The sequence below is a fragment of the Uloborus diversus genome, chromosome 1 (genome assembly GCF_026930045.1).
Source record: "Uloborus diversus isolate 005 chromosome 1, Udiv.v.3.1, whole genome shotgun sequence".
NCBI lineage: Eukaryota > Metazoa > Arthropoda > Arachnida > Araneae > Uloboridae > Uloborus > Uloborus diversus.
Genome location: NC_072731.1, coordinates 35845357 through 35917445, shown reverse-complemented (window position 1 = coordinate 35917445; position 72089 = coordinate 35845357). Strand labels below are relative to the sequence as shown.

Here is a 72089-nt window from a genome sequence, read left to right as displayed (position 1 = left end):
TTGTTGTCGCCAGCGTTTCTCGATCAGTGAATCCGCTATTATGAGGATTATACTTGTATTCTACAGAATTAGCGTCAGTAGTTTCTTGCTACATTATATGGTAAATCGCTGTCACTTTTTACCAAACCACTCATACAAGCATTAATCATACCATTAACGGAAACGATTCGCGCAGTTGGCAATTCATGCAGCCCCTTTCACCAGTTGCATACTCATGAGGCTACAGATCAATCTCGGGAAGTTTTGCGTGTGCCTGACTCTGTGTAATCAATTGTTTTTCTGTCTAGCGTTTTTCGCTTCCGACTACTATTCAAACGGCGTCGCTTTTTTAATCTTATATTATTGTTTTCCACAAAGGGGGAGAAGTATCCCGCTTTGTTGACGGGTCTCGTAACCATGGCAACTCGGCTGCTGTGAATCGAGACCAGTCGCCCGGCCCCAGGAGACAGTTTTTCTGAAACAGCCACTCACGCCAAGCAAGTTTGATTCAGCTCGGATTTTGAAAAGTGTTTCAATTTGCGGAGCCGACAATCAAACGATTTCTTTTTTTTTTTTTCTCGCCACGAGAAAAAGGGAAGAATCGTCTGTTTATAGGAGTGATTGTTGAGTTTCGAATGTGGGAACGAGGATTTCCTGCTATTGGATGTAAGTCGAACACTTTTATTTTTATTTTGATGGTTTAAATGTTCCTTGTTTTATTTCTTTGATGGAACAATAGCATTCCTTGGAATCTTAATCGGCTTGGGATTTAAAGAAAGTAAATGTACCTTTTCGATGACGAATTGTGAATTCCATTTAAATATCTTTATTTAAGCTAAATTTTTGTAATTGAGCAAAAATTTCTTTTCTACATAAGGACCCTTGTTTCCTTAGAATTCAAAAAAGGATTTTTTGAGGAGTTTAGTTTCACGTTGAATTTACGTTTAGTTACGAAATGGATTACGCTTTTCATCAGAGAGTGAGCAAAATACTCACATGAAGAAGGTATTCTACGCCATAGGGGAAGGGCTGCTCCTCCTAATTTCTCCTTTTTACCATCTCTTGCTGGCAGAGGTGTTTCGCAATGATTATCTTTTTTTTCTGACTGATGCAGGGGAGGGGGAGGGGCTTGCTAATATCGGAGCAGATGAAATGTGAGTATTTTTCTCATAGCGAAAGTGCTCGCCTGATTTACTGACTTATTTTGTTTCATCAAATGTTTAACTTTGCACTAAATGGGCTAAAATCAATGAATCCATCACTTACTTATTACAGTTGTTGAATTTGAGGAAGGTTTGTTGCGGGAGAGAAAATTTCACCCGCGATTGATCAGGTTGCTATTTTGACTCAGAGTTCTGGGGAGTTATCCAAAGCTTTGACAGAAGAAACCATATTTTTCGCATGTTTTGGTAGATTTCGTTGGGATGAAATTATCTTCCGACCCTCGCTATCTCATTAAAACTAGGTTTAATTTTTCATGTTGTTATTTTATGAACCTTTAGGTCTTCCAATACAGTTCACCTCGACTAAATACAAATCAATTTTTTTTTCGGCTCGATGTTTTAAAGGAGATTCACTAAAAGTCATCACAAAAGGGAAATCACGATTTTTGCTTGGAAGTAGCAAAGACCATGGGCGGACATATGAAAAATTTTATGGGGTCTCAGATATTTTCCAAACGGTTTAGCAGGATATTTTCCCCATGGAAATCGATTTCAGAACAGATTAGGGATATCAAAATTTGATATTTTAAATAACTTATTCATTAATGGCTAGAACAGAAATGTTTTTACACTTTTCAAAGAAAAAAGTACTAACAGCAAGGAAGTTCTCATCTCTGGGGGGGGGGAGGCTTGAGCCCCCACTTGCCCTCCTATATGGGCGCCCATGGCGTAGACAGTTTTTCTGTCAACTTCTGAGGAAGAGCTCATTCTTACATTATTAGAATGAAGTGAAACAATGTGACAAGACACAAGTTACGATGAAAGTCGGATCACGTGTTATGGAGCTACTAACATTGAATAACAATTTCATTGCTATTTTATTAGTGCTTGCTACATTTTATTTCGTAACTTCTCTTGTTTGATCTTGTGTTGCTTTTACACCTCTTTTTTTCTAAAGCATCTGCTTTAAAATTTACTGTAATTATTCAGAAATATATTTTCAACTACTTGTGAGCACATTTATCCTTGTATTTGTTTTGGATAAACTCGTACGCCCCAACGGTGAAGATTCGAAATTCTTTAGTTCAAGGTCATTCTTTTGAATGTTTCGCGATTTTTAAAGAGTAAAATTATTTTCCATAATTTCTGAAAATAAACCTTGAAAAATTTGAAAAGATGATGCAACTCAGAAAAACTATTCGCAAGATCTGTTTGAAAAAAAAAAAAAAAAAAACGTTTATTACAATCCAGAGGTAGCTAAATATCAGTAATAAAAGTTTGAGTGTGTTATCATGTGATCCTAAATTGAAAAGAAAAAAGTGTAGCAAAATACTTTATTACTGTAGAGTCACAAAAACCCGAATTACATAATTTCGAGGTTTAGTGTAAAGTACTTAATCAAATATGAGATCATGTACCTAAATCAAGTTTAAATTAAATTTCAGTGCAGGATCATAATTGATGTACTTTAGAAGTTGAAGTTATTAGATTTTTCAGGACATATTGCAAACCCAACGAATAACATTGTCCCTAAACTGTATTAACTCAACACATTTTTAAGGGCTCTTTAATCTAAATTTCTAAGCAAAAACTGGGCAAATAAAAAAAAAACAAAAATCCACGATTATTATTGGGAGACAAATAAAACCATTTATGCTAAAGAAAGGCTAATCAATGTTAGAATTTTTTTCTAACATTTTCTCTGTAGTGTTTGTTTTCTAGTCATATTACGGTTGCTGCAATGAAAAATACGTTTCCTCGCTGTAAATATTGCTTGCTTAACTTTCTTTGCAAGCAGTTGCAAAATAAAAGGACGAAGAAAGGTGCATTTTTTATGCTTTGTGTCCTGTTATACTGTTTATTATTTTATTTGCTACTTATTATCTAAAACATTAAATTGCAGAACGCAGAACTTATCTATCCAAAGTTTCTAGAAATTACTGTAAAGAACACAGAGCAGAAGCTGTTTCAATGGGGTTGTTTCTTTCAGGCAAAAGTACTACTTTTAGTCACTAAAATTGATAGAATAAACAAAAAAAGAAAAAATAATAATAAAATAATATTGACACAGAAAAAACTTTTATTTTCTCTATAGTTATTTTTTATTTAATTATTTTGTCCAATTTTGGAAATAAGGCGTAATCTTTAAGACGTGGCAAGTGATGTACTTTGGTGCGCAACTCCATTGCCGTGCTAAAAATTTAACGCTTTGCTGTCAACCGCGTTGCCAGGTTATGATAGTTTGCGCTGTGCATGAATGGCATCAGTTAATGGCATTTCATCACTGGTGATATCATGTGCAGAAGCGTAAAAATTGAACTTTAATCTGCGCGAAATAATTGTTAAAAAATATTAAACTTTATCAAATTATTTAAAAAATGCTTAAATCCTATGTTTTTAAGCATGCTCTTTCAGAAAAAAATACTTTTAAAAAATTTCAAAAACAACCTCATTGTTTTCTTGAGTTGATGAAAATACTCATACAGAAATAATTGGGTTAAAACTATCCTCAGATCCCCGATATCCTATTAAACTTATTAAAATTTCTTAATTTTTCGTATTTTGTACAGAAAATTACAATTTTCACTTGTAGAGTAATTTATTGTCCCTGTTTAGAAATACCTCTTTATTAAGCATTAATTCTAAACATAATGTTTTAAACAAGCTATTCTGGGATATGTAATATTGTAATTAATATTACTGAAAACAATTTAAAATAACATAAAATGGGTTAGATAAGCTAGATTTTTTTTGAATGTGACAATTATAACAATCTTGTTTTACTGATCACAGAAGATCAAACATGTTATTAGGACTGGCGAATGTGCATTATAATACGTAACACATGCATTGATATTAAGTTCGTGTTGCTCATATTTCAAAATTAAGGATTTTTTTTATTAAGATTATATTTAAGTTTTTAAATCAGGCTTTCCCATGGCTAGACGACATTCTTCAAACAAGGTTTTTGTTTATTTCCTCATTTTGTTCATAGTTCATTTTCGTGTATGTTTGTGCTTTGATAAAATATAAAAACTGCATTTTAAATATAAAGACTTTTTCTATAAGCTGGGTTGGCGCTATAAAGTACGAAATGAAATAAGTATATTATTTCTTGATTACAACACAATCTTTATATCGTTTTATGTAGGTTAATTCAAAAGCAGTCAATGAAATTCAAATTGAAAATCAAGAAAAGAAGATGAATAGAAGGTACGGTAAAAGATATTCGTACAGGGCTGTATACCGCCGATTTATTCTCTCAAATTTTTAACCTCAAAAAAATTTTTTTTGTTTAGAATTTACCTAAATGATAATGAGAGCAACTGCAATTGCTAAGTGTTGTATTCAAAATATATTACTGATTTTTTTCATACTTTTTAGTGCGAATCGAGTTTATAAAAATAGTTTTTAGACTTTAGAAGTATTTTTACATTTTATTTTACACTTTTGTTGTATTGGAAATTAATTTGAGATAAAACACTTTTAAATTTCAAACATTTTTAAACCCGTCACCTAGTATACTTGTAAATAAAAAAAAAAAACCCCGGTATTTGCTAACGTTGTAATATAAATGCATAGCGCATAAAGAGAATATATTACATTTATTGTTATAAAAACAATGTTGAACTGATGCAGTGAAAAAAATTAAAAACGCTTTGAAACCAATGACTTGATTTGAATCAACGAAAACTTTTACTATCATTTTTCATTTCTCTGTAACAATTAACAAGCAGAATCGGCAGGGAATACGACATTACGACAGAGGAAGTAACTTAAGTAATTAGTCTTTCAAAAAGAATCAAATTCATAAATGTGATTTTTTTTTAACTTCAGATTATTTTTTCTAGTAGATGCAATGAGGAATTTTATGCTCAGTGATTATTTTGAAATATTAGAGTAAAAGTTTTCGACATAAGTTTAATATTTTTTTGGGTCCCTAACAGTAGTTTGTTGCTGCATATTAAGTTTGTGAGCTAATGCCAATAAGTTAAATCAACCAACGTTCTATAAAATCTATATCAAAAGATTACTTAAAAGTTTCTCATTTTATGTACTTCCAAATCATACATCTAGTTACAAAGGCCTCTATGACAATTCTATGATTAAAAGTCCGGAATTTAAAAATCTGTGACAAAACGTATCATATAGTTAAATAGAAAAGAAAAAAAGCTTTTAAGTTATTAACCTGACACAGTTACATTTCATTTCTTGGAGTGAAGTTAAAGCAATTTTCGACAGAAAATGAAGAACACAAAAAATCTCTAGACAGGATTCGCCAAGAAAAGTAGGTTAAAACTTCCCCCAGTTCTTATCACGTTATACTAAGATTCATGAGGTATAGAAAAGCGTTTAAGAAAAAAAAAAGAAAAGAAAAGAGGGAAACTTTCTTATTACTTAATTGAATTCCTGAGATAAGTCCCAGAAAGTGAAGCCTTCGGATCTTTATTTTGATTTTTGCAATAGTTAAGCTATTTTTTGACAGCTTTTAAATGATACTTTGCATCTTTTTCTTTTGCTGTATCGATATCATATTTCTGGCTTTTAGTTCATTTCTAAAAATTCCCCCTTTTCCAAACGTTGGTGTTTAAACCATTATCATATATGGATTGCTGGAAAATTGGCAAAATTTAAAATGACAGAATATCAGCAATTCTTAAAACATTTTCATTACTTGCAGATTGTAACCAAAGTTCTGCAGACTTTAAATTCTTTCATTCCAATTAGGACTTAGATTGCGAGAGCGCTATCGAGAACTCAGCTTTTTAACTTTTTTTTCAATACGTTTCAACATAAAAGACTAATTTCAGTTTATTTAATTATAAACATAAGTTCTAAAGAATATAGAGCAAGAACATTTTTTTTTTGTTTGAACTCCATTTACACGAATTTTAAAACGAAAGGTTCATCTCTGTTCAGTGAAAAAGTTTCTTCGATTCCTTTAAAATTGTGCCCGCTCCTCAGTATTATTAGCACTTAATGATACGCTTTGGTAAACTGCATTTTAGTTTAATATCAATGTATAATGTATACTGAGTTCTATTCACTTGATATGAAATGAGCAAAATGAAATTTCACTTGAATTTTCCAGAGAAATTTCTATGTAATTCACAACGTAAAAATGTTTCCTTCTGCTCTTTTTAGATATTTAAAAAAAAAAAAAAATCTGATAAAAACATTTTCCTGTAAGTATTGAATCTAAAACAATTTTCTTCAAAAATTTCAAAAACAAATTTCTGCAGGCAGTATACACGGCAGTATAGATAGCTATTAGTTCTGATCAAAATACAGAACTGCCGTTAGTAAATTTTAAATCAATTGCGCTATCAGCTGTCTCAGTATGCACAAAACTTCCAGATATACCGCCGTCACCACTGCTACCAGTAATGTACATTTTCATTGCCAAAAGTTTTACACCGCGTATTGTTTAGTTCTAAATAATTAATATTTTTGTCCAATCACTCTTTTTTATTGAACAAACACAATTTTGTGCTTTTTGAAACCTTGTCCTAAACTTTTGTCTGCTGTTTCGTATGCGCCTTTCTGATGCTACTCTTTAATTTCTTAAAGTTTGTTCCTCTATTAATGAAACACTCTGAACAAATGTATTATTATTCGTACTCATATCTAAGCCTGTTCATATCTATTTTGGGAGCGTATTATTCATCTTTGTATTGGTTTTTTTTACCGAGCCTAAAGTATGTAAGTTTTTTATTTTTGGAATAAGCTGATAGGTCTGATATTCGATTTTAGAAAAACCAAATTTAACCTAATAAAGGATTTTCCAATGCTTAGTTACTTAGTAAAAGAATTAAATTAAATTATTAAGTGCAAGTGAAGTTGTTTCAAATGAAAGAAAAATTAAGACATTTAATTTTTAAACGGAAGTTTTTGATGTGAAGTATTTCTTTGTAGCCAAAGTTATTGTATTTGATTTATTACCTAACGGAAGGAACCCGAAAATTTCGAGTACTACCTCACGGAAAACAATAGTATGAATTTCCTTAATCGATTAAAAGAAAAAAAGCAAAAATGTAATGTAAATTTTACTGGAAACCAAAAAGAGCAAATGCAAGCGATCCAATTTGAAAAAAAAAAAAAGGGTAAGAGATGGGTTCAAAGAGAAATTAATTAAATTTAAAGGAAGAAAAAAGTATTTGCTACCACTTAAATCTTTTTAGTGATATTGACATTCTAAAGAAAGAAATATATATATATATATTTCATTTTTTACCATGAAATCAATATTTAAGCAGTTTTTCTTCTGTTTTTTTTTAATTTAATTTAATTACTCGCAGATAAAAATACGCTTAGTGTAAAAAAACTTCAATCTTATTTAAAAATAAGAGCTTTTATTTTATTAATCTTGATTGAAAAAAAATATTTTAAAACCGACTGGAGTGTAACTCATACGACATAAACGCAAGCAAAGTATGCTGCAAGTTGCTTTTTAAGATTGGGTTATAAAGATCTGCATAACTTAATACACACACACAAAAAAAAAAAAAGAACAATTTGCATTAAATTAAAATAATCCATGATTTTTTCAACATTATTTTAACAATCTAGCCTAACAATATTACAGAATTCGTATCGCATGTTGTCCATTATAGAGCAAATAAAAGCGAATTTTTCGAATAAAATTTCTTTGTGAAACTACCATTATTTGCTCTTTTGAACTTCAACATTGAAGGTTTCAATCTCCTGTACGGGTTTTTCTTTGTTAGAAGGCAGTAATAAATCTCAAATAAAAAGGAGAAATTTAATGTAGATAAAACTCTGTATTTCTACCTTATAGAAATAGCACTTTCAAAATCAAACGCACGAAAACACAAAATAGTAGCATTCTTTTTAATGACGGCAAATTTTTTAATAAAAGTTTTTGAACAATTAGATAGTATAAAATTAGATTACAGAGTAAAAATTAAACATTTAAAAAAATCACTTGAATTATGACGTTTTTAATTCAAATTATTTTTTCGCAATCCCGAATTGCAATATGACCCTGCTCATTGGGTTTCTTGTTTCTAAAAAGGAAATGAAACGGAAATGACCAATAAATTTGCGCACGTCATATTGTGACTGGTGATTTTGTAGAATAGTAATAAGAGGTGCATCCATAAAAAAAGAAAAAGTGATTAGGATGCGGTATTAAAGATCTTATGACCGACATTCTCAAAACATGCGTGCACTTATCATAAAGATTATTTGCAGCGTATAACGTTAGGTATTTTTATTTCTTATAAATCTTAAGTGATAGGCATAATCAATCTGGAAATTTTGTATTTAGATGAAGTTTTGCTGTTTTAGTTTACCTATATAGGTGTAAAAAACGTAATTTTTGACAAAAACCCCTTGTCTTAATATAAAGTCAGCTTGAGTTAAGCCCTGAAAAAAATATAAATAAAATCAAACCACAGACGATTGGTAACTATGACAACAAAAATCCCCCCCCCCTAAATAAACAATAAAAGCAACCGGTGTTAAGGCGAACTGAAAAGTCAGAGCAGCATCTACTTTGGTCAAGTGAGGATATTAAGCAATTTGTGATTGCTCATTAATCGCTATTAACTGTGTTTTCCCATGTGGTAGCATTCTTCATTAAATTTACAGCAATGCTTTGAGTAAAAGGAAGGTGGCCAGTATAAGGAAAAAGTTTTATGGTCACGGACTTCATTGCATTGCATGATATTAGCAATTTACGGACGTTTGCGTGATACATCAAAAAGATTGTTGCATGTTCTAAAATATATGTTTAAATAGGTTAAGCAATTCAAATGCAATTTAGATCATTGTAAGAACGTTTGATTTTAAACGTGAAAAGAAATACTTTTTGTTTTAACCGTGTGGAGTATGAAGAATCCTTATATATTATTTCTGTAGCCTGTTTTTGGTTTCTACGCCAGATTTTCCTCAATTCTTGATCGATTTCATTGATTTACACCTTATTTTAAAGCTGATGGTGCTGGCTACTGACGAATAATAGACCCACGGTCAAAAAATTGTTTTTTTTTTCAGCCGAAAAACCTGTTTTAAAGAACCAGAATGAGGTTTTCGATTAAACTTATGATTTTAATTTGCAGTATGACCGACAGAGCTGAATAGCTTGCTCGGCAGAGCTTTCTCCTCGTAACCAGGAGAGTTCGGGCCCACGTCTGGACAATCTGCAACAAAAAATTAGAGAAATATCTCGTATTACATGAACACTTAATTAAGTGAATAATAAATATGAGGGAATAGAATAAATGAGAAGGAAACTCTCCTTGCTGTTATGAAAACTTGATGTGACTTTGTGCTAAATTACATCTGAATTGTACGGTTTTTTTTTTTTTTTTTTTTTTAAAGCTTTGGCTCTGGTAAGAAAATTAAAGCATAATGTAAGCGAAAATATAAGTAACAGGTTTAAGATTTCAGGCTACAATAGAATTGTTTTTTGTTCAGAAAAAAATAATAAATCGTATATTGAAATATATATTCTTCTAATGAGTTTTTGACTCTTTGTACAAATAAAAAAATTACTACCTCAATTTGAAGGGTAAAATATATATTTTTTCTTCTTTTTGCCAAAAAACAAATAGCTTATCACATTTGTACTACATTCGAAAAGCTACGCTTAAAAAAATTTTGAAAAAAAAAATAGAACCGACTTCAAAATTGCTCTAAAAAGTGAAAAATAATTTTATTCTTTAAACACCATCGATAATACTTTTAAACATAATTTTTGAAGTTGGCGCAAAAACGATCGATAAAATCATTCACAGCCATAACTCAACTACAAGTATAAATTTAACCACGTCCAGTTTCTTCACTACCACATGCATTACGCATTGATGACAGCATATTTGAGTAACGATATAAATGTTCCGTTCCTAAGTTTGGATGATTTTTGATAAAAATATGAACGAAGCATGGTTACAATGGATTTTACTTTTTGTTTTTGCACCAACTTCAAAAATTATGTTTAAAAGTATTATCGATGGTGTTTAAAGAATAAAATTATTTTTCACTTTTTAGAGCAATTTTGAAGTCGGTTCTATTTTTTTTTTCAAAATTTTTTTATTTCATTCTTTTTAGTGTAAATGTAGATATTTCAGTAAAAGTTAGAAGTTACCTAGTAAGAAGTGCGGCTCTATATCACTATATTGCTTTAGAAAAGCCTTTATTCAAAATTATCATTACAATTACTATTAATGTTACAGTTATATGGCACCAAACTTTTATAACAATGAGTTTCATATTGTCGCGTAGATGAAGATAGCGAAGACAATGTGAAAGCCAAATGAAGCGAATACTCGTTAGTCTCAACTCGAGATCTTAATTCAGAACCACGAATGAACGTTACATCTCCTTATATACAACTTGAAAAAGTGCTGGAACTTTCCAGACTTGAAAAGATACAGAAATTAATAGAACATTCGAGAAAATACGGAAAACAGTAGAAACGAAATTTTAGTAAAATTCACTTTGTCCTAGTCGGGATTTGAACCCAGGTTGCTCGTGTGGGAGACGAGAATTCTACCACTGAGCCACCGTTATCCACGGATGACAAGTGCGAACTTTGCTACAATATCATTTTAATCATTTAATAGGGAAATTTACTGTTTTCTGCCCATAACTTTTTTTCTAAAGAACAAATATGGTCAAAGAAAGTAATGGGACCTAAGTTGAGCCATCCTCTATCCATTAAAAAAAGAATCATCAAAATCGGTTCACTAGGTGAGACGCTATGAGTGGACAAACAAAAAAAAAAAAACATACATACGGTATGAACTGATAACCGCCTCCTTTTTGAAGTCGGTTAAAAAGAGTATAGTTCACTTTATTTTGTATTTTAACCGTGCTGTTAAATGATGAACACGTGCTGCCATCTAAATCATAACGGTTCAAGCAGCCTGCGGTAACAAATTGTAAAAATTTTCAAAAATAAAAACATTTTTCTTCAATATCTTATTTTATATATTGTTCCCCTCTCATTTTAAAACTTATCAAGCTGGCTAATGACGAAAAATAGACTTACGGTCGAAAAATCAAGTTTTCGAAAACGCCCCTTGCTGTTTCAAAACCTTGATACAGCCTGTAGTTCTTATGCATTTTTTAAAGCAAAGTTCTAATGCAGTTTTCCATTTTTTTACGTCGCTTTCGGCAAAAAAAAAAAAAAAAAAAAAGGCCTGTGTGTGTGTGTGTGTGTGTTCATATTTTAAAAAAGCTTAAAAGCACTGGACTTAGTTGTTCAGTTAAATTGATAAGTTTTTTTCGGTAGAGCGTTCGGCTATAAACTATCTGAACTTCGGGCAAGTTTGGACTGTCCGACATAATATCAAATTTATATTAGAATTACGCATTACATGTACTCATAACATACAAACGTAATAAAATAAATGCAGTGGGAATGCTACTTGGTGTTTCGACTCCTTTATGCAGGCTACAGTTATCATTCGGATAAGTTGATTGTTAATCGAAGGGTGTTCTTCCTTTTTTTAAGCTTTGACTACATCCAGACCATTCAGCATAATGTAAGCATAAAAAAGTATTAGATTTACCTAAAGGAAATCCTTTTTGTGCAGAAAAACATTTTCATTGTATGCTGAAATGTAGATGTTTCTAATAGCAGTGTTCGACCTTTTGTACAAATGAAAAAGTACTACGCCAAATTAAAACTACGAGTTTCACCCAGTAAACCTTTAATTTTTTATTCGCGCGAATACGATATAAAGCATTAAAATTATTATCAACTTCATAAGCAAGAAATCATTTTTTACTCCTCTGCTTTCTGCTGAAAAAAAATACATTTTGTATACGTTTGAAAAATTACACTTAAAAAACGGACTCAGTTCAACTGGTTTTGGTTTTGCATTTTAAGTGTTCGATTAAAAGAGAAACATGTGCGGGCATTTAAGCCGTAACGGTTAAAGCAACCTTCTATGTGAAATAGTTCAATATTCAAAGATAAAAATTATTACACTTATTTTGAATCTAATTTATTACTTCTCTAGAATGTTTATTTCAATCGCTACGTGAGATCTTCGTCATTCTTTAATCAAATTCCATGCTTTACCAATAATTTTAAATCGTATCATGCTGGTTAATGACAAAATATAGAAGCATGATCGTATCATTATTATTTTTTTTTTGTCAAAAAGCTTTTTTGCTGTTTTTTACTACGCATTCCTTCAATGAATAGCTTTCGAAAAGGAAGGCGCAATTGCTAGGTTTGTTGGGGTGTCGGGCTGCTAATCAGAATGACGCCAATTCGAATCCGTGCCAATAAATATCTCTTTAATATTTCTTTTTTTCTGTCAGATGCTCACATGGGCAGGACTGTATTTGCCACAACCTGTTTTTTCACATGCACAATTATGGCTTTTTCACGTGTCACTACTCAGCCACTTTTAATGATATTTATGTTTGCATTAAAAATATGTACGACCAAAAGGTGAGCGATGATCAAATTATCACAAAGTTGTATTTAACGAGGTTTTGTTACTGATGTCTTTAAATTACATGCCTTCTCTTCTGCGCTTACTTTTTTTCGGTTCTTCTTCATAATGTTCTTCCTTTGAAATTTTTAAAGAGCGAAATGCCTTATGAAACGATTCGAAGTACAGTGCGGAGTTCCGCACGGGTCGACTAGTGTAATATGATTTGTGATGAGGAAAGTTGAATTTCGATTTCATCTGACGCAGAGTTCGAAACATATTATTTAGTATTCAACCTAAGTTATTTATGCCGAATTGTTTTCAGTATTTAATTTAAGGAAAGTAATTGGAACATAAGGGAGCAAGAAAAAAATCTTTCTTTTAATTCTTTCTTTTTTCCTTCTTTTTCTTAACTGCTGGAACGTAAGAAAAAGAACGATCTATTTTTTCTTTTCTTTATTTTTCTGTAATTCTCAATTCTTTTTTATTTGTCTTTAGATTTCTGTCCCTTATTTTTTTATTCTGTTGTTTTTCCAACAATTTTCTTGTGTTTCTCCTTGTATTATATTTATTCTGTCTTGCGCTAAATCAGCTTTTCTTAAATTGTGTTAAGAGGAACCCCAGAGTTTCACAGGGCTCCTCTTAAGGGTTTCGCGAAATTTTTAGATTTTTTTTCCATTTAAATTAGTCACTTAAAAAGCAAAAAACCAAAGTTTCAGTGCCGTTTTCAATAGCGTTTTTCAAATGAACAGCAGAGTAAAAACCCTATTATTGATAATGTATGACCACCGACTATGTTAGTATGAGAGTACGAATTTTTATTGAAACGACATTTGATTCTTCCTTACAACAGAAATTTCAGTTAATGTCGTTAATGCAACTCTGGCGCAGTCACCAGACCCCAGACTTGGCTTTTCACTTAGTGTCAATAAAATATAATTATACTGCAATAGACTTTCTGCACCTAACATTAGAATTTTACTTTCACATTTTAAGCCTAACATGAAGAATACCTGCAAAAATGAAAGCATTGCAATAATAACATCACCTATCTCATTAAACTTAAAACTCTTGTTAGAAATAATTTCGTAAAGAAAGTTCTTGAAATTTCATGTTAATTGTGAAGTTCCCCAGCAATGTTCCCTTCTGAAAAACTCTGGTTTGCGGGCTAATCAAGCCGCCGTATTAGGTCCGATACGGTGTAGGCGAGGCACAATTATAAAATAAATAATATTATTTGAAATACTTTTTTTATTATTATTCTAACTAAATCATTTTCAGACTGTTGCACTCAAACTATACGGGAACATTTCATGAAGAAACCACCATGCGGTGCCGACGTGTTCAAATAAAAATTGGTTAAGAATTCTTATGATAATAATTTAAGTTTTCAAATATAATTGAAAAAATAAATAAAAATAAACACAAATAAAAAATAAAATTGCACAATATTATTTTCAGCAAAAAAAAAAAAGTATAATGAAAAAAATATAAATAAGTATAATTTTTCGGAATAGTTTTTCAACTTTCAGAGGGAGTTTGAACCCTTAAACCCACCCCTTGAATACGGCCCTGTGGTGACATAAAATATCAAAATCAGTTTCAGACCCATTGAACATACAAGTATAGGGAAGAATCGAGAGGAATGGGACAGCAGCATTTATGTGTCGAAATAAGATGTGAAATAATATTTGTAACATTCCCAGTAGATCTAGCAGCTTCAAGCTCTTACTATTGCTATAGAATGCTATACTTACCCATTGAATAAACTAGAAAAAAATTCAATATTTCACATTTTATTTCGACGCATAAATGCTGATTCTTCCCTACCGTACATGAAGGGAATTTTTGAGAACTACTATTTTAAACAAAGGCGGATCCATCTCTATCTTTTCTTCTGCGGAGGGGGGGGGGGATGCAGGGTCATAAGTTTCACTTGTGGGCCCAGATAGGTAGTTTCAATAGTAATTTTCGAAAAAATGTCTCCGAAACGCAGTTTTTTGTCTTTGGTTTGGTCTCTTGAACCTCCCCCCCCCACACACACACCGATTCAGAATCCGTGCCTGATCGCAGAACAACTTTATTACGTAATAACGTAATGAAATGTGTTACAAACACGCGTTTCAATATTACATGAAGAACTCTTCTATCAATATTGTGAAGCACGCGACATAAATACTACAATCTGGGTGATTTCTTTACTCAGATGAAATATAGCCTGAAAATCATACTTTGGGTATTTAGGGATTCCATTTTCCCAAAACATATGTGTGCACAGTTAGATCAACAAAAGAAGGGGGGGGGGGGTTTATCGACAAAAAAGTATGCCAAACTTTAGGCTCAAAAGGAATAGATATTTTATCATTACTTGAAGCTGGAGAATTCTTCGAAGAGTAAATATGTTTCCAAAAATCAAAGCGCAACGGAGATGAGAGTTTTCTGTTTTATACCACCTGAATCGAATGAAAATATTTGGTTAAAATTCCTAACTGTAACTAAGCACTGTTGAGCAATGTTCGACTTTTATCTGAAACTATTTTGCATAATTTTTAGATCATTTCTTACGAATTTAAATGCTCTTGCTCACTTTGAATCATACATGAATTCCTCCATACCACCCTGAACCGACTAGTATATGCGGTTGTACCGGTTTAATGAGGCTCTGAAGACAGTTCTGTTTTTTGATCCAGACAGGGAGCCGAGAAATCTCCGACTCTGCACCCCCAGAGATTTGGACTTGTTTTGGAGGGCCTTGTGAGCATGACATACTTAACGTGCCCCAGTCACCTTTAGCGAACACGAAGATCTTCAATCCAGCTGACATCGAACCCCGGACCTTCCAACTACGATTCCAACTCTTACCGTTCAAACCTTTACAGCCACAATGATCCACTGAGGCTTGAACGTCTCAAATTACGAAAATAGGGGCAAAGAGAACCGCTTTGCTTTGAGATGACGATTATTGGCGTTGTGCCAATGTAGAAATTTATCCTCTTTGAAACAAAACATGAAAACATCAAATCTCGAGTGTCACATTATACCTTTCTTAAATTAACGTTTTCCTACTTTTTCATTTAGCTCCACTGCACTTACTAAATAATATTTTTTATTTGTAACTTCAAAATGTGGATGAATTTTTGTTCCAGTTTTTTACCTTAACATGTTTTTTTCCAATTTATAGTCTGCAAAAATTGAATTTTCAATTCAATGTAAAACATTGGTTTGTTTCTTCTTCTTTTTTTCTCGTTATAACGGAACTATTTTAAGAAGTGTAAAAATTTATTTTAAAGCTACTACGTATTTTAGTTTAAGTCAATTTCTTTTCTTTTTTTTTAAAGTTGAATAGTTAAACATAAAAATAGATTTCGTCTAGCCTTGTAGTTTTTTAATGCAACTAAACAACACATTAAACCGAAGAAATAATACCGTTGTCAGATTTTATTTTAACAAAAGGAATGTACAAATATATCCCCATACTACAAGCATTTCATGTTCTTCGAACATTCGAAATCAATTTTCACCATCAAAGGATGAATAATAAACTTTCTACAAGAAAAATCAAGTTAAAAAAAAGTCAAAAGTTTTTCACATCAAGAATTTTCTCATGTATATCTAATGTTCTTTTCCTTACTTCCGAAATTCGTTCCTATTGTAACGATGTTCCATGTTTTTTTTTTCTTCTTTTTTTTCATGGTTCTTTCATCGCTTGAATTTAAACGGTAATCGATAAGTGAACATCTCAACTTGTGCAGACGATTTTGTTTTCTTTAGTGAATTTCCGATAGAGGATATGTAGTATGCGGCTTTTAATGGAATGCTTCAAGCCTTAACTAACCAAAGAGGATGAAACTAATGGTATTTTAAAGTATTAAATTTATTGTTGTCTCTATAATTAGAAATTAATTACGTTTTCAAAGAACATCTTCATATTTCAAGATCATCTCGTTGTCATCTTTTCAAAGTGTCTTTTTTTGAACCTTGTATAACAAGAAAATCAATAATCCAATGTTTTTTGCTTTATATATTTTCTGAATGAAATATATACCGTTGCTTAGTTGTTTAGCAGTGTTAAAAGCTTTGAGTTGTATAAGTTTAGATTGCAAATGATTATTTTTTTAAGACAAGAACTCGCAGCGCATAAAAAGTAATTCAAACTGAAATATTTGAAAACAAAGCAAAAACTGTTTCGGCACACATATTCGTTGATAAAAAAGGATAATTTAAACTAAAAGTTGAAAACTAAATTTTAAATTAAGTAAAAACAAATTGATCATGTTCCAATTCGCAACTCCAACGAACTATAGGGGGCACTGAAGTCATTGTCTAATGGCGGACTTAAAAACTAAAACAAACGCACATGGTAACGAAGAAAATGCTAAAAGTGTTGTGATTTTTGTTCGTACGTATGATTTTTTCGCTTTATTCTTTTTAAATTAATTTTCAAAGTCTTGTGGATATTCTGGCCCACGTAGAAAGAAATGAGAATTCAAGAAGCATTACTAAACGTCAAAGATTAATGCAAACTACGTAGTTCGTAGTTCTAAGCAGCTATTTCCACGATGTTGAATTCGATATTTATCAATTCTTGATAAAACTAAATAATAATTGTGGCCTGACAAGAATAACAATTAATGCTAGAAAATTCAATATGACATTACAAATTGTTATCGAAAGAAGATGATACTTTTTTGCCTTGCTTGGCTAGCGCTTATTGTTTTCCATTTGTAGCTGAGTTATTTCTCTCGAATTCCCGAATCGGTTAATTTAAAAATTTTCTGTTTCGATTTTTCTAATTTCTGAGTTACGATTTAATTGTGTCATGTTATGCAAATCATCAACAAAATTCTCACGGATATATAGTGGTAGTTTTCTTTTCAGTTGAATGACCATTATTTCTTTTCACTTATCGAATTCTGTAATCTTACTACTATTTTATTCCACTCATGATAAAAATTAAAAATGGTTCAACTAAAAACGCGAAATCTCACCAAGGCTACTTTGCTCGCACTATACTAAAACTATAACCCTAAACAAATTTGGCGAAACCTTTCAGCTGAGAATAAAAGGAATAAAGTAAATTTTTTCTTGGTTATTCATTTTGTTCTACGATAATATATTCAAGAAAATATTTTGCATACTGTCCATTCCAACTAAATGCTGCTGTAAAATATGGTAAGTTTAATTAATTTAAAATTAAAAAAATCCCCATATTCTTACAAATTCATACAAAACAATAAAATTTTTTTATTTTGTATAACGTTATCCAAGTTTGTTAATCCAGAATTTTCGCTTTCACCAATTATTAAGGAAATAATGAAAACTAACATTATTTTGAGAAGCTCGAGAATGCTACTAAGGGACGAATTAATTTCTGTGGCTGAAAGCAAACTAAGACACATCGATTGCGTTAATAAATACTCAGAACAAACTGCCTGTGTTTACGTCAACAGACACACGTGGAACGCAACGTGGCAATGTTTTAGTTTCATTTGCAGTTTTGTAAATCACCGCAAGGTAGCGTATTCGAGCGCTGGAGTTCCGAATCTGGTTTTGACAAAGTGAAATTAATAGTTGTAGTCATCATTCTTAACTATGAAGCGTTGAGTCGTGCTGCACTTTATGTAATAGATAGACGTAAATTAAGGTGTCCAAACAAGATATTAACAGTAAAAAAAAACTAAACATCGAAAGCTTAAATTACACAAGCCCGTTTGTTGACAGCTTGAAAAGAATTGAGTTGAATAACAACTAAAAGATGTCCTCAAAATAATCCGGTATTTTGCAATATATTTTGCATACCTCTGTCTCATGTAGTTAAAATATCTCCCAAAATAACTCTTCTCAGAACGTCAGTGAAATGTTAGTGACTTTAATGCTTTACTAATTTCATCTCAATCTAACGTTTTTTCTTTCTAGTCCGTAAAAAAAGACGGGGGGGGGGGGGATAGTTTGATATTTTTGTTCTTCTCTTTTTATAAAATGTACCAATTTTTTAATCTAACACTGAGGAAATTAATCAAATGAAGTCTGCATTTGAAAGGTTTTTTTTCTCTCCTTGGAAGCCTGCACTTCTTTCGAAAAAGTCCTTTTACTGTTTTGTAATTTCATTATTATCTTTGAAAAAAAAATTTTTTTCCAGTCAAGCTTATCTTAATTGCAATCGATCCCTTTGAAATGTATAAAGCCTGAAATAAAATGCATTTTTCTTAAGCGTATGTAGTAATTAGTTCGTGCTTTTACATACACACGATTATGTGATCTGATGTCATAGTTACAACTAAAAGTTTCATGATTACAAATAAGCAAAATTTGTCGTATCTTGGCCCTTAGGATATTTTAAATAGAAAACAATTCGTATGGCCTAAAGAAATACATTAAGTATCTTTCTTCATTTTATCACATCAAGTTTAACAGTTAGCATGAATAATTAATGCGACTTTTTTTTCTTTTTTTGTTAGTACTGATTCAAATTTTAATCTTGAGGTTTTAAGCACAGATTGAAAAAATGTATATATAAATAAATAAATAAAAACTGTTCTGTACCCTTTGAGTATACTCTTAGTTCTAAGCGTTTTTCTTTTTCCATTTAACATTTACAACTAAAGGTTTGATTGATTACAAGTAAGCAAAATTTCTAGTATCTTGACACTTAAGAGATTTTTAATGGAAAAAAAAAACGTTAAGGTCCAAAGAAATACATTAAGTATCTTCCTTCATTATATCGCATCAAATTTAACAGTTAACATCAATGATTAATACAATTTTTTTAATTAGTACTGAATCAAATCTTAACCTTTGGTTTTAAAGCGCAGATTAAAATGGAAAAATAAATAAAAACTGTTTTCTACTCTTTGAGTATGTTGCGTATTAGGAGGATAGGAGGGATCTTGTTTCTTCATGATTGAAACTTCAAAATTTCTACTTGATGTATGGTTTTCTTCCTGACATGATTTCGTGAAATGAAAGTTCAGTGTTTTGACTTTTATACTTATTTGTCCTCTCCTTTTAGAGGCTATCATCTTCGGAAAGACATGGGCTGTGCAGCCTCAAAAGCAGTCACTCCTCCCCCCGTGGTGGAAACAGGTAAGGAGTGTTTCAATTCTTTTGACTTATATGTGAAGCTCGTAGCTTCAAAAGTTAGGAGCAGTCAACTCCCGATTATCCACGGAATTGGGGTGGCACGGTTGCATATAAACAACCTTTACTCAGCTAGGGACCTAGTAATCATTTTGGAACTCCTGATTGGCCAGTCAACGTAAATGTGGGGGACATGTTTTCCCCCATCCAACGTATCGAACAAATTTTGCTCCTCGGAAGTTTTGGATTGTTCGTCAAGTTTCAATGCTTTTAATTCAACCCCTCCTTTCAAATAAGTCGAGAAGACATTTGCGTTCTTCGACTTAATCTTAATTCGAAATGGCACAATAATTAGACAGTACAAAACAAACTATACAGGAGATCGATGACGTTTTCACATGGTAGCCAATCAGCAGTCTAGAAATTTTTACATGGTCTCTAGCAGAGTAAAGGTTGTTTATATGCGGCACGGTTAAAGCAGATAAGCAAATTCGGGGATTGTCCACAAAGTGAGTAAAAAACGATACTAGTGTATGCGATAGCGTTAGAACGATTGATAAAACTCGCTTGCATTTAAACTATAGCTAAAATGATGGGTAATAGTGTGAAAAAAATGTGCGCAAAGCTAAAAAAAGATCGCTCATTAAACAACCAACCGGTTCCAAACAGATTGCTGACATACTCGAATAAATGCGTCAAGCAGATTAAATGAAACAAATCAAACTAAATAACATTAGAAATGCAGGGGGGGGGGAGTTAAACAAGACTGGTCCGGTTATATATCAAATAAAAACAAAAAACCCGACTGCGTATATCTATATATATCTATATATATATAAAAGTCCAATGATTTAGAATGTTAAGTAATACTAAATAAATACACCATTGAAATAGTTTTATAATCGATACACGCACATAAGACAAATCATAAATTCAAAAGCAGAATAGAAGGATCAACAATCGGGGGCCCTTCAAATTTTACGGGGTTCCTTGATTCGTGGAAAAGGAATGGGCCCCGACTGTTGATTTTTCTATTCCGCTTTTGAATTTGTGATTTGTCCTTTGTGTGTATCGATTGTGTAAAACTATTTCAATGGTGTAGTTATTCAGTTGTACTTAATAACATTCTCAACTACTGGGCTTATATATATTTTCTTTTCTTTTTTTTTTAATAGATTTTTTGTTTTTACGCAGTCAGGTTTTTTGAATTATTTTTTATTTTTAACCGCCGACGCACAAAGGAAGGGGTTATAAGTTTGACGTGTCTGTGTAACTATGTATCTGTGTATCTGTATGTCTGTCTGTGAAACTCTAGCACCTAAACGGATGGACCGATTTTGAAAAAAAAAAAAAAAGTTCAAAAGGAGAGTTGATCGATAGTGTTCTTTGCTAGGTTGCATCTTCGGATGACATTAATTAACGAAGATATAATTAAAAACCTCTAAAAGGTTTTTCGCGATTTTTGCAGTGAAAATATAGTTAAAATTTTAAAATTTAATACCAAAATAAAGAGATTTTTTTTCCGCGTCTGATAGAATGTGTTTAGAACATGCATGTTTCATAGAATTCGAATTATAACGTTTTTTTTAAAACAGATTTTAATATCGGCTTAGCCTTTATTCACGCGATTGATAACCGAATTCATTGTTGGCCGACAAGAAAATTAAAAGCACAACTGATTTAAAATTTTTATCTGTTGCCAGTTTACATTTAATGGCAAATAAAATACTTGACATTGATTTTTAATAATATAAAGCTTTTAAAAGGATTTTCAATTTTCCCTGTTGATTCTACAATTGCGATTCAGTCCATCACCGCACTAGAGCTACGTGACTCTAGTACGGTGATGTTCAGTCGGGGTTTTTTAAAATTTTAAATTTTATCGTTGTTTGCTATTAAATAGCAAATAAAATGCTTGACATTGATTTTTAATAATATAAGGCTTTTAAAAGGATTTTCAACTTTCCCTCTTCATTCTACAGTTGCGACTCAGTCGGGGTTTTTGAAAATTTTTAATTTTATCGTTGCTTGTACTTTTTTTACTTAATTTTCATTGATTTAGTTATTACGATTATAAGACGGTAAACTTCGCAATCTTGTGATTTTATTGAGAGAGTTTATATCGTGATTATTAATTATAATATCGTGATTATTATTTATCGTAAGATTATTAAGTAACTTGCGGTGGTCTAAACTACTGATTATTAGTCCCTCTAGGGATCTAACTCGGCTTAAAGCTACATTTGCTTGGCCTTTAGCAAAAATGCGCAAACGTAACTCAACCACAACTATATAAACAGCCTGTATAGCTCATGACGACGCGATTTTTTTAATCGTCGTCAGTCAAATCTTTCTCGCAAAGCTAAAAAAAGCCCGCCAAAAAAGTACACGTTCCGAAACTCAGTCCTCTGAATCACGACAAAAACAAATGCAACATGTTGTAGATAAAAATCGCATTGGTTAGGCTTTTGGTAAACAATGAATTCAGGCAGTGAAAACGGTAAGTGCATTTGTCACACTCTATGTCTCATGTAGGTAGCGTGTGACACAATCCCGAACTGAGAATATGGCCACTGGTTGTTGATATGGTGAGTTTTGAATGCTGTCAAGTGTTAAGTGATACTCCCAAGGTTAAGACAAATCGATTGACGTAAGAATACAGTAGACCCTCGTTTTAAGCGGGTTTATTCAAAACGCGTTTCTTAAAAGACCTCGAAAACTCACTTCTGTAGATACTGCCGTTTATCTGGCCCAAGGCAGTATAGTGAAGCTCTGGTTAGTTGAGCTTTGACCTTGATTATGTTAACCTGTTTTAAGGGAGTTTAGTAAAAAATGGACGTGTTGGCTCGGATTTTAATTGGAATATTTTGAAAAACTACTAAGTAAGTTTCTCAACTCAAAGCTCCAATTACCCCTTCCTTTTTTCCGAAACAGAGGTAAACATTTTCAGAGTCGGAGCTCAACCTCTCAGAGCCTCACAATATAATAATCACAGCTACGTAATAAACTAGAATGCTGTTAGCCACAAAGTTTGCATTTTCGCCGAAGGATACATTTTTCTAATTGAAATGCTTGTTTGGTGACTGTTGCGCTATGTTTAGTAAAACATCGTGTTTCGTCTATTCCTTAGGAGGGGAGGGGGGCAATGGCACAGAAAGTGAAGTTTGAATTTTCAGGGTTGTTTTAAGGGATATTTTTTCATTTTTGGGAAGGCTCTAATGTTGGGAATTATCCGTAGCATTTGAGAAAGGTGTGCCGACGCCCTTTTTTTGGGAGGCGGTGTGGGGGGGGGGGTGATAGGTAACCCTGTATTCAGTGCAATGTTGCTGCAGCGAATTTAAACAACAACAACATTGTTATGTGTTAAAACATATCTAGTTTTAGGAACTTAGTATGTAATGGAAGCATTAATTACAGTTGGAATTTGTATATTAAGCTGCAATTTCTTTTCCTTTGAAAGCATTTGTGAGAAACAATTGTGAAAACATTGAATTTAACATTGGGGAAAATCGAGTTTTGGATTTAACTCCTTTTTTCAGACACAGATATACAATCAGGGCTGCCCCCCACCCCCTAGAGAAATGGCACACGCCCTAGATACCATGAAGACTCCACCCAAGAGTAAAAGCTCACCCCAAGAAAAGAAAAATATCTTTGAAAACCCTTCGTCTAAAAATTTCGTTGGTGCGTCATGACCCCCCCCCCCCTCTTGTGGTGGACACCACTGTTATTATGCAACTTGATCAAGTGTTCAAACTGTTAGGCATACTGCCATGCTAAGCACAAACGTCATATCTGTACTTTTTATCAGAATTGAGTTACTGCCACGAGGTGGCTCTTTATAATATATTGCTCCCCCTGCAAAGAAAGAGACACCCCCCCCCCCAAAATAATAAGCTTTGGAGAAAAAATAAGGTATTACGCAATTTTAGTTTCATGTGATTTAGCCTCAAATATTACAACAGGCTCAGAAACATTATGATGTGATGTTTACTGGTTAGCTTTTGTTGTCTAAATTCATAATGCATTCTTAAAGTTCAAAAATTTCCCTTCTAAATTATGAAATTTGAATGATTTCTCACTATTGATTATTGTATCGTTTTTACGCCATCACGCACCTGTTATGTAAGCTAACTTAGTGCGAGTTTTGTAGCAAGAAATAGCATTAAACTTAGAATTTAAATCAAGTTAGTACGTTTGTCAGGGTACAATATGTTACCAAAATACAATGTTTCTTGCACAATTGGTGAGTGAAAATGTTCTTTAAAAAAATCCTAAAAAGTGCACGATAAATGATAAAAAATGTAGTTTTTATGTTTTTTTGAATTTGAAATATTTTATGTGCTTTTTTTTTCTTTGTTTTGTGTGATAACATGCCTTTTTCAACGATGAACTTTTAGAAACTTTTCTATTGTTGTTCGCTTCTTTTTTGCGTTCTTTTATTATTCTAATCATGCTTTAAGCTTTGTTTTTTAACAAGAAATTGCTCTCTATTCAACCGAGCTTCTTTGTTTTCGCCTTCTGCGATGATTAATGGTCGTCCCTGGCACTTCGCCATTGTAAGTTTATTTATTTTATACAATTGAGGTATTTAATTATGCACATCGTATTTAACTGCATTTATAAGAGAAATATACATTAACTGCGCGCATATTTAACGTGATTTGTTGCATGAGATTTTCAATTTTTTATTTAAGATCTATGTTATTATTTACAACCTTTGATAATTATATCATCGCTTGGGTTTTGTTTCGGACAGTAAATCTCATTTAGATACAGTAAACTCTCGATTAACCGCGGCCGGCTTCTTCGCGGTCTTTCACACTAAAAAAAAAAAAAAAAATTCAGCGATGATAAAATGAGAATGATAAATGCACAAATGATTTAATAAGTGCAAAATCTATTTTTAGACATTCCCTATTTTTTTCTCCCTCCTCCCTTCCAATGACATCAACACTTCAAAGGTGACCGAAATCTGACACGTTGAAACTTGATTTTTTGATCAGCTCTCTTATTGATTTTTAGATCTACTGCATTTACTAAAATCTGCACTACTTAGTCGCGTAAACGAGTGTCCGAACTGTTCTCGAAAAAGTTCTCCTTGTCTCCCCTGTCTTTTGGTGCAACTACTAGTTTCATCTGTTGCAGTTAATCTGTTTGCACGCTTTGCTGCCATAGGTGTGTAATCCATTTGCAATAATTAGCGATACTGTTTTAGCTCTTCCATGTATTTTTTACAGGCAGTGCTACAGTTTTAATTAAACAGCCGTGGAAAAAATTATAAGGGCACGTTGAAAAATGAGTGTTATGTATGAAAGTAATTATCAACTGCAAACAAAATCAAACATAATTTACTACTCGTAAACAGGAAACATTAGAAACCTGTTAGTATGAAATTAAATTACAATATAATTGTTAAATCACAATTTAACACAAAAGTATTAGGTGAAACATGGGGGAAAAATATAAGGACATTAACAAATATGTCCCGAAAAAAAATAATATTCTACAAAATCACTTTTTTTTTCAATTACCCTCATTAATCGTCTAGTCGTTGGCTCAGAAAATTCAGTTAAAGTTTATTTAGAAACTAGCGGTACACGCACGACTTTGCCTGTAGTAGAAAATTAAAAGATGATTTGTGATTTGGTTTGCCTGTATATTTACAAATAATGGATGACGAATATCTCGCCAATTTGCTATGTTAATTTGCTCGCCCATGTTACAGTTCCATGTTATGATAATTTGCTAATTTACTCTTCCACGTTATGATAATTTGCTCGGTAAAATGTTCTTAAAATTGGAACAGAAAAAGAGCGAAGTCGAATTTTCAAAAAATCGCTTCGAGGTGCACACTTCCATGCTACAAACTAATTCTGTGCAAATTTCATGAAAATCGGTCGAACGGTCTAGGTGCTATGCGTGTCACAGACATCTCGACAGATATCCAAACATTCAGCTTTATTATTAGTAAAGATGTTTTATACGCCAACTCAATGAATGGCTTCTGTTTGTCTTTATTTGCATATTGTGCCTCATCTTTAGACACTTTTCTAGTTAAAACGCCCCACAGATTCTCTACGGGGTTTAAATAAAGGCTTCTTGAGGGTCAGTCCAGAATTTTCACTGAATTAGTCTCGAACCATGAACTGATGCACAAGAACACATGGCAACCAGCTTTGTCTTGTTGCAACAAATAATCAACACCTGTAATAATGGGTGCTTAAAGTAATACATTCTCAGCTCCCCATCAACTGCAAAACCAGCCCAAAACCATCACAAAACCGCCTCCGAATTGTCGTTTGGAAAGAAAAGGTTTCGTTTCGCAAATAATGGCAGTAATGGTGAAAATCATCTAATCCGCTTGTGGGATGCTTGCCTGCACAATTTTTCATGCCATACGCTTTTGGATTCTTCAAAAAAAGTAACAATTACTGTTTTAGATCTGTTCACCTTCCTTGCAATTTCACGTCCACTCATTCTACATTTTTTGGAATCACTAATTTGTCCCTTTTCACATTAAGAGAGTTGTGTGCTGTTCGGTCTGATGAAGAACGAGAAAAAGAGTGAGCAATTTTACTGCCTAACAGTTTTGAGTTATTGTAAATGATCATATGATATGACTAAATATACAAATTTTTGTTCCCGGTCTCAAAATAAATGTGTGTCCTAATAATTTTTTCCAAGTGGCAAACTGGTAAAACCTTAAAAATTCATACGTTTTAATTATTTTTTGAAAATTTTAAGCAAAGTTTGTTTGAAAATATTTTGTTTCATGTATTCTTATCATGAAAATGTTTGCATACTTTTCCCACCAAGTGGCACCTAGAACTGGCAACTTTTTTCTTGTCCTTATCATTTTTTCCATGGCTGTAGTTATCGGCCGTATACATCGGCCGCTTAATTTTTAATACCGCACGTATTTTCACTGCATCACGTTTTATGCACAATACAATAATTTTTTTTTTTTAGCAAAAGGCAATTTTTATCTTCTTTACCCTTCATTTTAAACCTTTTTTCGCGTTATTCGTGGTACCTGCGCCACTCAATTCCGCAGATAATCGAGAGTATAATAAAGTAGCGGGTTTTCGGAAGTTTGGTTTGCAACTTTTGAAGTGTGTAATAAAATACTCATGTCACACAGGGGTGGCAACAAAGGGGGGTCTTGGAGCAGACGACACCATTGAAATGCTTAGGGGGTATTTTGAGGGTTAGTTTGTCTTTTTTTTTGGGGAGGGGGAGTTCGTTAGCTATGTTGTATTTGGGAGGGGGAGCGCCATCGCTCTCGACGGGGGCGGTGTGAACCCCTGCAGTAAATGTAATGAAAGAGCTAATTCACTCACTTACATTAATTCTGTAAATAAATGAAATAAAAGGGATTTAATGTAGCATTTTCTTTTAAATGAACTAAAAAGTAAAATCATTTCTCCAAGCTTCGAGTAAATTTAAAGTCCAATACAAATTTAGATTGTCTGGAAAATCTGTCTGTATGATTTTTAAAAGCTACCAAAATACTTGTAAGCTTTAAAAAGAAAAACATGGGGTGACTACATAAGTGTAAAGAATAGCTTATAAGTGTGAGAAAACTTACGCATCAGTTGACACCATTTGCAGAGCGATAAAATGGTGAGTTCAATTACAAATGCATCATTCTCTCTGTTGCATGCGCCCCAGGTTTTTCCCTTTAAAGCTTACACGTATTTCGGTATAGCTATTAAAAATTCACAATCACAAACTTTCCAGACAATTTATAAGAAGTTCTGAATCCGTATAGGGCTTTAAATCTGCATGAAGTTTAGAAAAATTCCTTTATACGTTTTAGATATTTTAAAAATATGGTACTTTAAAACATTTTTATTTCATTAATTATTTTAATTAAGACATGAAAAGCATCCCCTCTCCGATTGAACTGACTTTAACTATTTAAATAACTACCGTAGTTTAAATAAGAAATTAAAAATTCACACACACACACACATTTCCAAAATGCACATTCTTTATCATTTTCCTTTACACATATTTTAAATAGTTTGTTTAAAATTTCTTTCTTTTTTAATTTTATTTAATTAATTTCCTTTTATTTAATTAATTTCCTTTTATTTAATTCACTTCCTTTATATGAATAAAGAAAACTTTATATGAATAAAGAAAAAAAATATTTCAAGATGCGGTTTATTTTTTTCTTTTAAATGATGAATCGGAGCAATTTTTTTGTTTGGAATAATTCTTCAACTTAGGAATAATTCTGTGAAATAATCATTTTCTTTTTTTCTCAGTCATCGCTAAAATAACGCATTCATTATTCGTTTTTAATCCTTTTTTAAAAATATAAAGCAATGTTCTTTTAAAAACACAATTTTTTAATTACAACTACTTCTTTTTTAGTCTACTGTTTGTTTTCCAGTTGAAGTTCAAAATGAGAAAAAAATACTAAAATGGATTATTAAAAGCATTAAGGAAGACATAATCCCTAGTAAAGATACAGTTGTTAAAAAATAAAAAAAGTCAAAGAAAGAAATTTGTAATAAAGAAATGAAAGAAAAGTAAAATTAACTCAGTGAATATTAAAAAACTAAAATTTGAAGGTCGAGTTTTGTAACGTTGAAAATTTACGTACATATGTCCTCCTGTCTATCAATCTGTCACTCAAAAAGCTTTTGAGTTGATAATCCGCTTGAGACAAAACATTTCACATCTCATACAAGACACTTCACTCCGATTTTTCATTTTTTGGTTTTAATGTTTTGCAAAAAAAAAAAAAAAAAAAAATCGAAATCAGTAGGCGAATTTGAAGCATATGTAAATCATGATCTAAAAGGCAAATTTATTTTTAATAAACCATTGAAAAGCCTTTAAAAAATTACATAAAGTTACTTAAGTTGATGATTTTTTAAATTTAACCAGATTCAAAATAGGAATTATTTTGTTGTAATTCATCTCTATGATTTGTGTGATTCTCCTACTTTTGTACACCCATCTTTTAGAAAAATTATGCGCTTGAACTTTATTAGAGCATTCCGGTAAAAAAAACCCATTAAAAAAAGCTTTATATAAAAGTCTTTATTACTTCATTTACTACTTTCTTTTACATATCCAGATTCGAAATAGGATATTTTTGTTGTAATTCAACACTATGATTTGTGTGAGTCTTCCACTTCTGTACATCCGTATGTTGGGAAATTGTGTGCTTGAACTTAATCAGTTCTAATGAAAAAAATATTAATGGTTAGAAACTACTGAAGCACATTATACCTAACAGCTTGAGAGAATAAAGTTGATACCGTTTTTATGTTAATTAAAAGGATTTTTTTTTTGGTCATCACTCTTTCGAAAACCAAAAGTTTCAACATTTTCTTTCTTTTTAGTCTTGCCAAGCAATGGAGTATGCTTCTTTTCCCCCTCTCTTAAAAAGCAAAAACTTGCTTCATTTTTCTTAACTTCAATCTCGCTTTCAGATAAATAAGTACGTTCGCAACTTTTATGTCTCAACTGAAACAATTATAATTATATTTTATCTCTTTTTATGTTAAACTTCACTTTTCACTTTCTACCTTGCATTGTTTCTCTCTTGTAAATATTTGCAAAGCAATTTTCGTGTTTAATTTTATTCCAATTAAACATACGAATCACGGTAGAGTATTTGACTGAAAATCCTGGCCAAAACTAGTTTGAAATTTTCACTCTTCTGGAGGCAATACCCCTCTGTGGGTTTGTGCGCTGGACAGTGAAGCTATTCCCCTTACAGATAATTAACTTGGTATATAAGTTGTCTGAAAGGTCAGATGTTGCAACTTGAAGCTCGATTTTAAAAATTTGAATTGAAAAAAAAAAGTAATTTCATCCATGTTTTGGACTTTTGTGTGTTCACGACCGTGAAAACGCTCCAAATTAATGTAGAAAAAACATTTCTCCCTTAAACATTCGGACTCTTTGTTAAGTCATTAGGATTTAATCTTTTATCACTTTTGGAGCATTAGTTTTGCTCATTTTCATTACACGATGTGCACTCTACTGCATTCTAAAACTTCCAGTATTGAAAACCTTTAGGTGTAGGATTTTTTAAACTCCAGAGACGAGCGTTATTGCTGATTGTACATGTGCTGAGCGAAAATTTTAATTTTATTGTTTATTTTTTTTAAAAATCTTGGAGGAGTATTTTTTTTCATTAATATTGGAACTCTCCCCGTATCATCACTAATTTTACCTTCTCCTTAACAACATTTTCTTAATTCTTAGGATTTTCTCTGTTCATTAGGACTTTTCACACTCTCGGAACATTTTTTTTAGTCATTGGGATTCAGAATTCAATCATTATATATATTTTTTCTCTGTTAGTGTTTCCCCCTAAAAATTAAGGTTATTTGTCTTATTAGTTACAAATATTTTCATGTTAATTAGAAATGTTCCTTTAGTACTTAGAATTTCGTCCTGAGTCATTAAAATATTTCTTTGAGATTATACGATCACTCAATACAAAATAACTCTCTATTTATCCTTTTACAATTACTATTTTCTCTCTTTGTTTTGGTTAATACTTTTAGTTGCTGAGATAAAAAAAAAAGGATTTCATTTTGATCATCAGATTCCTCTTTTAGTTATTAGTATTTCTTCAGTAGTCATTAGAACTTTGCATTTAGTCATTTTAATTTATTATAATTAATATTATTACATTTTAAAGTTAGTTTTTAAGATGTTTCACTTACTTATCGCTTCACTAAGGTTTTTCGCCATTATTAATTTATTTTGATTAACATTTGTTTTGGTATTTCATGATAATTTGTTTTGGCTGTTATTGTCCTTTGTTTGAGTAATTTATAATTGAAGGTAGCCCTTTTTCCCAAATATGCTCAGATGTTTTCACTGAATATGGTAGATTCTTTCTTTTCTTTATGTTTTCAATTAAAAAAATATTTTTTAATCCTTATTTGAGGCACTTTGGTCATAAGTGTCCTCAAAGTTCAAGATTAATTTTATGCTTATCGAATGTAGTGGTCCCCCCCCCCCCCGCAAGAGCAATGACGCGATGGCGTAAGTCGGGACCCTCCCCTAAATGAATAAGACAAGTCAAAAATGAAAATGTCCTTTTTTTTCACTTATATTTTTTCTATTCTTATGCATAAGAAAACTCGAATTTGAGTGCATGCAAATTTCATTGAACTCTCCCTCCGGAGTAAAATTCTGAGTATGTATTGATTTCTGCAATATCGCTTCCCAAATACCAAAAAAGCCTTCAATAGCGACAAGCCCGCCCAAAAAAAAAAAAAAAAAAAAACAAAAAAAAACCATAAACAATCCCCAAACATGGTATAGTCTGCGCGATGACTCCCCCCTCCTCCCTGTTGGGCACAATGATCGAATGAAAAAAAAAATCATTTTATTTTTCCCTAAATTGTTGAGACATCATAATATTCATATTTACGAAAAGAAAAAAGTTATTGCTTTCCACAAATATACCGTGTTTTTTTTTCAGAAAGCATAGCAAATTTCCATACTCTGTCGCAAAGCTTATGGTCTTCAAAGGATTAAGCGATCTTTAATCAGTAAAATGAATAATACATAGAAGTTTGTTCTTTCGTTTGATTATTCTTCACTGTGTTGGGCCGGTACCTCATGGTGAAGTAAGTACAATGTGTTGTGTTTTGATTTTGGGGACCTTCGGACTGTAGAATATAGAAGAAATAATAGTTGGAACCATAAATTATCACTTTAAACATTTCATTTATAACACTAAGACACTAATATACATAGAATAATAATTCGCTAATTTCACTCCTTCATCTAAATTTAAAATTAATAGCTTTTAAAGGTAGACATTTCAAAGACTGCTCTCCAAATTTATGTTTCTACGATTCATTAGCAGTTAAGAGATGGGAAAAGGAATTTGGGAGCTGTAATAGTGCGTACCAAGATTTTCGGTCCTTTATCCATTAAGTCATCCAAAGGCACTCGCGGGAGCACGTTTCCATCTTGACTCCGGACTAAACGCCTGGGAGAGATCACAGAATTCGAAAAAAAGCTCTTGTGTACAAAAATCTCTATCTCCTCTCCCATGAAAAATCCCAACTCCCCGTTTCATACCGAGGGATGCGTTCCCTGATCGGGACACATTCTCTGAGGATCATAGTTCAAACATCTGAAGAGCCAGCTTCCAGGAAAACCCTATGTTTTATGGAATATGGAGTGTCGCAAAGTGTCAGATTGGAATTTTGTTATTTCCAAGTCTTCTATTTTATGGGCTCTGAACTATCAGAATTTCAGGAGTTATATCCTGCAGCTGTAACTCGGGGACGGGAAAATGCTTGAAATCTCCGAAAGAAGCTAACCCCTTTTGACCCAATGCGGGCGTCATAGCGAAATCCAAGTGTCGTTTACTCCAAAACAAGCGGTGGGAAACTTTCCCGCCGAAAAGAGCAATTTTGTGAATGTGTTTACTTCTAATTCTCTATTTTATGAGATCCTTTTTCAGGCGTGTGAGGCAAAAGGTCGAAATCGGGCACCACAACTGTGTGACACGATTTTTCTAACATGAAAACTATCACGTGTATTGTGTTACTCACACAATTGTAACCAAAACTGCCAAATGATATGGATGTCTAACACGTCCCGTTTCTTAGTTATAGCCTCTATGACATTTTCCCTCACACTCGCTTATAATGTGGTAAAAATAATTTAATTCCATTTAAATTTCAATATTTAGAAGCATAAAACATCCTATTAGTACAAAATGTAAAAAATAGCATCTGCAACAGCCATTATTTAATAGAATATTTTATTTCAAATAGAATTGCTGCAAGTTTCTGAAAAGACAACATTATTTTTTAAAATTTACCTCTTATTTCGCAAGGGAAAAAAAACGATTTTTCAACAATTACATATGAAACTCGATTTGACGAAAAATTTTGTCAAACTATGTATAAAAATGGCGAAGGTTTTTTGTATTTGAAAAGTACTTTTTCCAAATTGAGTAATGCTAAATTAAAATAAGGCATTTTTCTCGACCCACAAATAAGAACGCTTATAAAGAACAATGACCATGATGAAAATCTCAACCCAAAAAGAACTAGCAGCTTGGTTTTGTCTCTAAAGGAGGCAGGTCGATGATTTTTAGTCAGTCATAAAACTAAAAATGCCAAATTTTTAGTAAAAAACGTTTTACAAAATTTTGAAACGATGGGATGCAGAATTTCTTTGAAAAAAACATTTCTTGCATCCTCACTTCGATTTTTTCCCTCCTAAGCTTGCAATGGTGAGTGATGAGCAAGGTGAACACTTCATCAAGATATTAAACGTATATAGAAGAACGTTATCAAGGAAAATGGAATACAAAAATGCTGGGTTTCTAACTCAGAAGGAAAAGTTAATTTTTCATTATTTTCTCTCATAAGATGTGGCTTATTTTTCTACTCAATGATAAAAAACCTGTACTATTTCTCCTCACAATGTATGTATAAGCGTATATTATAATGATATTTGCATTAAGATTCAAAATATAAGTAGATAAACATGTTTAGACTAGATTCAAAAATTTCAGTTTTTAGCGCTTTATGGAAATTAAATTTGTCATATCTTCAAAATGTTACGTGTTACAATAATTTAGCTGATATATTTATTTTTAGCTGGCCCAACTTAACATAAATCAGCAATTTTTCTCATTATTATAGAAAAAAAGTAAAATTTTGTCACACAGTGTAATTAATCCCGTTTCAGTCTAAGAGTCGACTGTGCCTACTATCGTAATTTATCGCTTCTTTTCAGCGAAAATCTTCGAAATCTTATCATTCACGAAACACTGAAGATGGAATAATCTTGCGTGACAAGCTTTAAGTGTTGCCCATAGCGACTCAAAGTTTTCTAAATTTCCTTCCATTGATAATGAAACGAAAACACACGGTTTTACCTGGAAACCGTTGTTCCAACGTTTCGTTCCGAACAGAAATTTCGATAATGAATTAGTTCTTCGAAAATGGCATTCCGTCATTTAAGCGGTCAATCACTTCAGCCATTTTGGATCCTTTTATTTTTATCGAGTAACCCACTGAAGAGCTATTTATAATGAATGATCTTACGTTCTTCCATTTTAGTTTTCATCAAGCCGTTGTAGTTTTTTTTTTTTTTTTTTTTGTGTATAAAATGCGTCGTTTTGAATTGTCATTGAAAGCAATTGATAGAAAAATGTTGCAGTGTGTGGTACGATTGAATCACAAGCGAACACATGATTTTATTGTGACTTATATTTTGACTTATATTTTCAAAAAAGAAAAATAAAAGTTAAATTTTTAGATTCGAGAATGTTTCCATAAGATTTCCTGTTGGGGTTGCTCTAATTAAAGTTTTAGGATGGGGAAGATTCTCAGTTTACCGAATGAAACTCCTAATTTTACAGAATGGTAAAAAAAGATCATGCTCTTGCATGATACACCTACATGAAATGAAAGGAGACTAAAGGCATCGTTTCAAAAAAAAAAAAAGAAAGAAAGAAAAAAGGGATGTTGCAATACTGTCTCCATGAATCGTCAGTCACAATTTGTAAAATAGAGAAACTTTTTTGGAAATAACAGTGACCTCTTGTGACCTCCCACCTAATTAAGGTCTACTTCCTCCTTAAGAACCCACTTCCCTCAGAAAATAATTTATGCATAAGTTAGGACGAAGGATCGTCAGAGGCTTTTCACTAAAGATGCTTTTGGAGGCTTGTGATCATTTCATGTAGCATCTTCAAGTTGCACCGTGTGTGGTGACTTTTTAACGAGGGCTGCGAAGTCGAAGAGAAAATTATCGACTCTGACTCTTTTGCTCCAAAATCAGTCCTGCTTCGACCCTGACACCACAACTATTGTAGTAATGCGAATTCGGAGGAAAAATGACCGAGTCCGACTCTTAAAAATTCAAAACGTTCCACTTTCGACTCCTTTACCGTGAAATCAGTTCGACTCCGACTCCTGGTGTTGACCATGGAGCAGACATCTGGTGGATAACGTTGTTGCTTCAACCGCCAACACGAAATAGGTTGTTTTTGCTTGGGAAGGACAAAGTCAATATCACCCAATTAAAAAAAAAAATATCATTGCGAGTTTGCTTTGCAAGTCTTTAATCTATAAATCATTGGTGAGGCGATAGTCACCAGTTCTTTCCCAATTGAGGCAGTGAGAAGCAAAGGGATGTAAGTGGAGTGTTAAAAGTTTCGTGTAAGTCGAGTATGAAGTTCAGATCCCAACTAAGCTTTCATTAAAAAAAAAAAAAAAAAAAATCTGAATCATGATGTACAGCAGCACTAGGGTAGTTCAAAAAAACTTTTTTTCAGCTAGAGTTCAGGACCCCCCCCCCCCCTCCCTATTTTTTTAGACTTACTAATAGTATTATGCTGTAAAAGTTTTAGCTTCTCACTCAAATTTTAAGAGGGTGTTCACTGACACCTCAATTTAACATTAGTTGTAACATAGAAAATGTCACAAATTCAGAAACATTAAATTTTCCCAGCTGTTTTTTGTTTTGTAAATTAATTATTTTATTGCAATGTATATGCATATTACTCGCGTATCCTATTATATGTAGCATTGTTTTTTTTCAGTTCAATGATTTTTTTAACCCCCTTCCCCATACTTATGAAGTTTGGAGGATGCGGTTGAGCACCGTCTTTCAGTTGAAATAGGAAGCTAAAAATTTTTCGGTACATTACTATCCACAAGTCTAAAAATATTGAGGGGTGTCCTGTTATCTGGGAGAAACTTTTTTTTACATGTATTTTTGAACCACCCTAAGCTGCACATACTAGGGCTACTAGTACTGTCTCTTTCCCCAAGACAGAGGAGAGGTCCATCTTTCATTTGTACTGGTTATGTGCAAATTTTTAATTATGTCACTTACATCCCTTTGCTTCTCACTACCTCAATTGTAGTCCTAAACACTAATATTTAAAATACAGATTCCAAATAATTTTTCTTTACAAATAAGTATACGACACTAAAATAGTGATAGCTAGCTTAACATCACACCGTCAGTGAAAGAAAATTCTTAAGTAAACATTTAAGAAATCTCTAAAAAGTGTAGTTACTTTAAAAGCGAACCTTTCTTAAAGAAAGTTTTATTATTTGCAGTAGAAAGGTTTCATTTTAGTTTCTTAGGAAAGAAATGAAGTACGACTGGTTTAATCTTTAAATGGATTTCGAATTTCTTATGCATGAAGCTTTATTAGAGCACTCTGGGCTGAAATTGTGTTGTGAGAAATTGAAAAGAATGTTACTTAAAGACGTAAATTTGCATAATTGTAATGGGAATGAGTGTTGTATTTGCTTCACTAAAATTTGTATTCATTTATTTTGTATAAAATCGTTATTTGAACATACAAGCAGTTTTGGTCAAAGCAGTGGGCAATTCATTTCCAGAAAGCATTAGGAAGGGGGTGGGGGTAATAAACGCTGTCGCCATTTTCTGTGCAGAAGAAACATTGATACGCAGTGCCTTTGCTTTATATATATACCTAGCTGATACCCCGCTACTTCTGAAATAGTGTCTTGGACATGGTGGGGGGAGGCCTTGTTACTGCCGCTAAGCATGGAAGCTAGCTCCTTCCCGCCCTTGCCTCTTTCACTCTCTTTTTCTCTTTGATATCAGATCCTTTTCAATCGAAATTGGTAGCCTGTCTATATACCTTTGACCGTTGAATTTAATAAAAACATTCAATGTGAGAATAAATAAATTTTAAGGATGTAAATTAGTCAGCGGCGTGCACAGAAATTTTGGGGCCCACTACAAATGACTTTTACGGGCCTCCATTCATATTGGTTACCCCTGCGTCCCTACTTATATTTCATCCCTCATTTAAAAAATCTCGAGCCCGTTTCAGGCTCGGGCCCGGGCCAGCAGGTGTCCCTTCTCCTCCCCCCCCCCGTGCACGCTCCTATAAATACTTGTGGGAATATTTAAAATTTGGAGATGTATATACATGTGCTTGTTTAATTGAACTGCTTATAACTGCTTTTGTAAGATTTCAGAAAGCAAAATATGCATTCCTGAATTATTGTTTCATGTGGACTGACCGAGTTTTCGATATAACACTTGTATAGACTAAGGCACAGTTAGTAATTCTTTCAAGGCATGAAAATACTCCTAGATATTTTTTAGGGGAGTGAAAGTCATTTTGAAGGAGCGAAATATACGTACGAAAAAAGTGAAGACCGTAATAATGATTAACAGAAGAAAACCTAACGTTTTAAGCATGAAATGCGTGTACTATTTTGATTTTTATTATCAGTGTTTTACATTTTGTACTTAGAAAAATTAGCATTCGAATGCAATATTTTAAAGATTCCAACTGTTTCCTCCTCCCCCCCCCCTTTCATTTTCCTTGCTGCAAATTTTGACTTATAGCAAAAAGCATAGAAATACACTTGATGGAATTTTTGATACTTATTTACAACTTTCAATGAATAAAATACGCTTGGCAGTAAAAATATTTCTGTGTATGATCTACTCACAAAAATAAGCTCTTATGTGTACCATGTTCTGTTTTTTTTGCACACCTTTTCGAAATTTGGGTCAAAACAAAAATAATTGTCCAAAAAGTGTACACTAGTAAAACGTTTCAGAATTTTGAAATTACTTCTGTGAATGAAAAAGCGTGATCGATTCCAGTTCTGTTCTGGATTTGAAAAAATGCTTGTAATCATTCTTTCTACAGAGGTTTTATTTCCTAATTAGGGTAATGCACCAGTCACAGACATGCTTAAGACATTGCTCTCAGGTTAACTCAGTTTTCTAAGCCTTTTAATGTATTTAGATTTTTAAAACTATTTTTCTCCCATGCACCTATGTCTCATGCAACGTTCGGCTGCTTATGAATCCTCTGAATTCGTTAATTCTATTTTTATTTGCTCAATTTCGAAAAAAGGTCCTACCCTCAGTAACAGACACCGAAAAATCTGACGATACCCAGTAACAGATGGGATGAGGAAAGGATGAATATTGGACAGAATTCCCCTTTTCTCTTTAAAATGTGCACAAAAGTTCTTTACTTTTAGATCTAAAACCTTATTAAATTCAAATGAGCATGAAACACCAGCAGATCTCGTTGTAGTTGTTCATAACCTTCCACCACTACCTTGTAAATACCAACTTGCTCATTAAATTCACTCTGATAAAACTAGATGGTTGCACCGTATTCATGGGTCGCAGCAACATCAATTTTACCCGCCTAAAATTCTTATTATTTAAATCCAAACTTACGACTTGTCTGTTACTGGAACCTTGTCTGTTGCTGGTGCAGTTACCTACCTTTTTACCTTCTTCTAAGTAACTTTTGTTTTGATTTGAACTTGTAGAATCAATATCTATGTGGACACAGTGATCTGTGTGAATGAACATCAATTGAAGGACTCGGGACAAGAATGTGATACGCTACATGAGTTTTTGTTCCGGTAGGTCAATTTCCAACTTGTGAAAAATTCTACAAATATTTTAAAAAGATATTATACATTCTATATTCTACAATACTAAAACCAAATACGTTTTTCTGACAGTGACCTAATCCATTGTCGTGGTTATTTCAAACATCAAAGCATTTTTTAGAAAAAAAAAAAAACTCATCTTTTCAAAAGTGTGGCTTATCACGTTTTTGCCACGAGCCCTTCAGTTATATAACTCCCTCAAAAATTTAATTTTTTTAATGCAGAAAAATATGTCACCAAACATATCATTGTTTCATTTTCAAAGAAACATTTGATAAAGCATTCCGTTTAGCTCCGTCTTCCATGAATGACTGAAAAAAGTCCACCGACCCGGAATTCACGCCAGCGTAAAAGAATAATGTCCGCCGCACTTCCGCCTACGTCATCTAATAAATAATTACGTGGACGCAGTCGCTCTAGCGCTGCCTCATGCTACCCACGTGGCAAAAGTTTTGCTTTCACGAAAAGATTTCTTTGTCCGTTTGTCACTGGAACTGCGTATGCAAATGGGGGATATAAAAACAAATAATTTGGGGACGGAATCGCTTTTCGGTAGTTTGGATATCAGGGAAATGTTAGCTGCGAAGATAAATTCCGTTTTGTTCCGGGAAATAAAAATTTCTGTTTATGTGTGATAAATTTTCTTTGTTCGTCTGCGAAACAGATTTGTTTGCTTGTTAATGCGTTCTATCAGACTCCCTTTTCTGCGGATCAGACCCGTCATTGGGGGGGGGGGGGGGGGGTCACGAGAGAAAAGCTGTCCTCCTGCCTGTTATTGCGAAATCAATGTTTATGCACACAGATGGGAGTGTTTTTTGTTTTCTTTTTACAAATATGCTTTGAGTTTATACCCTTTGCCTCACCCTCCCTCCTTTGGGAAAAAAAAATAAATGGTTTGCTTTCGGCGCGTTTATAAGACATTTGATTGCTGACTGACAAATTATTTCATTGTCACAAACTGTTCGTCAGCAATGACAGCTTACACCAAGGACACCTCGAACTAAAATTTGTGGGTGGGGTCAAATTCTCATGTTGTCGAATGAAACTTCGAATTTTGCCAAATGATAAAATACGGGTACACGTATATCTGATGAAAAGAGATTTCGGACATTTAAAAGCTACAATATTGCAAAAAGTCTCTGAATTTGTCAAATCGCAGATAAAATTTTAGTACTGTTTTAGCGCTATGTAACAGTAATTCAGGTTACATCCAGGGGCGGACACAAAAGGGGAGGGGACTAGGGAAAATTGAATACTACCCCCCGTCCCACCCCTCATACACTGTTTTATCACAAAATTTTCATGATTTATTTTCTTTTTTTAAGATCCCTTTAGGCCAATGAATCTACCTTAAATACATAAATATTATGCACTAATATACTTTGAATGTGGACGCAAAATATATTAATGCTTCATGCCAATTAAATACTAAACCCAACATAATGTCACCGAGATGCAGATTCTACACAACAAACGGTTTTAATTAGAAACATTGTCTGAATGGTTCTTAAAAAAAAATTGAGATGATATATTGATGCCACATGCCGTTTCCATTAATATCATGGTTTTACCAAGAAACTACCATATGATTTCTTTTATTTTGAATTTTTTATAAGCTGAGAAAGAAATTTATTTTATTGCAAATAGTTTTCTGGATCGAAATGACTCTTTTAGGCACTACTAAACATTTCTTAAAAAATTTTAATTATTTTTTCTATCAAAGAAAAATTAATTCGGACTGCGATATTACGTTCCCTTGAATTCGAAACCAGCGAGTTAAATGTATTCTGCCACTTTGGCCTTTGACTCCAGTACTAATTCTTTAGCAAACAAAAATGTTTTTATTCAAAATATGCTTTGTGTTTTTCGTTCCTTTTAAGTATCAAAATCCAACAAAATAAAAATGCTATAGAGAAATTAATTAATTAATAATAAACAAAAATAGTTAAATTAATTCATCCTTTTTTAGCGGGGGGGGGGGGGGGTTGGCGGGCACCCTGCCCCCCCCCCCTTAAAATTTACTACTGCAGTACTACGGAAAAAGTTTCGTTGTATATGACAAGAAGGACAAAAACAAATTAAATTAAAGGTACCAAAAACAGAACGATCCGTTCAGGACCAAAAACAGGACGAGCACAGGACGAGTGGCTCCCAAAAGTGTTCGTACACCTACGACTTTCAATGAATAAGAACCTATTCATTGGTTAGAATTAATATTTCGGAATAGGTATTTATTTATAAAATCTATGATCAATTTTCAACAAAACTACATGAATTTTTTTTAAAAAATATTAAAACTTAATTTTTTAAAAATCAAAACCAAAAAGTCTTGGAAATTTTATCTCACAAGAGTCTTCGTACACTTTAAAAAATGTCTATATGTTATTGAATAATCTAACTTTTTATTAAGTAATTATTTAGTAGAATATCATGCAGTATCAATAACACCTTTTAAACGTCTGGGAATAGATTTCATTCTTTGTTTTGCGTAATTTCTGAGTAAGTGTTCAACCACACTTCGAGTCTTATTGTTTCTAGCTCTAGTTTCGTTTCAGAGCCGTATTTTCGTAATCTAGCCTCCAGATATCTCTAAATATGTTACATTAAGTTCAAATCTGGAGATTGAAGGGGTATCTTCTAAATTTTAGGCCAATTTTTGAGGCACTAGACGCAAACGTTAAAAACCGTATGCTTCTTATCGTTATCTTGCCAAAGAACAAAGTTGTTTCCGATAACCAAATTTTTGGCTAAGAGTTTAAAATTGGTTTTTAAAATATTTAAATGGAAAGCATGATTTATTATTTCATCAAAAAATTCCAAACTATCAAGTCCTGTTGCTGATATGCACCCTCACACAAGAACATCTTCACCGTCCTGATTAACTGGTCCAACTAAGTTCTTAAGATTAAGTTCCTAATTTTTTCTTCTATTTACAATTATACAACAATTTAACCAAAATTGTAGAATTCATTTTTATTTGTAAGTAAGACGTAATTCCAAAACTTTTTGAGCTTATTTATCATTCATTTTGCGACGAAAAGCGTAAGTTTTTTGTTTTTCGCACGGCTAAGAAAATTTCTGCGGGATGAGGTCCCATCTAATACAGCTAATCAGAGAATTTGGCGAACAATTTTAGGTGAAAACTAAATGTAAAAATTTTTATTTAACTCTGCAGAAATTTTTACAACACTCAAATGTGAACTTTTCAAAAATTTTTTAACTGTAAATCTCCGATCACGCTTTGTCACTTTACGGGTTGACCTTTTCTTACCTTGTTTTCGGTTCGATTCTTTTCTTTAAAGCATTTTACCAAGCACTTTACTATAGAATGGAATAAATTAACTAATTTAGAGACATTTCAAGCCAATTTACCGCTACTGTGCGGAAAAAATTCACATTTCAGATGGTGTTTGTGGTTTTTTTACGAATACCAGTCATTATAAAGTAATAAGCCCTATATTAAGGGATAAATAAACAAAACATTAAAGCCAAATGATTTTTAAGGGTAAACACAATGCAAAAATAACAATAAAAAAACGTATGATAATTTTAATCATGAATTTATTCGAAAATTTTTGAGCGTACGATGACTTTCGTGGCGCATTATTTCTCTGTCTCTTCGTTTTTTGACCCATTTCAAAAAGAAGATCCTTCAATGTTTTGAAAAAAACTACAGGGTTTTACTTAGATTGACATAGCAATGACGTGAAAAAGTATTGGACTTCATATTCAAATTCAGTTTCGCGTTACTTTGGTTTTACTAAAAAAATTTCAAAGTGTACGAACACTTTTGGAAGCGACTGTAGATACCATATTTGGTGCATCGTGGCTCTCGCATCTTCCTTTTCTCTGATCGTTATTTGCTCTCCTTTGCTGCTTATGGAATTTATTTATCATTGTGGTTTCACAAAATATAAAAATCTGAAAAGAGTTGAATGTGATGCATATTCATTGTATTTATCTGCTTAGGGAAAACTACAATGATTTGAAATATTAAGCATCTCATGCTTGAGGCATCATCATGTTTAAGGGAGATTGAACAAATATTAGCATTATTATTAGTAGTATTATCGTTATTATTGTTATTATTATTGTTTTTATTATTTTTATTATTATTATTATTTTGTTATTAATAACATTATCATCATCATCATCATCATCATCATCATCATCATTATTATTATTATTATTATTTTGATAATTTCTTTATTTAAAAACTCCGTTGAAATTCAGTTCATTGTAAACTATTGATGAAGCCAAATTGCGATGAGAACTCCAGTGGTTGGAGGAACCTCCTCTTTTAAAGCTTTGCTCAGAAGCTATTGAAGTCCTATATTTTCAGCGGGTTTATAGAATAAATTAAAAGTAAAAGTCAAGAAGTTAAAAATAATTCAATTAATTAGAAACAAAAGTGAAGAAACATATTAATCAAGTCATCGATGAGAGGAGACATACCTATACCCATTGATATTTTAGTTGGGCACACATTCCCTTCCCACGACAGCTGCAATTAACAATGCAGTGCATATTCCACTGTTCGCATGATCCACTTAACGTTACAACTAGCGGTACTCGCACGGCTTTGCCCATAGTAGAAAATTAAAAGGTCATTTGTTTCGCCTGTATATTTACAAATAATGGATGATGATTTTATCGCTAATTTGCTCGCCCATAGTCGCAGATGGTAGTTTGCTTGTCCACGTTATGGTAATTTGTTCGCCCACGTTATAATAATTTGCTTTGTAAAATATTCTTAAAATTGGCATAGAGAAAGAACAAAATCGAATTTTCGAAAAATCGCTTTAAAATGCTCTTTCCTATGCTACGAACTAATTTTGTGCCAAATTTCATGAACATCAGCCAAATGGTCTAGGCGCTATGCGCGTAATAGACATCCAGACAGAAAGACAGAGATCTGGAGACAGACTTTAAGCTTTATTATAAGTAAAGATAATATTTTACTCATGTTGTAAATTTGAGTGTAATATGCATTCATATAAATTCAGGTGTTTTAAAAGCGCCATCGGAATATAGATGTCTCGGTATGGTGAAAGTATTATTTCAAAAATCGGGAAAATGCGATGAAGTGTGTGTATTACAATGACTATTACTTTTGAATACATAAACAGATTCCAAGGAAGCTTTTAAATATTGTTCACTTATTGCGTAATATGAATTATATATTCATTTACTCAATGTAAAATAATCAAGGAATTCGTTTAATTATTGAAGACTGATGTCATTTTTGTGGACGTGATATCATTTGATACTTAATAGAAATGAATTATTGCATTGATATAAATAAGTCTTGAAATTAGTTGCATTGTTTTTTTTTTCTTTAGTGGAGATTATCTCCTATATTTTTACACGATAATTTATTGCTATTCTAGTACAGTTACTTTATTTTTCGCAGCAAATAACTTGAATCGGACCGAAATCAAATCCACTGTTTTTATGTGAAGTGAATTACGTCATAACCTTTGAAAAGCGTTAAAATTTCCCATTCTGCCTACTTTTTATCTCTGAATCACACTCCCTCTAAAAATACTGCACCTTGCTATTATCTGTTGAATAAATCAAAATCAAAGCCAAATAAAAACCTCCGAGCATTAACGTAATTACTCTTTACAGTCCAATTTAGTGGCAACATCTCGGTCTCTGCTGCCGCGCCACCTGGATTACTACGAATCTTCATTGTAATTCAGGCTGCTAATGACTTTTGGAAATTACTTCACCGAGTCACGTAAAAAGACCAGGAGCGTTGCACTTTCTCCGAATACCAGGATAGTACACTAGGACAAGGTTCTTTTTACTGCAGAACTTGTGTTACGAAGGAGAAATTGAGGTATTTTTGTTCACGTCTGTGATTAATTCGAGTTGACTTCCACCCGCTTCATTTTAGTGCATTAACCGTTCTTTCGAATAAATTTATGAGATGAATAAGGAACCGCCCTCTTTCGTTGAATAGGCAATTTAGGTACATTCTTATCATTCGAAGCCGTTTTGCATAGGCACGTTGCCACGTCAGAATTTAAATCTTTAAATTATAATTAGAATTCGCTCAAATATTCATCGCAAACGATGTAAAGGAGAATGAATTATTGTGAGTGTACTTTAAGCATCGATAAACTTTCACAATGTATAAAACCTATTGTTCAGTATTTCTACGGAATTATGGTACTTTAAGAAAATCTTTTTTTTTTTCAGTCATACTATTTTGCTCTTAAAAATGTTTAAAAACCTTATAATTAGCGTTTTGAACGTTTTAAAAGTGCTGGTCCTAGGGTGCGGCTAGCTTCAGTTATCAGTATTTTATCTTCCTAGACAGAGGGATAATCTAGACCCGGCGGGAAATATCCTTTTCCGCTATAGTTTTCTGAATTTACCAGCATAGTTACGTTCGATTCTAAAATTCAAAATTCCTGTATATTACGTCCAAAATGTTGATATCACAAATTAACTGAAAAGGTTTAATATTGTTTCCAGGTTTTTAATAACTTAATTTTAGAATAATGAAGTTATTTTATTAGTGAAACTAAAGGAACATTTCTTCATCGAAATCAAAGTCTTAGCATTTTCACACTTCTTGTCTGATTACTTTCTGGATTTACGTAGAAGAAACTTCCTCTTATTAGGGGTGGAGATAAAGCTAAAACTTGTTCTGGGCTTTGTAACTTTAGTAAGCTTTGTTACGTAATTTAATCGTTGATATTGTGAAGTTGTAGTATAGCATTTGAAGGGTCATTTCACGGTATTTTTGACATTTACAGTGGCTCCCAAAAGTGTTCGTACACTTTTAATTTTTTTAGTAAATCCAAAATAACGCGAAACTGAATTCGAATATGAAGTCCAATATTTTTTTTACATCATTCCTATGTCATCTTTACTAATAATAAAGCTTAAAGACTCTCTATCCGGAGGATGTCTGTAGAATGTCTGTGACGCGCATAGCGCCTAGACCGTTCGGCCGATTTTCATGAAATTTGGCACAAAGTTAGTTTGTAGCATGGGGGTGTGCACCTTGAAGCGATTTTTCGAAAATTCGATTTTGTTTTTTTTCTATTTCAATTTTAAGAACATGACGGAATTATCATGACGTGGAATGGGAGAGCGAATGTACATAGCCAATTAGCGAGAAATTCATCATCCATTATTTGTAAATATGCTGGCCAACCAAATGACCGTTTAATTTTCTACTACGGGCAAAGCCGTGCGGGTACCACTAGTTCTAAATAAAACCCTGTAGTTTTTAAAAAATATTGACGTATCTTCTTTTTGAAATGAGTCAAAAAACGAAAAGACAGAGAAATAATACGCCACAAAAGTCATCGTACACTCAAATATTTTCGAATGAATTCGTGATTAAAACTATCATATGTCGTTTTTTATTATTTTTGCATTGTGTTGACCTTTAAAAATCATTCGGTTTGAATTTTTTGTTTATTTATTCCTTAATACTGTGCTTATTACTTTAAAATGGCTGGTATTCGTAAAAAACCACAAACACCATTCGAAATTTGAATTTTTTCCTCACAGTATCGCTAAATTGGGTTGAAATGTCTCTAAATTAGTTATTTTATTCCATTCTATAGTAAGGTGCTTGATAAAATGCTTTAAAGAAAAGAATCGGACCGAAAACAAGGTAAGAAAAGGTCAACCGGTAAAGTTGAAAAAGCGTGATCGGAGATTTACAGTTAAAATATTTATGAAAAATGTCTCCTGCGAAGTCCCCAAAAATATACGAAGTCTATTTTTTATATGACCCTCTAGGTTCCAAAAGATATATTTAGGGGAATCACAAGCATAAAGAAACAATTCGAAAACAAAGCATTTTACATTATTACGACCAACCTTTAACGAGATATGAAACGCAGCGTTTTGTGACTCATACCTTTTGACACTCCTGCTCATTTTCATCTTTCGGAGGAAAATAAGGCGGCTAACAAAGGTGTCAAATTACATGTAAGCACGCAGTGTGTTTTTTCAAATTGCACTAGATTTTGCAGTGTTGTTTTAAGTATTATAATATAACATTTGTATTTATTCTTCAACAGCAATGAAACACAGTATTTTTTACTTCGACAACATGTGATTGTTTTAAAAAAGTGATATGCTCCGCTCTTACTTTTAGCACGGTTCCTTAGAATTTTGAACTCAAATATCTATTTAATTGATAGAAAATGTTCTACATTTTTTGTGTTATTATTATTTTTCAATAAGTAGGTATTTCCCTAAACATAAATGTAAGGACTAGGGGCCGTATAAAGAGTTATGTTTCGTATTTTTTCACTACATATATATATATATATATATATATATATATATATATATATATATATATATATATATATATATATATATATATATATATATATATATATATATATATATATATATATATATATGTATATATATATACATATATGTATATATATATATATATATATATATACATATATATATATATATATATATATATATATATATATATATATATATATATATATATATATATATATATATATATATATATATATATATATATATATATATATATATATATATATTCAAACTCTTAATCTCTTAACTTTGAATCTTCTTATTTTGACCATTTTTGAAAGTGGAAATATGCATCTAGGACTAACGATTGCAAAAATAGAGGTCTTGCAGGTTAAACGTGGGCAAGCTACACACAGAGCGAGGTGACACGTTGAACAGTGAGTAAAGTAATTCTCCAACACATAAAAACAAAAAGTATTTAATTAGGGAGACTTCATAAGAACCTTAAACAAAGTATTTGCGTATAATTAGTTGTATCAAATCGTCAAATGACGAACCTTACAACAAAGTAAAGTAGCTGTCATTGACTAAAGGATACAATGACGTAGCCTTTGCTGCTTTTTCTCAAAAAGTAGTTGTTATTTAAATAAATTTCAGTTTTTTACAGAATTTTTATTTGTTTATGTTCCAGTGCCGAAACCAGTAGCTTTTGAAATTCCCATAGAAGAAGAAGAAACAGAAGTTAATAATAAAGTTAAGAAGCCTCCTCCACAGATATTACAAGTAAGTGCAGCTACAATTCGGAAAGAAATGCAAATAATTATTGCTTGTCATCTGAACAAAATTAATTCACACTTAAGTTTCACGTTCAACAGATGCGGCGTTTTGTTCCAAAAAAAAAAAAAGGAGACTCGTTTTCGCATATTATATAGTCAACAGCGAAACTAACAGGGTTTATTGTGAATTGTGCTAAATTAACCGACAGTTAGCACTGCAGTTTCTTGAGCATTATACAAAATTAAGAGACACTTCAGAGTATTTTATTCTGAAGAATGAAGAACGAATCCACACTTAACGTTGTAGTTCATTGTAAACTGCAAAAACTAGCAAACACCTAACATTGTGGTTTACTGTCGACAAGGCAAAACAAACGAGCTCTTCACATTGCAATTTGTTGTGGACTAACAAAACCCAACACTGTAGTTTATTTTGGAGTAAAACTAACAAAGACTTTTAACATTGGAGTTTATTTTTGGTTTTACAATGCAAAACCAACATAGCTTATTTTGATTTTGGGACGACGCAGAATATATATCTACATAGTAGTATATTATGAGGACCCTAAAATGAAACCTAATATACACACACATGAGTATCTTTTGTAGGAAGGGAGGACAATCAGGAAAGAGTTTTTAGTTTTGAATTCATTCGAGTCATCCAGTTTATAAGACCGACATTATAAGGAAGATATTACACCGCACTTTTAATCACCTGAAGTGGAGATAAATTATTTTATTCATCTAGTCACAAACTCATTGAAGTATTTCTTCCTAGGGATTCATAACCTTTTTTTGAACCATACTAGCATTCTAATGTACGATATATGTGAATAATATATATATATATATATATATATATATATATATATATATATATTTTTTTTTTTTTTTGCAATTATTCAACAATTAGTCTGTCTACTGAATCGGGTTCGTTGGATTTCTAATTATAATAAATGTAATACATCGCCAGCCTAGACACTCCAGCAGAGGACTGCAGTTTCGTGCTTATTAGCACTCATCAGCCCGACATAGGAAGTGACTGAGCCTGAGGTGGAAGACCTTTCAAGGAAGTCAAGAGCGCCAAACAAACTGGTAACTAATATAAGAATTAGTTACCGCCCTTTAACTTACTGAAAATAATAAATGTGTTGTAAATATTGTTCTACTCCGGTAAGATGAGTCCTGACCTTCAAAAGGTTTATTTGTCTTTGTAGAATCTAGTGACTTGACTTGATTCTCTTAACGCCTAGTGGCGCATGAGGCCGCTAGCGTGGCATTCCATCCCGACTGGTTTAATGTCGTCTGTCTCCCTGGCACTCCCCCAGCTTGGCCAACCAAAGGTATTTCTTTCTTGAATGGCCATCTGACGCCAGGTTAATTTCGAACGCCCACGCTTCTTCTTGCCATCAGGGGTCCACGTGAGAGCAGTTCTTGCTATTACCTGCATTCCAAGAACATATCCTATCCATTACCATCTGCGCTTTTTTATTAGTGTGGTTATCGGCTTGCAATTTGTACGTTTGTATAGATCTGTATTCGGTATTTTATTTGGCCAGTATATGTTAAATATTTTTCTCAGGCTTTTAGTTTGAAAGGCATCAAGCTCTTTTTCTTGCTGTCTAGTGAGCTTCCATGTAATGCTGCCATAGAGTAGGACCACTCTAACTGTTGAATTGAAAATTTGTATTTTGAGTTTTGTGTGTATGCTGTTAGATATCCATATTTTATACAGAGATTTGAAGGTACATCGAGCTTTTTTAATTCTTATTAATACATCGTTATTTGTACCCCCCTCAGATGAAACATATGTCCCAAGGTAAATAAAATTGTCGTCTTCATCCATTTCCTTTCTATTTATGCATTTTCTTTTTTCATTTTTTAGCCTACTTTCCCAGTAAAAGTCAGAAAAAGAAGAAAAAAGCATGAAAGAAGGCTTAATGCATCTTAAAAATATCGTGAAAAACAAAAAAAAGTCAAAAATAAATAAAATAATTAAATAAATATTGAAAAATTAAAAATTGGAAAGTAGGGTATTGAGATGGGGAAAAATGTCGGTCTGTCTGTCGGTCTGTCTGTCTGTTCCCCCCTAATAACTTTTGAATGAATAGTCCGATTCGAACAAACTTTTTTTGGTTCGAAAGATCTCGGCGAGGACACCTCATTCCCATATTTCACAATTTGATTTGAACTATTTTTTGTTCAATTTTGAACAGTTCAAAAAAACTTAACATTAGCGCCTACGGGGAAATTCAAAGCAATTCCGAACTGTGAGGCGAATTTGCTTCAAACAAACTTTGTAGGAAAAAGCTTTTGATAAAAAACTTGTATATAAGATATCTTTTTGATTTGAACAATTTTCCGTTCAATTTTGAACAGTTCAAATCCCTTAACATTAGCGCCTACGGGGAAACTGAAAGTCAATGTAGATTCCGTACTTGAAGGCGGATTTACTTCAAACAAACTTTGTTGGAAATAGCTCTTGACGACCTACTCCCGACTCCGACTCCGAGAATTTAGGGGGACCTGACACCGACTCTGACTCCTGTTCCCGACAATTAATCGGACTCCGACTCCCCGACTTCGACTCTGACTTCGTAGCTTTGGCAAACATTTATACACGGAGGACAAATGACTGACTCCGATTCTTGGATATTCGACTCCGACTCTTTTATCCCAAAATGAGATTGACTCCGACTCCGACTCCGCTGCTGTGGTTTTAACTGTGAAATAATTATTGTTGATATGATTTGTTTTTATTTTCACGCTAAAGTTTTAATTTAGGTATTTAGTTTTCGGTGAATAAACTCGAAAAATATGCGCAGACGATTTTTTTTTTTTGACAATGAAAATTATTTCTTTAAGTTGACATTTTATTGTTTTTTTTTTTATTTTGGTAAGTGCATTAATTCGTTTAAAAAATTATTTTCGGCAACAGGGGAAAAAGAAGCGATTTTTTTAATATGATGTATTTATTTTAATGAACTTATTATTATTTTTTCGTTTTGAAAGCTGTTAAAAATTTTTTTTAATGGAAAGAAGTGTATTAGCTGCTTTGTTTAAAAGGTGCTGCTATTTTATTTGTTCTTTTTTTTGAAGAAAAGTAAGGAATATTTTATTCCTAGAAATCAGCTTAAAATATTAAAAAAAATATGTTTGAAAAAATTTGCGATTTTAGCTATTTTTGAGAATATTGATCAGGTACTAGAAAGTAGTATGGGTATACGGGAAAGTAGGCTCGTCTAGTTCTAGACGGAACTTCTTGTGCTATTTTTGATTTTCATCATCTTTGTCTCGGCTTCATTTATTTTCAATCCGACTTTTCCTGCACTTTCTTCCAGCTTACTTGTTTTTGACTTCGGGGCATTCCAAGGTATTTTTGACATTTATGTAGAGTCCGTAACGTGACTTTTTTTGCCATAACTTTTTACTTTACCGTTTGATTTGCAAATTATTTTAATTTGAGCTAGTGTGTTGGTAGGAAAAGATCAAAATAAAATAATATGCTAATCAAACAGTAAATTAAAAAGTTATGGCAAAAAAGGTCACGTTACGGACTCTACATATATGTCAAAAATACCTTGGAATGCCCCCTTCATAGTTTCAAGGTTTGACGACAATAGTACGATGTCATCTACATAGTCTAAATCTTCAAGATGATCATGCAAAGTCCATCTTATTCCAGTTTTACATTGTTTCAGGGTGTGTCTCATTGTCCAGTCAGTTACTATGTTGAATAACAGTCCTGACAACACGCATCCCTGTCGTACTCCAGTTAGTATTTCAAACTTTTTTGAACTATTTCCATTAATTAAAACACTGCCCTTGCTTCCTTGGTATAAGTTTTCAATGATATTAACTATTTTTTGCGACAGTCCGTAGATCTTCAAAATTTCCAAAGACACTCTCTATTTATGCTGTTAAAAGCTTTAGCAAAATCAATAAAGTTAAGGTATAATATTTAGTTGAATTCAATGCTTAGCTCTATTATATTTCGAAGTATGAAGATTTGATTCATTGTACTTCTACCGGCTTTAAAGCATGTCTGTTCGATTCTTAACCTGCCTTCAATACTTTCCTTTATTCTGTTCATTATACTTCGAGTAAAGATCTTACAAGGAACCGATAGGAGGCTACTTCCTCTCCAATTGCTACAGTTCAAAAGACCGCCTTTCCTAGGTATACAAACAATTTGGGCTTCTTTCCACGATTCGGAAATAGTTTCATTTTTCCAGATGTAATTAAATAATTTGTGCAGCGTGTTTGCACTTGACTCAAGATCCACTTTAAAAAGTTCTGCAGTTAAATTATCATTTCCGCTTGCTTTCCCATTCCATTGCATTTTTATGGCTCTTTTAATTTCTTCTTTTGTTATTTCATTTAAATCCAAGTCCAGTTCATCGATTTCCTCATCAAAAGGCGGATCAATGTTGGAACCGGCTGAACCCTGATCCACATTCAAAAGTTCATCGAAATGTTCTCTCCATCTATCCTGTATTTCTTTGTCTTGTGTAAGAAGTTCTCCGTTTTTATTTTTCACTCCGCAGTCAATTTTTCGAAAGCTTCCACTTAACTGTTTAATAATTTTGTAAACCTCATCTGTGTTACCAGCATCGTTAGCTCTCTGAGCCTCTTCCGATAGCCTCTGGAAGTGGTTTCTCTTGTCGTTTCTTGCAGAGTATTTTACCTTACGGTGCGTTTCCCAGTATTTCTTCTGACAGTCAACGCGCAGCCTTTCAGATTTACAGTTATTCATCTTTCCCTTTAGTTTCTTTCTTTCATCTATTAGCTTTAACGTATCTACAGTTATCCACTCCTTTTTGACTGATTTATCAGTTTTTCCAAGTACTTTCTTCGCAGTTGCATTATAGGCTTCACAGCAACTTTGCCACATTGATTCTATTTTGTCTTCTCTATCAGCCTCATCATCTAACTCTTCAAACACTGAAAACCTGCTTTTTAATTCAAAGAGAAAATCCTTCCTATAGTTACTTTCCTTCAGTTTTGGGATAGTGTATCTGATCTTCTCATTTTTTTCTTACATTTCTTGCTGATTTTAGTTTGATCGTAGCTATTACAAGAAAATGGTCCGGTGCTACATCAGCTTCTCTTTTAACTCTTATATCTTGTAAAGATCTTTTAAAATTCCATTAATAGCAACATGATCTATTTGATTCGTTGTTTTCCCATCTGGGCTGGTTCACGTCACTTTATGTATTTCTTTATGTTTAAAGTAGATACCTCCTATTACGAGTTGCCTCATGCCCAACAGCACGTTCCTCTTCCGTCACTCTCTTTCCCATTTTAGCATTCAGATCTCCCATTAAAATTAGGAGATTATGTTTAGGGGTTTTATTTATTGTTTCCTGAATTTTGTCATAAAATTCTATCTTTGTATCCTCTTCAGCATCATTAGTTAATGCATAGGCTTGTATGTCAGTCAACTTGGCAAATCTAGAATAAAAGATTGCTTTGATAATGCGGTTGTTTACAGGTTGCCAGTCCAAAAGGCTTTTCTTTGCTTTTTCATTCATTATTACGGCAGCGCCTTTTTCGTGTCTCACATCATCTCCAGAAAATAAAATACTATAGTTGTCTGAGGTCCTTATCTCCCCGAAGAGTGTCCATCTTGACTCCGATACTCCTAGTATATCAATGTCATATTTTCTCATTTCATTTACAATCTGCTTGGTTTTCAAAACTTGGAACATGGTTCTGACATTCCAGGTCTCAATCTTAAGTTTTATTTTTGGTTGGGTGAGTGTCCTCATCCGTGTATGAGGTTCCTTTCGGCTTTACCCCGTACGCATCATAGCCGGTTTCTCAACAATAAATAAATATTCATCTGCTGGGAGACCGCAGGACCCAGCACCATCACCTTCAAGAGAGAATTCTTTGCTAGCGGTTTCTGTAAACATTTTTTTTATTTTTACGTGGATGGGTGTTTAACTCATCGCACAATTCTCCTCTTTTACCCGGGATTGGGACCGGTATAGGGACGAGACGAACTCCAGCCTATGGCAGAGTTGTAGAATCCAGTGAGAAGGGAAATTGTTATGTGCCACCCAACAGAGTTGTCTTAACGTCGCAACCCTATTACATAAAATCGCCCATTAAATCTGTTAAGCCGAATTTTAAACAGCAAAAACGTAGTAACCGATTGTGATTGTTTCTAAATTCACAGCAGTTTCAAATAATCTAAAGTTATGGTTAAAGTTTCGAATGCAAAATTATTTGAATTTTACTTATTGAAGCTTTTATATTTTATTGCACTTTAAAGGTTGAAATTTTTTTTTCCGTTTCAATCTTCTCATGTTTGGTTTTTATGTAGGAGAGTAAAAAAAAAAAGTCACATGGATGGTGGATAAATTTTCATTTGTTAGTTACCTTTGTTATTACAGTTGTTCCAAATTAAATTTGTGGCTGATAGATGTGAGATCGTAAAACTAGTTTAATACACTGGCATAAAAATTACTGTAGAATAAAATATATATGTATATAATTTTGATTTTGGTCTTATTCCCGAAAAAAATGCTAGGTTTCTCAAACTTGCAAAACTTTGACTAGTAGTCTTTAAAAATGGTAAGTGAAGTTTCCACGGAATATGTATTTTACACTTCAAATCCGGAAATTTTAGAAATTAGCCAATAACATGTCATATTTCGAGCATCGTAATATATCATTCAGTTCATTACAAGAATCATACGAATGAAGGTTCTGCATTGGATCTCTATTAATATCAACTTCTAAGTTGGAACGCATACATAGGGCAACCTACTCTGCAGCTTATCGTCATTAGCTTGATACGTTAATGGTAATTGAAGATTATCTTCACACGGAGCGGATGTTTAATTAACTATTTGAAAGATGGTGGGAACTATATTAAATTTAAGCAATCCATGGCGCAAGACGCAAATATTCTGTAAGGTTGCAGTTAGTGAAAAAAATATGGGAGAAGTATAGATGGATGCAATGAAAGGCAGATCTTGACTCTGGTTTTGGAGGGGGTCATTTTCAGAACGCGGGAAGTCAAAGGGCAATTTTCGGGCGCAAATAGGGGGTCTGGGTCTATTTTTTCGAATGATAATTCCCAAAAATGCTGCTGTAGACTATATTTGATCATTTATAGAGTGCTGTCTGGTGATATTTTGATAGTTGAAGTTTTAACCTAAACTCTTGTGGATGAACCCTAAATTCCAGTAGATAGCGTTCATTGTTTAACTTTTTTTTTTTTTTTTGTTTCTTCATTCTCCTAAAATGACAGTCTTCCTAGTCAAACATTTAATGGCCGGATCCAGTTCAGCCTTGAAAAAATAAAGCATTTCCCTGCCTGCCAAATATTACGAAAAAATGTTATCAAATTATCATGCTATGGCGCAAGTTTCATTGTTGATGACATCATAGCGTTACTCGATAAGTGAATTCGCTATTATATATATGAGAATGTCTGAAATTTAGCTCTTGCTCTTTGGTCCAGAAAATTATTAGTGGGTTCAAAACATTTTGATCAGTTAGTTTGTTCCAATATGCTGCCAAGATTGATAAACAGAGAATTAAATACTAGATCCATTTCGTAAAAATTTCTTCGTTAGTACAAAATATAAACTTTAAACATCGCTCGCTGAGTCAACATGATTTATTAAATCTGTATCACTTTCCATTCGTTATTACGTGAACCGTTTTAAATATTTAATAGTATTACATTAGTAATACTTGAACGAAGAATCTGAAAGCTGTAATTGTAAATGGAATTGCGGTATGTCGTGTGGTTTAGGAAAAAAAATGTTTTTAAACAGAAAAGAAATCTGAAACACATAAAAACCCAAGCATAAGTAAAGTAGAAAAAAAAACTTGAATAAATGAAAATACATGTGGTTTAATAAATCTTACTTGGATGTTTCAGAATTTTGAACAAATCTAAATGTTAAAGGACCAATATATACTTCTAGTGCTCAGTCCTTAATAATGTCGTATCTCAAGAAACTTCTACGCTCTGCACTAAGCACTTAATGTCAATTCACAGTTCATATTAAATTATTTTCCGAGTGCAAACATCTTCCTTTAGGTAACCGAGATCCGACTGCAAATATGTTCATTAAGTTCATTCTATATTGGATCAAAATTAACATACGTGGCCAATCTATTGCCAAAAGGCATCGGCAAATTTAATGGACATTTCTGAAAGCACACAGTAGAAAGCACGAAATTTCAATTAAGAATTCAAACTCATCACGTTTATTGCATTTCAGGATTCGCGATAACTTCTCCGGTTTCTAGTAATTTTAGATGATGAATATATGGTGGAGAGGCTAATTTGGGTATCCGTTTTAATTTGCATTTCTGGCATCTAGATCACATGACGCATACTGTTGCGGTTTTTGCTCTATATGTGGGTTGTTGAAATGCAAATAAGATCTCATCAAAAACGTAAAGTGTACAAAAATGCAAGTCTCGCTTGAGGCGTAAAAAGTTGTGAGATCTCATATAAAACCAGTTCAGTGTAAAAAATAAGAAGTAACAACGTATAATTGCAAAAAATTTGCAGATTACTACATACACGTGTTTTGGTGTTACAAGGAACGCCTTTTATAATGCAAAATAAGTGACCTTGTGGATGAAAAGACGTTCGACAGAAACAGCGGATGTCTTTTCATTCATAAGCTCACTCATTTTGCATTGGAAAAGGGGCTCCTTGTAGCACCGAACCAAGTGAATGCTGTTTTTTTTCCAATTTTTGTACAATTATATGTTTTTATTTCATATGTATTTATTCAACTTCAAGTCAGCTGTTGTAGTTAGTATGTAGTGAGACACCTATTTCACAACTTTGTCATTAACAGTTTCTTATTAAGTTCACTTGCTACTTTTATAGTGACCGTATCAATTTTTTTTCATCTTAATTTCTATAACAACTATAGAGACTTGCCAATCACACACCTTAATATGATCTACCTAATAATAGCGACCTGAACGCTTTATTTTTGCTCTCTTGCATATTGCGTAAACTGGACTTGCTTTTTTATTATATTTGGAGTTCTCTAAACAGTAGATTGTAGGCATCGACGACTGCATTTAGGATACGCATAAAAAATATTAATTGTTAAAAAATCAGTTGAAAGGTTACTAGTGCGGATACTTTGTTTGGCGTATCACTTATAGTGACATTGTTACCTGTGCCAGCGAAAAGAATAAGTAACAATTATTGCTATGTTAAATTGTTGCTGTGCGATTGCCAAGTCACAATATTTATTATAGACATAATGATGTCTAATATTGATACGGCCATTATAAATGTACTAAGGTAATTTATTAGGAAAATATTTATGACAACATTGTGAACTAGGTGCTTCAAAAGATACTAATTAAAACAACTGACTTGGTTTTACATGTGATCTCACAACTTGATTCGATAGAAGTGAGGCTTATATTTTTGTATATAGAACGTACAGTACAATAAAGTATAATATTAATTTAATTTACGATTTGGCTTACTTTGAGCTTCAGTCCGACACCACTGTAGCTGAACTATAAATGACAAAAGTATTTGCGAGTAATGGTACTTTGTAGGTTTGTTATAAAGCATCCTTTTTTAACAGTAATAAAAGATAAGTGTGCTTGTTTAAAAATGTGTTTCTTTTCTAACCACCCGGATAATCCGGAGTTTTGTTTATCCGGATCGCCATTGATCCCAGTTAGTCTGGATAAATGAGGTTTTTTTCCATGTTTATTGTTTATGAAGTTTTTAAACGATTTTCTCAGTAGCTTTTAAGTAATTCCACATTTTTTCTGCATCGTAAAGTCTGCATAGTATTTTGTTCATTCGTTGTATATATTCAATTTTTACTGAAAACGTTAGATCAATGTAGGTTACTTTCTTTGCTGCTAAGGGAAACATATACTTCTGCGTAGTGCAAAGGTTTTCTCATAAACTTCTACTAGGGCATTAAATATTAATTCGAAATTGAAGAGTGTTTTGTTATAGCAATTATTCTTCAAACAAACGTTTATTGAAAGCTTCTTTCAAAGACATTTGCATCGATCACTTTTGGCATTGAACTGAATTGATTTCCGATGTTTTTAGCGTGGGAGCTAGATGAAATTGCGTAATTGCTTCAGACATATAGTGTTGAGTAGCAAAACCATTAGATCGGATGTCGAATTTTTTCTCATTTCCCTTCAATTTAGGACATTTCTTTATAAATTTTGTTCGACATCTTAAGGAGGTTTTTTTAATGGTGCAATGTTTGACTTTCAAAAAATAATAAAAGATTAAACTTTTTTTTTTTGCGATTGTGAGTAGTTATTTTACATTTTTTGTTTTTCAAAATATCCCAGGAAACCTTTTAAACACGATAAAATGTATTAGAACTTTGAATTATACATTAAATTTCACCTCTTCTCTACACTATTGCATGCACCAGAGAATGTTTTTATTTTAACCTCAATGTCAACAAGTCTATGCATTTTTGGCCCAATCTTTCTACGCTCAAATGAATATCAGTGTTTCTTAGAAGTATCAAGCTATGCAATGCGATTTTAAATACGCATGCAAATGGTTCAAAACACTTGCAAGATTTACTGCTACAAGATTTCCCTCGAAATTGCACTCGTTAATATTTAAATTTTAAACTTATTTGTAAAACTTTTTATGGACACTTTTTAATTTGTTCACTCTTTTTTTTTTACGAATTAGTTGTTGTTTCTAATGCCACTTGAGAGAGCCAAGCCATAGCACTGGTACACAACTACAGAGCGTACTTCTTTATCCTCAAGGCTATCAACCAGTTAAGAAAGTTATGGTCAAATAATGGGTGGAGGTTCTACATTTAGCATCTTTCTCGCCACATCATGGCGAAGTTGAAGTACGTTTTGAATTAAGTTTGCGCATTTTAGACCATTTCGCTCGCCAAAACCATTTTCAATTGCACAGCTAATTAATTAATTAATAGCGCGTGCTCTCGTCAAATTCTAGCTCTATTAACCAAACCTCTTGGACAAGTAGGAATTATGGCAGTAGGAGCTCCTGTGAAATTGACGTCAACAGAAGAGCAGAGCAACATTTGGCTTTAACCTAGTAAAATTCATCAACATCTCCTCAGTTTTGGAATATTTTTTATTCCGGGGGGGGGGGGGGGGAGTGCCCCCACGCAGCCATGGTAACTCCTAGTGACCTACCACTGAACTTTTGGGCCCACAGATCTATTGAGTACGTGCTCTGCATAAACTCGGTGGGTATTTGAAGGCGACATTCAGAATCTGACGCCTAATCCATCTAGCTACTCAAGTTAATTTTAGTCAGTTTCAATATGGCTGCAAAAGGTCCTCTAGATTTTTGGGTGTAAACACGATTTTTGTGTTTTTGAAACAGTACGTAGCAAAACGGACGGAACGGCTGCGTCATTTTTCACTGGACTTTTTATTTATATATTTTTTGTGTTGTTATATTGTTAGCATCGATACTATTTGCCTGTATTTTATGTTTTGCAATTTATTCTATTGCAAGTTTCTGTAAATATTTTATATTCAACGTGTTCTTTAGGGGCCTCCCGAAAACGACTGTCAAAGATGCTGTTACATAATTATAACAATTCTTGAACTATTTCCTGTAAATTTCGAACTTGTAAGTAAAAATAGAATTATGGCTTACTTCATAATTGCCCTGCAAACCGTCTTCCTTCCTTTGCCGTAACCAAGAAGCAGCGTAATAAATTCCCCTCGATGATATCTATCAAATTTAACGAGCAACAGCCGGCGTCTTACTAATGTCAGCCATTCCTCGTATAGTGCATAATCTATTTAGCATGTCATAACTAACGTGTAATCTCCGATGCGTCCTCATCACCAAACCACAATGTTAATGGGTAGACCAGAGGAATAAACCCATCGCTACTTTGCCGTCTTCCTCCTGCCGTTAATTCTCTTCTTTCTGACAGAATAACTAATATTTGGCAGTGAAGTCTGTCATTCTCTGAGTTAGTGAAGGAAAAATTGTGAATTCCTGGTAGAATTTTATAGGACTGAATTTTGTCTGCTTAGGAGTCGGTAAATCGCTTCTAGTAGATAGTTTTGAAATATATGGATAGGAAAATTTCTCTCTCTTGAATAATTTGGTTTGATTTCTTTAAAACAGTCGCACTCGCTTATAGTGAGTACGAAGAGACCGGGTCAGCTCGTTATAACCGCGTGTTCGTAAGAAACGGGTTCTGGAAAAAATTCTCGTTTCATCAAAAGCCGCGGAGTATGTTGAGGGTGGGTGCAGCTTAAAATTCTTCACGTATTTTATTATGCTGCCGTGGGCATGTAAACGACCTTATCTGCTAAAATAAGTTTCCGAGATATTTGAAGAAACACGTTTTGAATTCCATACTAACAGCAGGGGAATAATGGAACTAAACGATTTTTTTTAGCTTTTTTCCTTTTTTTTTCCTGCGGAAACTAACTAAGCAAGCTTGTACAGTAAAGTGAATGTCCAACACACGACAATAATGCAAAAAAATAAAAAATAAATAAATAAATAAACAATAAATAAAATAAAAAAAAATAAAAAAAAATAAATAACAATAATAATAACTTGCAGACACTGCTGTTTACCTGCTAGCGGCAGTATAGTCGTCGATTGCACTCCCCCTCCCCCCTTCATCTGGTTTAGAATGAATTTGAGATGCGACATCCTCGGAATAATGCGGTTGTTTCCTTCAGTCAAAAGTAGTACTTTTTGTCACTGAAATTGATAGAATAAGCAAAAAAAAAAAAAAAAAAACATGGACTCAGAAAATACTTTTATTTTCCCAACAGTTATTTTTTAATTATTTTTTTTAAATGTCCAATTCTTCAAACAAGGCGTGGTCTTTATGACTTCACAAATGATGCACTATGGCGCATCTTTCTACCGCATTTCCACGTTATGATACTCAAGAAGGGAATTGCAATTGCGCTCTACGCTTGCTATCAACCATATCGTTGCCAATACACGTGAGTAAAGATGCGAATTAAACATTTTGGACCCTGAAAATGGCAACACTGAATGGCATTTCATCATTTGTGATGTCATCGGCAGAAGCGTTAAACGATGAAAAAGCACCGATTCAAGTAATATTTTAAAAATATTAAACTTAAAGAAATTATTTTAAAAAAGGTCAGATTCTAAGTTTTTAAACATGCTCTTTCAGTAAAAAATACTTTTAAAAATTTGGAAACGACCCCATTATGTATCTCGGGATGATAGCATTGGCGTCAGCAAATATATAATTTTCAAATGCTTTTCTACTCTATAAATGAAAAAGTAAATGGCCGTAATCTCATTACCTGTTGTCAGGATTCAAAACTCATCATTCACTTTTGGTTGACGTGGGAAAGTTGAAGGACGTGGGAAGTTCCAATGAAGGATAAGATGATCTGAGCGTCGATAGAAATTTTATGAATCAGATTTTTTTTTTTTTTTTTGCGCGATTTAAGTGGAGTTTGCTGGTTAAAAGGGACTGATGTTATCGCAGGTTTTACACTATACCACTTTTTTTTTTTACCTATATGTGAAAAGGTGTTCCAGTTAGGGTTTTTTCGTATTCCTTCCTCTAATTACAAGATGCTTTGTTATAACATACGTTTTTTTTTAGGATCGCCGCACCAGTGCTTGAGAAACCCTGATATACAGGGTGTTCCGTTTTAACCTGCAAGACCTCTATTTTCGCAACCGTTAGTCCTAGATGCATGTACTTATAATTGCAAAAATGTTCAAAATCAGATGCAGAGTCAAGATATTGAAAGTTTGAAGCCAAAATAAAAATGAATAAAAAAATACAAACGGGCACTAGGTCCCCTACCTTATAATTAGAGAAATAATCTCCATTGAAACCTGTTACTGACACAAAAAATTTGACATTTGTACGACAAAAATTCAAGGAGATATACCAGTTAAAAATTTTAAGGGACCATACAGAAGATGAGATTGGAACTTATCACTCTTTCAGAAAAATGACAGGTTGTCAAAGTAAAAAAAAAGAAAAAAGAAAAAAGAAAAACAAGTTATTCATATTTTTAATTGCTATTTAAACAATCATGCAAATATTATGCCATGATACTCAAAACCACACTGCTAAACCTCGAATTATTTGAAAAACCACTCTCTATGCACACATATAATTTTAAACACTTGTGTACTGCTGTATTTTCCCCCAAAAGGTGTTATTGACGGCGAATGTAAAGTGGTGTCAATCACAAAACGCTGTGTTTCATATCTCGGTGAATATTGGTCGTTCTCATTTCAAACCTTTTGTGTTGGAATTTTGTTTCAATGGAGATTATTTCACTAATTATAAGTTATGGGACTTGGGACCTGTAAAAAAAGCTAAACTTTGTGTTGATCGCTGGTAGTGGACTGTATAACTTATTTTGAGAAATAGCTGAGGCTGACACAATTGTAGTTTTGCTTGGTTTTATTAAAGAACAATTATATTGTGTACATCATGCCGCCGCAGTCTTACAGTTTCTGCTGTTCGTCCCAGAGACCGCAGTATAAAACTGCAATCCCAGAGGCGTTGCCACAGGAAAAGTATAAATATATAAATTTGCATATGCACAGTAAAATACATACTCCCGGCGTTGAAATTGATAGATTTCAAAAATATTAATCAATAAAATTATCAGTAAAATACCATAAAATGCACAGAAGTAAATTGAACAGATATAAAACTCAATTACAATTAAAACATGTAAACATTAAAATAGATATAGTTAATTAAAATCATCCACTTTACACTGGAACAGGTAAAATTGCTAACTTAGTTATGGGACGTTTGAATGTACCACCCTCAGTCTTTACCAAACAGACTCGAATGCATTTATCCCGGCCTTCGAAAACCTTTATTACACGTCCTAAGCTCCACGAATTTACAGGCATATTATCTTCTTTTATCAAAACCACTGCCCCAATGGCAATGTTTTCCTTCAAAAAACACCATTTTGACCTTTGTTGTAAATGGCATAAATAGTCTCTCGACCAATTTTTCCATACTTGCTGAATTATTTTTGTTGTTTGCTGCCATCGTTTTAATCTGTTATCAGACAAATCTAACAACTCTGGCTCTACCACTGTGAACATTGTTCTGCCAATTCAAAAATGTGCCGGAGTCAAAACCTCTATTTCTTCTGCATCACTCGGAAGTGGCATTAAAGGCCTCGAATTTAAAATCCCTTCGATTTGATTTGAGATTGTTAAAAATTCTTCGTAAGTAAAAATCAATTTGCCCATTGCGCGTTTTAAATGAAATTTAAATGATTTGACACCACTTTCCCAAATGCCTCCAAAATGAGGAGATTTGGGTGGGATAAACCTCCATTTTATTCTTTCAATAGAAAGAAATTTTGATAAAATCTCATCTGGTTGACTCACTAACTTATGCAAGCGGTCGAGCTCTTTGTGAGCACCGATATATGTTTTTGCGTTATCACTGAATAAAACAGCACATTTTCCACGACGGGATATAAACCTTTTCAATGATGCAATAAATGAATCAGACGTCAAATCCGACACAATTTCAAAATGAACAGCACGGGTTGATAAACATACAAATATTGCAATAAAGATTTTTTGTAATGCTCCTTTACGTTGATTTTTATTTTTAATATAAAATGGACCTGCGAAGTCAGTACCAGTATTCAAAAAGGGAAATGTTTGTTGGCAGCGTTCAGGTGGAAGGTCTCCCATTTTCTGTTCTAAAAATCGTGGTTTGTATTTTGAACAAATCACACACTCATGTACAATTTTCCGGCCGAGATCTCTTCCATGAATTATCCAAAATTTTAATCTAGATGCATGCAATAGTGCTTGCGCACCAAGATGGCAATTTTTTAGATGTAAATCTAATAAAATGAGTTTTGATAATTTATGATTTTTAGGCAGTGCTATTGGATGCTTTGCATCAAAGGGTAATTGAGAATTTGACAAACGACCTCCGACTCTTATGACATTTGAATTTTTATCGAAAAAAGGTAACAAAAATTTTAATTTACTTGACAATTTTACTGGTTTTTCCGAACTTAGCTGCTGAAAGTCATCACTAAGACCTTCCTGTTGAACAAACGATGAAAGTTTTAACTCACTGGCAGTGACCTCATCAGCTGTTAGAGGTTCAATCTTCCTTACTTTATTCTGGCAGTTGTAAATGAACCTAAGAATATAACTAAATACATTAATTAATTTTTGATAGTTATTACTCAAATTCAGGAAATTTACCAACAAATCATTTTCTGTAGCAGTTAAGACAGTCTCATGAGTATCCTTCACTTCACTGTAATATAAAACTTGATTAAGATCGTTTAGTTCAAATGAATGTCCATGTGATTGAGATTGTTTTAAAATTTCTGGTCCTTTCCACCACTGTTTATTTGTCAAGAGAACATCTGCATCTTGTCCACGAGAGATAATATCCGCTATATTATCTTTAGAAGAGGTATGTCGCCACTGGTAATTTTGATTCATCGTTTGAATTACCTTCACTCTATTGGAAACGAACGGCTTTAACTTCTCCGCTGGGGTTTTAATCCAGGCAAGAACAATGGTCGAGTCACTATACAAATAAATATTATCTATTGGCAACTGCAATATGGGTATAATCTTGGATGTAAGTCGCGCTAAAAGCAGAGCTGATCACAACTCCAAACGAGGTATTGTTAAGGTTTTTAGAGGAGATACCTTTGATTTACTACACAAGAGACTCGTTTTTATGTATCCAAACGCATCTGTCGATTTCAAGTAGATAACTGCCCCAAAAGCTTGTTTTGAAGCATCAGCAAATCCATGTAGCTGAATAGTAATTGCTTTAGGAAGAAGACTGTACCTGGGAATTTGCACTTGATTTATAACTGGAAGTTGTTTCAAAAAGCTCAACCACTCCCTGCACTCCTTAGGAGGGAGAGGATCCGACCAATTGAGTGCCAATACCCAAAGTCTCTGAAAGAAAATTTTTGCCTTCGAAATAATTGGTTGTATTAGACCCAAGGGGTCGAAAATTCTTGCGATTGTGGCTAGAACTTCACGTTTCGTGTAATTTTCCTTGATATCCACAGTCACTCTAAATGTAAAATAATCCAATTTTGAACACCAAAACATTCCCAATGTCTTGACAGTTATTTCTTGAGATGTGAACGAGTATTCATGGTGAGTATCCCCTAGTATTAATTCAGGATGGTTAGACACCCATTTATGGAGTTCCATTCCTCCTCTCTGCAAAACTTTAATGAGATTAGACTGTAGGAACTTAGCCTGATCCAAACTTTCTGAACCCGACAGCACGTCATCAACATAAAAGTCGTTGCGAACAACTTCACATGCATCGGAGTAATCTTTGAGTTCATCATCTGCCAAAGCCCTTAGCGTTCGAGTGGCCAGAAATGGCGCACATTTTGTGCCGTACGTTACAGTTTTTAAATGATAAGTTTCAACGGGGCCAAACGGATCCGTTTTCCAAAGAATTTTTTGCAGTTCTCGATCCTCAGGATCTACTAATATCTGCCGATACATCTTTTTTATATCAGCACTGAAAGCATATTGATGTTTTCTAAACCGCAATGCAATGGAAAACAAGTCCTGTTGAACGATACCTCCGTTGAGTAAAATTGAATTTAGTGAACTACCCTCATTTGTTTTTGCTGAAGCATCGAATACGACCCGTAAAGGCGTAGATACACTATCTGGTCGTAAAACGGCGTGATGTGGAATGTAATAACCATTGTCCGTGTTTGAAGGACACTCAATTTCCCTTTCCATGTGCCCTAGATGCAGATATTCGTCCATAAAACACTTGTATTGACTTGCCATATCTTCGTTTTCGCTTAATTTTTTCCAAAGTTGATTCAAACGTTTTTCTGCGACATCTCTGGAGTTTCCCAAACATGACCTCCTATTTTCCCTTATCGGAAGTTTAACTATATATCTACCAGAATCATCGCGTTTAGTTGTTTTAATGAAATATTCCTCGCAGTACAACTCTTCAACAGAAGCATTTTTGTCATCCCCAGTATCTCCAGGAAACGATTCAATCTCAAAAAATCTCTGAATTGTACGATTTAAGTTTTCCTTTTCGGAAGTCAAACCCGCAAATAAATTTACTTTTACGTTATTTATTGTTCCCGATACTACAAATCCGAACACTGTGTTTTGCAAAAATAAAGAATTATCTTTTGATTTAAATTTCCCCAGCTTAAGCAATTCAAAAAAGAATTCGCACCCAATTAATGCATGAATTTTGTTAGGAATAAAAAACTCAGAATCCGCTAATTCGATTCCGCTGGGAAAATCTAACCGCGACACATCCAGACGACTCATCGGCGTTAGTCCCGTAATTTTTGGTAAAATTAAATGGTTGTAGTTTTTGTATAATCTCCCTTCTCGTTTGAAATTGTTGCAGTTATTGACTTTTTTACAAAACTCTCTTTACTATTGATACCAGAAATGAAAAGATTCGATTCTTCCTTTTTTAACTCAAGAAATTCAGCGGCTTCACGAGAAATGCAGTTTACAGTGCTGCCACTATCTAAAATTCCTCTTAATTTCTCTTTCCTTCCACTCGCATTGGTAACATACATCAAAACGGTACATAAAATTCCTGACTTCTGAGCTAGGAGCGTGCTTGCGAGTGACGCTTCTTGTTTATACGATGATTCTTCTATCGCGGAAAACGAATTATTAACATTTACATTTGAAGGTACTGATTTACTGTCATTTTTGTCTTTTTCATAATGTAGCAATGTATTATGCCTTTTAAAGCATACCGAGCATTTGAATGTTGAACGACACTCAGACTTGTGTTGCCTTAAGCAATTTCTACACAATTTGTGATTCTTTACAAATTCTAAGCGCTGAGAAATATTTAAATTGTTGAATTGGTTACACTTAAATAAAGAATGTTGTTCATTACACATAAAGCAAAGTTTAATGTTCTTATCGGCATTAATAAATAAATTTCTGGGTTTTGACATAGGATTTTGAAACCCTTTTACATTTTTGTTAGAAATACTCGTATTTAATTGATCAAGCACATTAGATCTGTTATCTATAAATTGTAATAATTCATGTTATGACGGAATTTCTTTAGTAGCTACAGATAATTCGTATGCCTTTCTAGAATCTTTGTCTAGCTTTTGAAGAAAAATGTTCGTTATTATCGCATTTGAAAGATCATTACATTCTAAATTAAGCGCTTTTAAGCCTCTTAAATTCTTTTCAACTTTATCAGATAAATTTCTCAATAATTTTGAATTTTCGAAATTTATTTTTTCTAATCCTAATATTTCCTGAATATGGAGATCCACTATTGTACGTTTATTTTCGTACCTAGCCTCTAATGCACTAAACAAGGATTTAAACGTGTCCTCACTAGTTTCTAACATTTTTGCTTCACCTTGTAAGGCAGCTTTTAAATAGAATAATTTTTGAGTTTCTGAAATGTTTTCATTAGCAGAAATCATGGATTGAAACTGACCCTTAAAGTTAGCAAATTCTTCAATTCTACCGCTAAATTTAGGTAGCGGGATAGTAGGCAATTTGGCAGCCAAATCAAACTTTAATGAATTGTAGGCGCTAAAGTCTTCAGTTTTAGACTTATCCGTTTTATCAGTAAACCCAGTAAGAAAATATTTAATGTTTACCTCCAGAGTGTCGCAGATAGAGTCCAATTCCATGAAGACTTCATCACACTCGAATTCTTCTTTTTCATCCAACTTTAACTCACCGTATAACTCGAAGAGCCTTTTCAATTCTTGTTTTAATTCCGAGATATCACGTAATTTACTTTCGCATTCAACTTTAGTCTTCTCACACAATTCTTTATCTTTCTCATCAAATTTAGTTATAATCGTGAGCTTTGCTTTTACGCGTCCCCTTAATCGGTTCAACTCGGCTTTATTATATGTTTTAGCCATTTTATTGTCCGGCTGCTGGACCATATGTTGATCGCTGGTAGTGGACTGTATAACTTATTTTGAGAAATAGCTGAGGCTGACACAATTGTAGTTTTGCTTGGTTTTATTAAAGAACAATTATATTGTGTACATCATGCCGCCGCAGTCTTACAGTTTCTGCTGTTCGTCCCAGAGACCGCAGTATAAAACTGCAATCCCAGAGGCGTTGCCACAGGAAAAGTATAAATATATAAATTTGCATATGCACAGTAAAATACATTTTGTATTTTTTGACTTTTTTTTTTCTTCACGTTTTCAATATCATAATTCTGCATCTTATTTTGAACATTTTTGCAATTGGAAGTATGCCTGTAAGGCATAAGGTTGCGAAAATAGAGGTCTTGCAGGTTAAAACCCATGTACATTACAGAGTGTTCTAAAAATCTTTGACAAATTTTATAGTTCATATAAAAGCAAAAAGTTGTCGTATGAATATGCGGTTCGTGCCTCAATAGTTCACAGGTTCAAGAATTTCTTATGATATTGTAAAAGAAAAAAAGAAAAAGAAAAGAAACTGAAGAAAGTGTACTTATAAGTAATCGCTGTATCGTCAGAGTGAGAAAAACAAACGTCATGTGATGTGTTTAATCATTTTATTACACAGAAAGCAACACCTTTCATTACTAGAGTTCGATATGTGAACCGTTTGTGGACATGGGATGAACTTGAGTCCGTTTAGATGTGGTTCGAGCAATATGCCGTGCGCACATTGATAGAAGGTATTACCATTCTTTGGTATTACTTTCTGTTCAATAAAATGGTTAAACTCGTCTCGGAGTTGTTTTTTTACTCTGACAATACAGCGATTACTTACAATTGCACTCTTTCTTCTTTTTTCCCCTTTTCCTTATTTTTAACGATTTCATAAGAAATTCTTGAACCTGTGAAGTACAGGGTTAGCATAAAAGAATATCCCGTTTTTAAAAATTCGTATATCATAAACTATTACACTTACCACTATAAATGAAACATAAAAACAGACTGTCCAAGTTTTTTTGAACGTGTACTTAAACGCGCACATTCCGCACTAGAGCAGCCGGAATTCCTTCCGGAAGGGATTATTTTAGTCACAACGGTCCGTAAGCTGTATTAACTGTTGAATTACGATTGGCAACCATGTTAAAACCAAGACCTCCGGGGAGTGTTTCTACCACAAAACCTCCCCACTTCGCTGCACCACTGACGTTCCCGTGTATTGGCCGTGCGGGTGATGATGATTTATCCTTTATGCATTGGCTAGCCAGATCCCCAAATGTAACCAACCCGTATGTGTGTGTGTGTGTGTTTTTAATTTTTTCTTTATGACGCTTCGTCAAAGACTGTTTATACACCACCATTGCCTGCAACATCGCAAGGACTGAAAGATCCATATGCGTAACATTACGAAAAATGAACAGTAAAACACTCCAAAATGTATGTTACAGATGTGCGTCGCGTTGCGAAATGCGCTACGTGAAACATTTGTGAGTGAAAAAAAAAATTTCACAGTTTATCTTTATTTTTAAGTCAAGGATTTATAGTGCTAAGTATAATAGTTTATGAAATATAAATTTTTAAAATGAAGACATTATTTTATGCTAACCCTGTATTATAACGCAAACCGCATTCATGACAATTTGTTGCTTTTACATGAACTTTTAAAATGTGTCAAGGACTTCTCGAACACCCGGCATCCCCGGAAAAGTTTTAAATGCCTTTTACATTGGACAATCTTAATGCTTGCTTGTTGTCTCATCTGAATACTTTTCATTGGATTAAACGGTCTGAATGTTTGTTTGTTTTTTAAGCAACATTTTAAAAATAGTTTCTAGTTAATAGTAAAACAGATAAGAATTTTTTTTCTCGGTATTTGCTACTTGATTTAACCAAAGTGACGAGTTCATTTAACATTTTATTTCAGCTAATAAATGTGTTCGTCGGAATTAAAATGCAGTGCACAAATTGTTTCTTAATTTAATAATCAGTGATTAAAAAAGAAAAATTTTCACGAAGTTCATCATACGGAAACTTTGTTGAGTACTATTGTAATTTAACTTTTGTTTTTTTTTTCAGAGGTTAGAAGAGCAGAATCAAAACAATATAACAGTTGAAGAGCTCAAAGAAAAACAGCAAAAAGCAGAAGAAAGGAGATTGACAGTAAGATGTGGACACTTGCTACTATTTAGTTTTAGAAATTGAAAATTTTGTTATTTCATTCAAATTTATTGAAGTAATTTGATAGTTGAAACAAATCCTTTTATTCTGAATCTAGGGTAACACCCTCAGTAATTGGCAGGTCACCAGTGATTGGCACTTCCAACAAAAAAATGTCCTAAAATAAGATTTATATCCAATCTTTACAGAATGTACATTTACTTTAAGGATTATAACTTCAATTCATGTTACTAAATGGTAGCAGTGCATAGGAAAGAGAAACAATTGTGGCTTGTGTCGAATCAGCCATTTTTGTTGCAAATGCTTCTTCTCTGGCTTAAGGGAAGCATGCACACACATCAATCTATTAAAATCTGACTTAAAATTTATTTTAAATTTTGATCGTCAGAAATTTTGTTTAGATGACAGATGTTACTTTGAGTGGGTAGAAGTAAATTTTTGTTTCTTTTTGGGGTTTTGAAGAAATCATGAATGCCATTTAGGGGTGCTTCAGTTTTGCTAGTCCCCAGTAATTGGCACATGAGCTTATAGTCCCTAATATGTTGTATAATATGTCACTAGTTTGATTTCTGATCCTTTTGCAGCAAAAATATTATATGGGTTCTACCATTGATTTAAATCCTCCTGTTAATTAAAAAAATTGAATCTACTGTTAAATTAAAAAAATGAATTAATAAAATTAAAAAAAAAATATGTTTGACTATCACAGTCAGATATTGCGACTGTAGAGAACTGTTCCACACATTTTTGTGGTCCCGTTCAATCAACGGTTTAATGTTCCTTTTTATGTGAAAACAGCTATAATTTTTAAAATCAAAACTGCATGCCGCCTGATGAAACAGCAATAATCTCGATTTTTTTTCGCGTAACATTACAAATTTTTATTTCTCTAAAATACGGTTTTAACGTCAAGGTGCGTGATTTAACATAAATTTATGTAAAATTACCTACTTTACATTAACATTACGTATTTTTCGAATGACAATGAAATTAGTATGTAATCTAAAACTGAAAAATGATTTTCCAGTTCTATTAACATGTGACAGTCACTGGAACACAAGTTGTCATACACTGGGGTATCAGGTGCCAATTACTGGTGATTTTGGTATTTTTTATACATGTATTTTCATAAAAATATCTATTCAAATATTTTTGCTTTTAGTGAATTGAATAGATGTACAGATGTGCATTCTTTGATAAAAAAATATTTACAAGTAAATATTTCTTTTCTAAGAAATGAAAACAGGGGTAAGTTTAAAGACAAACTCTTAAAGTGCCAATTACTGGGGTTGTTGCCCTATACTGAAATTTCAAAAAAAAAAAAAAAAAAAAGAGAAAGAGAGAGAGAGAGAAAGAAAGAACAGTTTTTTTTAACAATTACTTCCTTTTACATTGTAAATGAAGAAATGTTGTCGCATAAAAACTTTCCCTCTAATTTCAGTTTAATTTTCCATTTTACTCAGCTTCGAAAGAATGTTGAGTAGTTTTTTTTTTTTTTTGGCCCATCCATAACCTAAGACCCATCCATGTACCTAAGAATGTATGTAAAATCCATTTTTATCTAGTCGAAATATCCATTTTGACGATTTTTGAATAAGCTCTCTTACCTGTGTAAGAAAGACAACTTCGGAAATATTTAAGCTGCAGTAAAAGTCAATGGAATGCTTTAATTCCGTAAATTTAAGTTTATTAATGGGTGAAAATGCAGTATTGAAGCGAAACATTTTCAGCAACTTTACTGTTAACGTTTGGACAAAAACGACAAGACAAAATTAATCATTTAAAGAGAAACATTACCAGGGTGAGAGGGCTTAATTAACGTATAATAAGTGGAAAACGAGTATCGCACGATCCAAAGTCACAATTGTAAGGAAAGAAAGCTCCGCATTTAAAGAATTAAGTAACAGAAAAGGCTTAAAGGAAGCACCGAAGCCATGTCATTAATAATCAAACTAATCAAAATTAAAGGGATGCAAATTCTAGACAATTTGTACTTTATTGAAGTATTTTCTTTTTTTTGTTTTTGTTTTACGTAGATGATGTCTATAACAACACTATATTTCTTTCTAGATATTAGAAGAAAAGTGCCGAATAGCTCGCCAAGCTCAAAAGGTTTTCAATAAAAATGGAGAAGCACAGCAAAACGGCCATGCGAAGGAGAATTGTAAAAACTGCCAGTTGAACTAATTTCGATCAGGTAATTGTAGCTATCTTAATCAGTACCAGAAAATTGCCATATTTTAAACACAATATATGATTTACAGCTTTGTTTTCAGTTTATGCACTACTTAGACCCCCTAAATATGTTTTTAAAACGATCTGATACCTAATTAATATCCATATATAGCTTCAATATTTATTTGAGGATGATAGGTGGGATATTTAGACGCGGAGTTGCAGACACTTGTGAGATTTATCAGTGACAAAAATCAGAAATTCCGGGAATGTTTCTTATATTTCTACATGTAGTATCTTAGATATCGAAGAGATTTACAGGGTGGCGCAAAAGTAATGTCATAGTTTGAATTGACCGCCATTTTTCAGACGGTGCCTAATGTCACTGTACTTTGATGTTTATGATGTAGATACATAGTGAATTAGTTGTCAACAAGTCATGGAACGATACACACCTCAAGAACGTGAATTTATTGTTACTGCTTATTGGACAAATTTTAAGTTTGTTGCTTTATCCAAATGTGATTTTTGTCGTCGTATTCCCCGTCGTTGTGTTCCATGTGCTCGAACAATTAAGGGGTTTACTGCAACAAACTACGAACCTTGGAAGTTTTGAAAGTTAACATTGAAGGAGAAATCGCAAATTTGGAGCCAGATATTTTGCGAGCA

General features: G+C 33.0%; 1 protein-coding gene across 1 annotated transcript; it reads left to right on the top strand.

Annotated features, from left to right (window-relative positions):
* Positions 1 to 19590: 19590 nt before the first annotated feature.
* LOC129234351 (uncharacterized) lies at positions 19591 to 71432 on the top strand. Its single transcript, XM_054868344.1, has 4 exons — positions 19591 to 19642; positions 47051 to 47142; positions 69144 to 69227; positions 71316 to 71432. The coding sequence occupies exons 1-4, from the start codon at positions 19591 to 19593 to the stop codon at positions 71430 to 71432; spliced, it is 345 nt and encodes a 114-aa protein (XP_054724319.1).
* Positions 71433 to 72089: the final 657 nt, after the last annotated feature.

Excerpts from the sequence above, each read along its gene's own strand:
- LOC129234351 (XM_054868344.1), top strand. The coding sequence starts at position 19,591 with ATGGGCTGTGCAGCCTCAAAAGCAGTCACTCCTCCCCCCGTGGTGGAA. Across the intron at positions 19,643-47,050 it reads TCCCCCCGTGGTGGAAACAG|TGCCGAAACCAGTAGCTTTT; the intron begins GTAAGGAGTGTT and ends TTTATGTTCCAG. Across the intron at positions 47,143-69,143 it reads CTCCTCCACAGATATTACAA|AGGTTAGAAGAGCAGAATCA; the intron begins GTAAGTGCAGCT and ends TTTTTTTTTCAG.